A 72089-nucleotide genomic window follows, 5' to 3' on the forward strand; every position below is an offset into this window, starting at 1 on the left:
AAATATAAATTCAAACGCGATAATTATTTTTACAACCCTTTTTTTTTTATTACATGTTTTATAGTTTTTATTTAGCAACAGTTGGTTTCATTTTTTCAATAGTATGTTCTTGCTGATAAATTTAACTATGAAATCAAACATTGAATGTATACATATATAATATATATGTCATAATTAAAAATTTATAACATGTGTATTTCAATTAAAACATAAGTTTTGGCCATCAGCTTTATCTAAATCTGAATAACATCTTTTCTTCAGTATCATTTTTTTCAATATTTAGCAATCAGAAGCCGATACATCTTAATGCATTATTTTTCCAAAAAAAATCTTTACAAATACAATATTATCTTGTAACAAATCCTGCTTTCCTCTTTATGTTGGATAGAAATCATTTTCATTCTATTATACAAATAAAACAGAAGGCATAATACAACTTACAGGTTTTAATATATTCTTTTCAAAGAAGAAACCAAATAAATTCTTGGCTTCTTGTTCATCCCAGACAGGTTGTGTATATCAACCAGTAGGAAAATAAACTACAAATATATAACTCTTTATTATGTACTCTTTTAAGTTCTTATTAATCACAGTAAATTAAAGTTGTAAATAAAGTTCACTTTTTTCTAATAAAAAAAATCTTAGAGAAGTTTATTTAAAATATATAAATAGATTTTCTGTATTAGTTTTATAAATGACAAATGTGTTCTTTCATAAAATAAAATTGCTCTTAATAGGCAGTGTCATAGCTTTAATGGCCTGATACTAAGCAGTGCCTTAGTACATTGGCCTATATATATATATATACTACTTTGTAAGCAGAAAATACAAGATTAAAAAAAAATACACAGAACTTGAAAACCAACAAAACCTTTGTAACCAAATCTACCAAAGAAAAGAATATCTACATTTCTGTACATCAAAAAACTTACTACACATCTGCCTAAATTAAGGTCTGAAAACATGGTATGGAAACATACAATATTGGAGAAAAGAAATGAATTATGTAGATACTCAATTTATTATTGAGTAAAAATTAATGTCTGTATACTTATACTTCAAGAAAAGAATATAATTCAGTCTTTCCCAAAAGTACACAAATATTCTAATGTGTTTCCACAGTCATTGCACATAACAAAAAGCTTTCAAATTGACTGAAAAATGTCTCATTTATAAGTAATATTTTAAACAATGCAGAACTCAATATGCCTTAAAAATGTTCCTTAGAAAATTGAAATGATTTTATAAAATAGTTATGAATCCATTCCCCTAATGAGTATTACCATTATGAATTGTTTCTTCTTAAAAATATGATCTATAAAAAAATGATTCAGATCTATAAAAAAAAGTACAACTTCAAGTTGTTATGACACATTCTAATTCTCTCGTAACAAAAAATGCAAAGTGAAAAACTAAACACAATTGTTTGAAATTAAATAATATTTTACAAAAGCAAACATACAAGTGAAAGCACGTTAGTTTGTACTTATCGCATTTTTACAAAATATATACATTGAATCTAAAAAAAATAATACTACTTTAAACTACTAACCACTTTGAGCGTCATTTAAATGAAAAGGAACATAACATTTTAGTGCTTTATTAACTATTATTAATGTGTGCATCATTCTACTACCAAATAAAAGAGTAGTATAATTTAAATAAATATTGCAATGCACATTCTGAATATATTTTGCAAATTTAATCCATTTATTGTGTAGCATTATTGCTATAAATGAAGCAAAAGTAAAATAATAGATAAAAAAAAGAGTAAAGAAAAAAGTTACATCTACAAATGAGTTAAATCAGTTATCAAAATTTTGATTCACAAAGCTCAGTAGTTCAACAGCTCACGACTAGACAAACGTCCAAGGCAAATTCACAAACCATCATTAAAGCTCCAATATCAAAATGATGAGAATGAAAAATAAATAAAACTTGATTTTAGATCAATATTCCGATTTAAGGAAGCTTTCATTTTTCAAAAGAAAAAAAATCATTCTGCAAGACTTAAGAAAATATATACATCAGGATTGTTTCATTTCCTGATAATGTAAATGCAAAGTCTACGCATTTTTGATAAACTTTGCATAGATTGAAATATGTAACTCGTCTAAAATACTTAATTTTTGATCATTTGCAAAGAAGTTTTGGCTGCATTACTCCTGAATGCAAGAAATTAACTTAAAATGTGGGATATATTTCCTTTCAAGGAAAACCGGACACACCCACACAAAAAATCACAAGTTTTTTCCATACAAAATGCATTTAGTACTGTACAAAGTAAGAGTGCACAAAAGAATTTAGAAAATATTCCAAAGGCACCATTCATAATGGAAAAAAGGCGTTGTTGAATTTGGAAGTAACACCTCGATAAATCAGTCAATATAAATAACGAAGAAAACAGCAACAAGAATCACTACAGAAAAATATCATTGACTGACATCTGACACAATAAAAATATATATATATTTATAACAGATGAAAAAATAAAATTAATATGCTTGATAAATCGAGGAGATACTGCATCATGACAACCTAAGCCCAATGTTTATTCACATGGAAAGTCCATTTTATTTAAGATGGAACGCGGAGCAATCCTAAAGGAAAGGATCCATCTGAAAATTTAAAATGGCGTTTATCATAAAATTTGAGTAGAGCTGGACTGTAAGGATGGTTTTGCTTTAAATGTACATAATGCACTTCTGGCTCTGTAGTTGTATGTCCACATTCTTCACACACATATACTTTTGCTCTTCTTTCTTTATAGGCATATTGATGTTGAATCCCATGTACTTTCAAAGTGTGCGATTCTAATGAGCATCTTTGGGTGAAGGACTTCTCACACATGTTGCATTTGTATGGCCTTACACCTGAAAGAAATATTTATTAATTTGCTGATCCCTATAACTAATTACAAATTTTTTGAAACAAATTCTCTTAGATAAGAAAAAAACTTTAAAATAGTAAACCTCTTAAAATTATATTTATTCCCAGATATTCATCGGATAAATATTTTATGGTTAGCTTATACGAAATAATGTGATGATTTTTATACAAATGCGAAAAAATATGAATGAAATAAACTCATTCACAAGAAATTGTGTATTATTTTATCGTTTTGAACGACATTCACGTTCATTTCTAAACTAACAATATGGACGCCCGATGGTGTCCTCATATGTGGACACCATTCACTTAGCAATACCTTCTCTCTGCGTGAAAAGAGCAACTTTTTGCAGAAAATATGCTCAATGTGTAAAATATGTCATATCCCTTAAGGCGTGAGGCAAATAGATACTTCGAGTGATTTCATTCAAAGTAATGGGACATTTTAAACTTTTATATTTCATAAGTATTTTAAATTATAATGATTTAAAAAATATATACATTTTGCATAACAGTTTGTTAATTTACGCTTTCAATTAATATTTGTATTAAACTGGAATTATTTTAATTTTTGTATATTACATTTAGTTTAGAATAATTTTTTTATATTTATGAACCTAAAATATTCATAATTATTGTTACTGTCATAAGAAATTTACGCAATCATTTCTGAAGGGTTTTTTTAACAAATTAATTGCTCTACAAGAGTGATGTTCCCGAATGAGGACACCCACCAAGGGAAAAAGTTTATTTAGAATAAATTTTTACATTGCAAAATTTATATCTAGGCCTACTAGTCCATTCATTGTTAATACCGGCGTAGGAAAGGATTTTTTAAAAATTCTAAATACGAGAATGTTTATGACTTCGATACACTAAAATATAGAACAGCATTTTAAAATTTGAACTATTTAAAATCAATCATAAATATAAACCTCTCAGTCAAAAGTTTCTCTAATATATATACATGTAATGAACCTTTTGTTCATTTGTTAGAAATTTTACAAGTAAAACAGCATTTACAGTTTGCTTATATTCCATTAAGATTTCATGCAGCTATACGTTACAACTTACCGAATATAATTAGCACCTTATCCATTATGAAACAGACTAAATATAGTGAAAGTAGGTTAAGGAAATTTTAATGCTTAATACTTATCAAAATTATCATGTAAAAGGCTTTGCTTCATACTTCAAGCCCATGACTTCAAAATTATAATGGCAAAACAAAATTTTCTTTGAATATTGATACCACAGAATATAATAATTCTTCAAAGTGTTACAATTTCGAATTCAGTTCGTGCACATTAAAGCTTTCTTGAATATGAATTCTAGAGTTATTAATTATAACTCACCTGTATGAGTTCTAGTATGTCTCTTTAAATCAAAAGTATCATTGAATCCTTTTCCACAAAATGTGCACAAATATCTTTTCATATCACTATGACATTTCATATGCCTGTTTAGCAATCGCTGTAACCCAAATGTTTTTCCACAAACACGACAGCTTAATCTAAAAAAGAAAACAGTATTGTTATGTACGGACATAAATATTTCTAAATAAATATAAACACATCAGATGCTGAATTCATTCGAGTACACATAATTTTTTTACATTCTAATTAATTTTGTTGTATACACAAGTAGCCAAATTAATACAAATATTAGTTTCGCTGTATAACATTTATACGACAAATTATTATTTAAAAAGTATTGATTACCTTCCGGCTTCACCTTCCCCAACACCAGGAAGGATTTCATTACCAGGAGATGGCAAAGGTGACATGTCTTGAGCAGGGGAAGAATTTCTGTAACTTCTCTGTAAAAGAGGATTCTTAATTCCATGTCCACCATTGACAAACTCCAGCGGCACATCAGTGGGTAAACCAAGCTAAGGATTAAAATACATTCTTAAGTATCTTTTGACTATACTATATGATTGTAATATTATATATCAACGATTTTTTAAAAAATTCATCATGCCAAAATTGCTTTTGGAAGAAACAATTTGATCCCACAAAATTATTAAAATTTCTATTTATTCCCAACATTCAATAATAAAAGGTACTTACTCTCTGTTGAAGTAATGTCAATCGAACAGGCAAGGAAGGAATCATTGCCATCTTTTCACCTCTATCATCAACCAAGCTATCTGGTGATCTTGAAGAGTTACTATCACTGTCGCCAGGAGAAACTGGGCGCATATCGTAGGAATAAATATCTGAATGAGAATCATCTTGAGAATCGGGAATTTGAACATTGGAATGTAGTGTATGTTGTTGAACTGGCTGATATTCCTTTTCATGTTTTACAAGTCGCGCACGACTTAAGTTGATTAAAGTTTCCTCTTGCTCATTGTCTGTGTATTCTTGACGACGTGGCACATGATAGTCCAGAGGGCGATCCTGCACAGATGGACTTTGAATGACTGGAACAGCCATGTATGCTGGCTGTGAATGCAATGGCGGTGTTGAACATGATGAAGTGGGTTCTTCGACAGCAACTTCATCTCTGGTGTGAACTATGTTCTCATGATTTGGACGAAATCTTTCTAAGTTTAAAACTGGGGAAGGTGGATTGCAAGGGGAAACTGGAAGAGTGCATGGTGAAATGGGAGGAGTCGTTTCGGCCTCTCCACGTCCACCTTCAACTCGCGTTCGTTGTTTTTGCCAAGTTTCGGTCCATCTGGCTCTTGGGTGAAGTTCTGAAATAAAAATATAAATTCATAATTTTTTTTGAAATGCAGTGAGGCTTTCATTTCATTTAAAAAATTTTTAACACTAGTAGCATTTATATATAACATCAAACCGATTCAGTGTTACATCCAGTACGTAAACAAACAAAAAAAGGTCACCAAGAAATAATTTCGTATTCAAATTAAAAATAATTTGACTTTTTCAGTGTAAAGGAATTTTTTAAAAGATGCAAAATGTTTTTGAAACGTTTCTATTTCCAGCCTAAAAGGAAACCGCTCAAAAAAGAGTCATTCATAAGCGTTGATATTTTGTATTATATATATATATATATATATATATATAGGTCATTTTCTGCTCATCGTAGCCGGAATAGGAACTTATTTAACATAAACAACAAAGATTTTGGATAAAGAAAGAAAGAAAAATAGTTAAACAAATCACCATATGCTTAAAATTTGAAAAAAAAAAAAAAAAAAAAACCCTCATTTTCCACAAATACTATCCTAAATTAAAAAATTAAATTTGCTTATATTCCTTTTAAGATTTCTTTAAAATGTTTCAAGAGCCTGCAATCCCCAACTTTTTTTAGGCAACATAAAAATACAGATAACAAGGAAACGACTAGAATTATTTCCCATTGATAGACAAAACTAGAACAACTTTCCATCCATACAAACACGTATTTCCGACAAAAACAGAACGATTTCATTCATAGTTACGAAATCGTAAAAATGAGAGCATTTGGGGGGAGCCTAATAGCTGCATTCGGTTCAAGAAATATAAAAGGAAGACACCTCAGCACCTGGTTCTGTAATTGTCATTAGCTATTCACCTGCTCATTCCTTACACGAGCCCCACAAGAGGGTCAAACAGGGGGAAATCATTTTGTATCAATTTTCTTCCTGGAAGTTGTTATATGCTTCTAAATAAATCAGTAAACTGATGTCAAATAATGCATTTTTCCTAAACCTTGAGCCTTCGCCGAAAGGAAGATTGCGGGTACGATATTCAAGAATAGAAAACATAGAAATACGGTCTAAAAACAAACAGATTTCTTGTATTTCAAAAGTATATTGAATCCGTCGACATAATGCCCATTAATTATATTAATTTGCACCAATTAATTACGGGCATATTTTGGAAGATATGTTATTATTTTGTATCACTTAAAAACAACTCTGAACATAATTTGGATGAAAATTTCTTCAGCTAGATAATGTTTTGCTCTCCTCTCAATTTACATCTTCCTAAATTAAAATTGCTTTCAATTCTATTAGTTTGAAAATAAGTTTCATTATGAAAAAATACAATCTACCTGCCAAAGAAATTCAATCGCCAATTTTAAACTAAAATTCTAGAATGTAATATTTATATAATATGAACGAGCAAAATACAATCTGCCTGCCAAAGAAATTAAATCGCCAATTTTAAACTAAAATTCTAGAATGTAATATTTGTATAATATGAACGAGCAATTAATTCGTTTTAGATAGTTAAAACAAAGATTAACTGTAAGGATTAATTACAATTACTGAAAATTCCCAATAGTTAAATTTCGAAAGACAACTTCCCTTCTTTTCTTTCTGAATTTCTTTTACTAATAACCGAAACGCATAAAAGTTAAGGAAAAAAAAATAAGAAGAACCACATAACTCGTTTAAATAAGCCCTAATCATCAGCAATATGCAATTTGATTTCACCTGCTACGACTCCGGCTGCATAAATGAAAAGGGGAGGGGAACAAATTACCTACATCAAGGAGTCAAAAGCAGCTACATAAAAGCTAAAATATACAAAACAAAACCATCTCCACCCTTTGACAATTTTAACAAGGGAAGAACTCGCATGTATTTTCGCCAAAGGAATTAACGTAAGAAGCGTGATGCAAACTACACGATCAACGACTAAAGAGTAGACATTTGCACCTGCGTAGCCAAGACTGCGACGAAGCATTCATCCTAGAAAGAAAAAATTCGCCCACACCTGGCCTGCACTTTGTCCTTGGCCATGACTGGTTAGCAGTCACGGCCGTTTGACACACTAGGTGATGCTTATACTCACTATTTTTACTGCTTTTGTCATCATTTTGCACGTTTTTTATAAATAAATAAATATATATATAAGGTGACCTCCAAGATTAAGTAAAATTTTAACAAATTGGATTTTAATTTATATAACAACATTAAATGATAGATTAACTCTGAAAACTTTTAACGAAATTTAAATATCTTTAGATGCATCAAAGAACATTGTTGCTCTAGAGTAATGCCTTTCTACTTTATACACGCTGTTTTCTTTGCAGAGCAAAAATTTTAAAGATGCAATATTTATAATAGATTTATAAAACAAACGCATAATGAAATGCATTTGTTGAGTACAAAATGATACACATCTTTTATAAGGACATTAATATATCCTCACTGAATAAGATGTTACTTGAAATGGACGATATAATGAATTTACAAACTGCTATAAAAACAATACAATAGAAAACTATATCGTTAATGTGTTATATTATATGGTAGCTTTATGTTCTAATTAATTGCGTTCGTTGAAACATTTCAAATTCCGTGGTCTTTTGACAGTTTTCAAAAACTGATCGGATCATAGCCGACATTTTAATACACTTAAGAGTAATAATATTTTAATGAAAATTACAACAGCGTAAAATGCTATTCAAATTGCAATATACCTGCATAAGTCATCGTATAAAAGAAACGGTTTCATGTTTGTTTGTTTTTTTTTGGGGGGGGGGAGTGGTTGTCCGCCTTCAAGCAAAAATCAATGATAAAATTGACCTTGCACTTGAGAGTCGGTTATTAGAACCGCCTAATATGCAGGTTGCGTATCCTTGTAATTAAAACGGGTACTTTCACTAAGAATTGTATTTTTGTCTTCGGGAAGAAACGTCAATACTTTCACTAATCCTTCCTTGTTATGATGCAAGACCCTGAATTACTGGTTGGGTATTTCAACAGGTAAGCTAACGTTTCTCCATTTTTACTTTACTGCGCATATAGATTATCTTCGCGAATTTCAACGCTAGTAATATAAGTAACATTATTTCCAGAGTATGAAGTAACGGGTTTTTTTTCTCCTAAATGGAAATTCGTCTTTCAACCAAACTTATTTATTCGAAATAAATTTTGTTTTATCTTTAAGATTCTTACATTTTTGCTACTGGAAGTTTCTGTGCCTGGGGCTAATAAACAGATGCTCCCTATTTTTCCGAATGTCTCAGTACAAATACGACGCAATAACAATTTACCGTTTACGTAAAACAGCAGTTTTACATCCATTCGAAACATTGGCTGTTTTTCCTTTTTTTATTTATGTATTTGTTTTCTCCTTTCAATGCCATCCTACCCTCCCCTCTTTTCAAGGTGTGGGGAAAGAGAAAAAAACTTAAAAAACGAGAATATAAAAACACGCATCGCATAAATATTAGCTAACTTCTTTTTTTCCTTCTTTTTCTATTTCTGGATTAATATACCGTTCAACTATTTCATTTCTCCATTTACTAAAATCATTTTAAAATTCAATTCATTTCATGAATTTAATAAAACTACGAAATTGTTCGATCATGAGGTAAATGAATGAAGAAATCAACTGCTTATAAATTCTAATACTTTTTTTTTCTTGGAAAAATAACTCATTAAGCCTTTGTTAACATTGTTCAAAGCTACGTAAGAAAAGCCAAATTGAAAAACAATCATAGAAAAAAAAACGCCCTTTAAATTCATGTGCAAAATACTCAGTCATTAAGAGATTGAATTTCAAACAAAATATTATTAAAACGCGATAACAAGCTGAAAATCGGTTCTCGAAAAGGATTCAGTATCTCATTTTCGGTCGCGCAAAATTATGATAACGATACTTCGTAAAATATTAGAATAGAAATTGGAATTGGCTTATTTATTAAAAATGTGTAATAATTATAATTACACACCCTATTAATTGTAATATTATCATTAGGTTACTCAGTTTTATAATATTTACTTTTAAAAACATTTGTAGAAAATTTAACTCGCTAAAAGTCATCAAGATAGTGAAGGGGGGGGGGATGAGCTCAGAATATACAAAGTTTAAAGAAACCCTTTTTTAGATTTTAATTTAGGAGCGCAATATAGCATATATAACTATGACATTCACAGCCTTTGCAAGATAAGTTAAAAGTTATAGAAATTTTTAAGAGAATATTGATATTGCCCTTTTTTTAAATTAAATTACATAAAGAGAATGATTTGCAGAAAAAAATTGAACGTTCCTGCGTTGCAAAAAAACACCTTGAAGCTTCCCATTAACTCTTCTGCACTGTTATCTTAAAAAATATTTGAACTAAGCGTTAGTGGCAACATTTTAAGGTTTTTTACGTTCTACGTGAAGCAATTAAGAGATAAAAGTCTAGCGGTTCGACAAGTTCCTGCCTTTTTCCTTATTACTTGAAAACTGTTCACAGTTTAAAAGCCTATGAGTGTAAAAACCAATAAATTAATATTATCACTCGATTAAAAATAACGAACGATTCATCTTTTTAATCAGAAAACGGTCATATGAATTTGAATTTGGGAAAGTGGTACGTAGAATAAGAACTAAGACGTCGTTTTAGTATTTATGATATTTTCGTCTTTGTCACAAGTGGAAATTAAAGAACAAAAGCCATCACTAAAAAATAATCGGTAATGTTTTATTTTCTTCTAAAAGAAAGAAAAAAAATCACATTACTTCAAATTTTAAAAAGCGTAATATAAAAAAAAGATAACGGAGGTTTATCCTTGACAAACGCCCTTTAACAAATGAAATGAGAGGCAAGGATCTTCCTTAAATCGCCTTTAGCGATCGTAAGACTTATTTTTATATTAATAAAGAATAAGACCAGGATATGAAGAAAGAATGAAAAGGAAAAAGCCGCAGCTAAGCTTTATGCTTTAAGGAAGATGCAACTGACAGCACATTCCGTTAGAAAAACCTGAGAGAGTATATATTTATTTAAAAAACCGTTGATTAGCCACCAAGGTCAAATAGGTGTCTAACCAAGGCCACGTTGACTTTCACTAGTCTTGCAGATGCTTCTCAGGCCTCCCATTCACTTATGAATTTCAAGGACCACGCAGAATGTGGTACAACACTACGCGAACACGTTAACTTAATTAATAAGGAGGAACTAATTTCAAGTGCGTAGTAGGAAAAGAAGGCAAATAAAAAGATGCGCATTACGGCGTGTGGAAAGATTTGGTAACAACGGTTGATCAGGTTGGAAAACATTCAAATAGGATTGTGTAATTTTTTTCAAATCCGATTACGAAATGGCATTAAAGAAATTCAAATTATGTTTTGAATTCGGAAAAGAGAAAATATTAACCACTGGAGGAAATATCCGATGAGTGAGCTTAGACCGAACTAAACGATTCATGCATTGATGTGAAAACGATTTGTTGAAGAGGAAGCATACTTTTATTTGATTGTTTTACTATGCTGTTCCCAAAATTTCGAAATAATGAAAGTATGGATGTTTGTAGCACCGTAATATTCAATTCATAAACTAATAATTAATCAAGTTTGTACATATAGTTAATAAGCTGAAATTAAGTGAAAATCCTTTTATTTTTAATTCCATGGATTGAATTAGAAGTTATTGAACTTAATTTGGTACATACAGAAGAATTTAATTTGTTTTTCTTTAATTATGCGATATTTTAAAGAAGCAAATAACGGCAGAACTTTTTGAAAAACTAATAGAAATTATCTGTTGTTTTATTAGATAAGTGATTATTTTATTAGATTTTTTTTAGCTTATTTGTACAAAAAGAGGTCAAATTTCTGTAATAAACCATAAAATCATAAATGATAGTGTTTCGCTAAATATTTGATAACGAATAGACGAATTTCGAAAAGTGGTGCTACAATTTAGACCATTTCGGTTTTCATCCAACTGCTTTAAAAAATAGCTACATTAATAAGCAGTGATTTCATGCTTAAAAACAAATTGGCGACTTTATCGAAAAGATTCAATTACTTCGTGAACAAAATATTCACTGATATGATTATATAAATTTTTCGACGTCCATTCAGATTAATTAAGAGTTTAACACATTTTGCTGCATAAAAAGAAAGTAGAGCGTCGTAAAATACTTCGGCTTTAAGTATCTCTAACAGGGCAATTAAAAATCCGTAGCAGCATTCTAATAACAACTAATGAAACAGTAAAAAGGTAAAGAAAAAGTTTTTCACATAGTTCTTTAATCATTAAACAGAACCAGAAACATGATCTGATGATCTTTTACTGGTTATTTAAAGACTCATCTGAAGATCGTTAATGAGTGGACTCTATAAAAACCTTTCAAAATTACGCTATAATTCTCGAACGAAGCATAAATTAATTCCGCATTTGATGCCTCTGCATACAAAATGACATTCCAATGGACTAGAACATTCACAATCATTTAAAAATATTTAATCTAACGGATCTAAATGAAATGAACGTAAGAACAATGCTAGTCGCGTGGCTCAAGGCCATTAATTCGCAACTCTTCATCGATAAAATCCTTTGTCTAGTTTCCCGCCAACTTCCTGATGAGGTTAGTGTCACGATTTTGGCAAACATCCAACGTTTCCTTAAATTTTTTGATAGGAGGAAAACTTTCTCCGAGTTCCATCCGTTATTTTTGTGATGTTTGTTGTCCTTTCGATCGTCTTGGAAGGTGAGGGGAGAGTCTATTTTCCGCAAGGTTGCAAGCCGAACTCGCCTAAGGCCACTTGGGTCACCTTTGAAACTATTCCCTCTTTTGTGGCGAAAGATCTCCTCCCCCTCGTACAACAAAACTCTTTCGGGTAAGCAGGGAGGAATTTACTTATGAACAACGATTATTTGTAGGTTGAACATGAATCTTCAAAAAAAAGTAATAAAAAGAATGACGCTTCTAAAACATTTACACCATTTTTATTCCTTCATCACTCATCTTTTGCAATGTAATTCATTGCAGAAAAATTCTTTTTGGTAAATCAACGCAAAAAGCAAGACATTCAATTGAAAAACAAGGCTAAATAATAAGCCAAAAATGTTTTAAAACTCATTTAATAAGCAAGGGTTAGCCGGGAACAAAATCTGTAAAAAGCTACTGTAAGAAAGCGCAATTTTCTTCAATTGCATATTGAAACTTGTTTATCGATGTAAGAATGCAAATTTCAGCTATATTCGTACTACAGAAGCAAAAAAAAAAAAAGAAGAAAAAAAAATATTTGCAGTTTTTACAATTTGTAAAAACCACATTTATACTTACCCTTTAAACTTAACATTATTTCTTGATTCAAAGAATGAAAATCCATTACTTACCAAGCTCGCATCCTCCTTCCATGGTTTAAATTACTTCAAGAATAAAAGGTAAACTTACCTAATTCCCTTATATTTTGTAAATTTTCTTGATTACAACCCCTAACCATAAATTCTCATAATAATTTCTTACCTTCTTTATTTTCTATTATTATTATTAATTCTTCCCTCGCTTCTTGTAGTAAACGACATTTTAACCTGCGTCAGCACCTACGAAATCCATATCGATTTGAACCTTAAAAAAAGTACGGTTACAAAATTCTAATCATAAGTATGTGAACTTCCCGCCATCTCTGAAACGAGCTATTTATCGGATCTTCTAGAACCACACATCTTATTACTTTTTAAATGTAACAATGTAGAAGATTCGGCCGTTACAACAAAAACCGGTCTCCGCTCTTTTTACAGGCATCGTTTAGCAGGTATTTTGTGGAAGGTCCCTCGAATTAAGCAATGAACAAGGTAGTGAAAGTGAATTGGAGAGTTAAAGGTCATGGTTCGGCAGCAGGAATAACGGGTTGGGGGCCGAACTGCAACAGCCGTTGGATAAGGTAAGTAAAGTGAGGGGTTTCAAGCCGCCTACGAAGTAGAAGGGGAAGAAGGGGGACCGCCTAACGTTTTTCCTTACGAAACTGACAGCCCAGTTTCTTTCAAGCAGAAAGTTTCAATGCCACCATCTGTTAGGTGCTGAAAGAGAAACATTCCAATACCCAAGTATAGTTGAAGAGGGATGAGAACTGGCCAATAGAGTTAACGATAACCATTTTCAAATACGAGAACTACAACGTTCTCAACGTGTCTTTTCAGTCTCCCTCCCCCCTGGAATTCTTTACCTTCTCAAATTCCGAACTGGTTCTTAGACAGAGGTAAATTTCACTGGACAAAATTCTTAGTGCAGTACTAAAGTACTGATTTTCCGTTGCATATTACCTTTTGGGATATACTGAGATTTGTTATTTGATTGTGCTTAATACTATAAATACAAATTATTTAATACATTTTTACTCCTCTTATTTAAGTGAGATCGATTAGCAAATCACATCCGAATATTAAAGTGCGAGTAGGAAAATATTTATCTAGCTGTAGTTGTAACTAACATTTAGCAAGATTTAGATAATATATGCATAGTTTCCAAACATTTTTCTATATCTTTTTGAAAATTAAAACTGAATAAACTAATTATTTAGTAGCACTCACATAATTCTAAATCTAGCAAGGATCTTATTCAGCCGTTACATTAACTAAGAGTTTTATCCTTCGTATGTACAAAACACTAAAAAGAAGAAGAAAAAAAATCAAAGTTTGATAGAGTTAATGTTTTTGTGAAGTTCAATGTACACAGTTTCACATGTGAAGTAATTAACTCGCTAAAAGTTAGAAAGCGAGTTCCCTTTTATACTAATTGCTTGTATTATTTTTCTCCAAAAATCTCAAAAAAGGAAAGAATATATCTGTAATGAATTCATGAATCTGTTTGATGATACAAAAAAAAATTAGAAAAAGATTAGATATTTTTTCTAAAACAAAATTTTTTATAATATAAATTTGAAGTAGATCAAACCATTCAAGACAAATTTTAAGAAAAGTGTTAAATATGTAAGTTGATGCTATCTTTAAGCAGATTTTATCACAAGGAATCTATTAAATAAAAAAAAACTTTGTAAATATTTGTTCCACAAAAAACAAATGAAAAAAAACATATAACAAAGTATTAATTTAGATAAATATGTTGCAGTTGACATTCTTCAGCAATGCGCTAGTGATAATCTAATCATAAATCATAACCCTGAAGAACCTGCTAATACGCTTTCATTTGTGACCCAGCTGATAGCACATATGCTAAAATGAAAAAAATTCGCAAAATATCATGCTTCTGGGTATTCCAAGTTGTTTTCTTCTATCCGATAAATAAACATGCATATAAAAAAAATGACTTGAAGAATATATTTCAAGTTCAGTTATACGCATCCGTGCATATCAGAACCGGTTTCTACCTATGTTTGTGCACAAAAACGGTAGCAAACGATTTTTTTTTATGCGTTAATCCATCTCTATTCACAAATTTTCCATAAATTCTTCCACAGTCCCTAGAGACTGCAGGACCCCAATGACCCTAAGAACCCGTACTCTCAACAATTCTGTTTTTCCTCCACCATTTCTTAAGATCGATCCCCCCTTTCGCAAAATATTCCCAAGGTTAGGTTCCCTTCCCAACTGAGACCAGGTTATATGGAGCCCAAGATGGGAGTCGCTGCCCACCCCCTGTTTATCCCCATCCCCTTTGAGGGAGAATTTGTTTAGAAGAAAAACGTCGGTCAGTGCGTCAGGGTCGAGACAGTCCCTTGATCTTGAACCACAGCCTTTCCCCCTTACTTCGACCTTGAACAACAAAGCTCTTTCTCCCTCTACTTTGCCATCCAGCACCTTTCTCACCCACCGACTACGGAAATGCAGATTCATTTCGATTACGTATTCTCACGCTGTTGGTCAATATATTTCCTTTTTTAGCACACCAGATTGAAGTTTCATTGAAAATTCGTTACGTTTCCTGTAGTTTGCGTAACTTTCTATAGGCAATGTCCGGTTGGGGAGATGACCATTTGGTGACATCTACTCAAGCATGAAGATTCTTGAAAGAAAGTAAAAGGTCCAATGTTGGGCAAGAGGATGCTGAAACAATGATAAACTCAGACAAAAAGCCAGCCTTCCCGTAACTGGCCACTGTATTCTCAAAGGAGTCTTCATACAAAGAACAGTCAACCCCTTTCCCCCCAAAAAAGAAAATTCTTTTAGTGATAACGCATCGCCCCACCGCGACTCCAAGTTAGCCATTTGTTCAATCATTCATGTTTCCTGTTCTTTTTATCGCGTATGTCTTGTCTACTAGGTCAGTGATAACAGAGTGTTGTTAAAACCAATTGCTTACTGTTTGGATATCTCAATCCACTAACCTAACAACGGTTCAAAGATAATCTGATTCCAGGACTTCATAATTCAACTTTTGCAACTGAAAAAAGGAGGAGATTCGAGACAAAACATAATGTTCAAAATTTAACGAAATCTTAGATTTAAACTCGATTACTTTGTTCTTTATATGTAAGAAAAAGGGGATTTCGTTCTTTATGTTGAGTCTGCATTTTTAATGCGCATTTTCCGCTATCTTTTTTTTTTTTTTTTCGTTCTTTTAAATGGAGATTATGACTAAATTGTCTCAAATTTAAAACTGATATTGGTATAACATTTTTATTAAGATCTTATACTAGCACTAAATTCAGCGTATTTCTTAACAGGGACCAGAAAGTAGTAAAACTGAAATTTTAAGTACCTGAAAATTCTTCTAATTCATATAAAAAAAAGTATTTTTCTGTCCAAATATAATGAGACTGGTCATGCGAAAAAAATTAATTATTAATAATCTTCAAAACAAGTATTCTGAAATCGTCAATGTACTTCCATCCGTGCCTAATTTGTTATAAGACTATATAGAACCTATAATTAAATTTAAAAAGCATTCGAAATTTATCATTGAAATCCAGTTCAGATCCAGGTCTATAATCAATTTGAATTACATAATTCTTTTTTTTATAACTATCAGATATTGCATTGTGGAAAAAATATTCAATAAAGCTTCAGATTTTGCTTAAATTTCTCTGAAGCAACTGCATTCAGAAATTCAGTCTATCATTCGTTTAACAGTATTAACTTTCATTTTGAAAATACCCATGGTTTGATTATAATTTTGATTTATCTAATGAACAGTTTCAGTCTGAATAACAACTGTAAGGAAATGAGTCATTCTGAAAGTACGTTAAACACAGAAAATTTATCTACGCGTAAACTATTTTTCTAAGGTACTAAAACGCACTATCGTATTATGCGGTTAAACCGGGAATTGATGCAACCGCATTTAACTGAAAAAATAAAATGCATACATTAACATTCAGAATGAGTATTGAAATGACATCAACAGTTACACATCAAGCGCCTTAAACCGAATCTTTGCACGTGTCAAATTTTTAAAGAAAGGAGTAAAATCTGATATCACGCCGACGCTACTAGAAAATAATTCACAAGAACAAAAAATAAAGTAATAATAAACAAAACAAAAAATTCTTTTTCCGGGAAGTCCTTGAGGCTGAACTTGACCGCTTTCGCAAACGTTTTTGGCCAGTGGCCACAAAAAAGCAAAACACAATCCCCCGAAAATGTTTTTTTCCGTGCAACGAATTGACAATTAGAAAAATCCTCATTCTGTATCTCGGGGCGGTTAGGCCGGTATATCCCATTACAACATCGCGCAATAGGCACCGAGCGTCACAAGACATTCAACGTCATAATTATATTCTGTTGAGAGTCCAACTGCTTTTTAACCAAAACAAATTGCGTAACCAGTAGGCTATGAGGAAGAAAAACTTTTTAGCCATAAGGAAAAAAGTTGGTGGGGAAGAACGTTCTAAAAAATATCAATCAAGTGAAATTGAAAGTATTTTCTCTACTACAAATATTCGAGAAAGCTGGTGGGTAACAAACCGGTAACATTAGGAAAACAATCGCATCAAAATATCTATTGACTTTATTCGATGCAAGATGCGATTATTTTCAAGTATACGTAATTCGTCTTTCTTGACCTTAGAAGAGCAGGATGACAAAGCTGAAAAACGGTCACTTGAAACAGAAAATAATTATGTAAACACCAATTTTCTTTACTGTATTGGATCTAATGCGCAAACTATGCATGATAAGCAGATTTCGATTATTAAATAAATGAATCAATTATTGTGAGTTTTGCATAAAGTCTTTTCAAAAATTCTTTATGGAATTTAAACCTTGTAATTCAGTTCGAACTATTATTCTATAAAATATTCCGAACTTATGCTTGTTTTCATCAAACTCAGTCTATATTACATTGGATCGTATCGTTTAGAACTTTAAAACTGCGACTTTCGATAACTGGGATAGAGGGTATGGATTTTAGAGTAGCAAAAAATTAGAGGGGGCGATATTTTTTTAATATTATTAAACAAACCAGTTCTAACTGAACATTTCATTGATATTTTCCAAATCAATACATTTGAATTTTTCTCAGTTTACAGTTTATTGATCTAGTTACGCGTACACTGAGAGGCGCGATTGGAAAAATTAATAATAGTTTCGAAGTAAATAAATACTCAATTATTGAAACCAAAAGAATTGCAATAGAATATTATTCTTAAGTGTTCTCTTCATTCTACAGCTCATTTCATAATCGAAAATTTTAATATCCTTATTATATACATCATTCGTCGGATTTATTTTTATTTGCATATAAAAAAAAATTTAGAAATTGTTATATTCCAATTGACTGATTACACCACAAAATAAGGTTTTTCACACAAATGAGGTTTTATTCTCTGCAAGCAATTACAATCCATTAATTTTTCAAGTTTGAATAAATTACAAATATTTTAACCGTTAATTTTTCAAGTTTGAATAAATTACAAATATTTTAACCGTTAATTTTTCAAGTTTGAATAAATTACAAATATTTTAACCGTTATCGAGAAAGCAAAATAAAAGATAATCATGGATGAGCAATTTTTTAAATTCTAGTCGTTCCTTTTTTTCTCTCTCTTTCTACCTCTATCTCATCTTAAGAGAAACATGAGAAAAATTTTAAGAGGATAGAATTTTTTTTTTTCACTTATATAAAACTGATCAAATTATTATGATTGAGATAACAACATACAGTATGAAAAAAATTTCTATAAACACACACAAGCAAAAATCCACATAATTCAATGAATATGCAAATTAATACAATCGTTAATACAAATAATTATCAATAATCGTAAAAAAAAATTTTAACATCATTTTTTTACATTTTAAAGCTACTTTAAAAAGAGATCACAGAGAAATATTACAAATCAAAGTTGTCTCCAGATCGCAAAAAGCTACTTCATTTCTATTATTTCTACTAATCCTTCCAAAATAAGCTTAATTAAACTTTATGTCATATTTTTAACTAAAATAATTACTTGCAGACTACATATTTTTAATCACATTTATATTACATATAGTATTTTATTTTATATATTCTGACTAAAATAAAAAACTGCATCTTAGGCAAACTTAAAACTTTTTCAATAAAATCTTCTAGAATATTATTCAGTATTTTACAACATATTTTAAATTGATCTAATAGGACATAACATAGATTCCAAAATATAGTCTAATAGAAACGTAATCTGAAAATACAGTCTAAGGGAATTAGACTGCATCATATTACACAATAGGTCTTTTAATATACTGATAATGAAAATCCACTTTCACTTTTTAACATTGAAACTCGAGGAAGCGACTTCCTCATATCCTTGATCTACTTTCACGCATTTTATTTTCCTCGATCTACTTACTTTCAACAAAGCGAGTAACAAAAACAATCTCACCTGCTAATGACTGATGATGTGTTTGTTCTGGTTTAGGTGGTGCTTTATTTGTTGTGGTAGTGGTGGCAGTAGTCGTTGATGTCGGTGGTACTATCATAGCCTGTTCGGGACTTGGTGGTGGAGTAACAATCCCGCAGGATGCTGCTTTCCAGTGTTGACGTTTCCGCACCAGGAAAACTTTCGGCATCTTGCTAAAGTCCAAAATATAAATATATACAAGTCCTCCAAAAAATTTGAAAAATCGTATCAGGACTACACCGAAATTTTATCGGTTTAGCCGAAAATTGTTTTTAAGCAACTGCGGAATAAAAAAATCACCAAGTCCGAAAAAAAAATTCACAAAGTCCGTAAAAACGCGCGTGTATATACGAAACACAAAGTATTTTGGAAGGTCCCGGACGGGAGCTCGGTACAGTCCGTACTCGATTGGGTACTGTTACTATTTGTGATGAGCCCTCCAGATTTCTCCCTTCTCTCCTCGAAGGATGAAGCATAAATGTGGGCTAGTAAGCCACTGAAAACTTAGGAAGCCGCGCGCTCAGAGAACTAAAGAAAGTGAGTGGACGAGAAGAGCATGTGACGTCACTAGAGAGGTGGCCGGACCTTCCATTAGACGAGGGGAAAGTAAGGGAATCATACAGGTGGCCGTGAAAAGCTGACGGGACGGGTTACCAGGTTGAAGGGCATGGTGAATCGCCAAAGCCGCCTATCCGATTCGGGAACTTCGCCAATACCAACCGGGCCTGGCGTCTAAATTGTTCTCGGTGGGATGGGTTTCGATATCAGTCAAAGAAATGCGACGGAAACGGGACCCAGCTGAGAATTTAACCATGCATTAAATGTCGCTGTCGGGGGGTTTTGTGTAGAGAATCTGATCAATTAACACTTTTGTTAATACTTAATAGGTCGTTTTCTTAATTCTCAGCGGAGAATTATTTATAATCTATATTTATATGCAATACTATAATATATTTCTTTTAAATCAATATAAAATGTAACTTCGAAAGTGAATGAAGTACTTGAGAGGCTGTAACTGTATTAAATTTTAATACAGTTAGGCATTAATTCAGGTTAATTGCCATTAGAGATCCGAATTATAGAAAAGGTTTGGAGAATTTTAAAATAGCGTTGTTAGCTTATACATTCAGAGCCTTATATCTCTGCACTTACACTTTTCTGTACTATAAATATCGATAAAGTATAAAATAGCTTTTTATGGAAAGAAAATTTAAGAATTTAAAAAAAGAAAATACTGATATTTAGAAATTAATAAATGAAATAATTCTATTTGTTAAGCTCTTAGCAAATGTATTTTCATGTAATTCATTTATAAAAAGATGATTCCGATTTTCCATTAGGTAAAATCATCATTGCATATATTCCATAATCTAATACAAATCGCCTCAATTTTTCTTTTATTATCATAATGATTTATATTAATTTTAAATTTTAAAGATAAAGAAAATGTGTAAAGTAAGAATGAGTGTCTCACTCGAAATATAGTTACAATAATTTTGGATAATTAGAATTTGGATTCGTTAGGACTGCAGTTTATTAAAACTTTTGAATCCTATACAATGAGTTTTGTATCTATTTTTAAATAAACTTGATATGAAAGTATTAGAATAATTTAAAATGATCGTTTTACAAAAAACGTAAAGATATTTTCAAAAGATGTATGTTGTTTTATGATTAAATAATTTTAAATTTTCGAAAAAGAGATCTGAACTTTCTATTTGATTACGCCAACTCAAAACATAAAGACATAAGCCTAGAGCTTGGCCTTTTTTTTTTAGATATTATAACTCGTGATGTTGACATTTATAAAAGAAATAATGCATAAAAAATTCTACACTTTTTAAGGTTAGAGGGGGAAAATAGAATTGTTTTTAACATTTTCGTATAATCTGAAATTATTTTGCTTAATTTCATTTAAAATTCATAAAAATCTCATCCAATTCTTAATTCTATCCAGCTCCAAAGTTTTAATTGTTGCCTCTCTTGTTCAATTTGTGTAAGATAATTAGGCAGGAAACCTTTCCAGAATTTGGACCCGGTTCGGGTTTTGTCGTGGCAACCTTGCTCGATGAAATTTTATGGACAGACTCAAGCAGAATAAATATCTAGATTTTGTCTTCTCCTCAAATCCCCATCCTGATTATAAAAATGTTTCTCGACTCCATGTATGAATGAATATATGAGAAAAAGGAAACAACAACAAAATATTTCTTTGCAATGAACAAAAAGAAATTAAATAATATGTAATAAATAATACTTAATCTGAACATTTTTGGTAATATGTTTTAAATGAAAATGAATTTCTGAATTGTTTTTGCTTAGTTTTAATTGAATAAACTGAGCTCGGCTCTTGTTGTTTTCGTAATTAGACACACTGTTTAAATTGTTCTGATCTATACAGATAATACTCGGGATCAAGCTTTCTATCTATGATAACATCTTTTAGAAATTAATGATGTAAACAACAAAATAAAGTTGCGCCGTATCGAGATTACATTTTAACGATTTAGGCAGAATTTGAACTTGTGTATATAAGTAAAAAATATGAACTCGGTTATGAAATGAAGATGAAATAATTTCGATTCGAATAATTTTTAGTCAATATAATTTTTCGCATTATTGCATAATAAATAATGTAAAATAAAACATTAGTAGATATTCACATAAAATTGTAGCATTTGCTCATCGATTTGTGTTAGATTTTATGAATATAGAAGGTATAGTTTGTCTCAAGATAATTTTTTTTTGTATTGTTATATAATAAATAATTTGTAACCATATAAAACTGCTGCATTTTCTTTAACAATTTCCGTTAGATTTCTTAAAAATACACAATGAATCAAAATTTGTATCTATATATGAAATAAATTTGGCACCAATTTATTACGACCATAAAATCCGTACATTTTTGGAAAAAAAGACACATATGTAGGAAACAATAAGAAGATAAAGCCATCATGAAATTATAAGTAAATGCAGTTATAAATCATTCGAAATCGGTAAATTTAAATAAAAGTTTTAAATCAAATAATTTCCTTACTTATTTTTTATTTTAAATATTGAAGAATCCGGAAGGAGATATCCGCGCATAAAATATAAGATTACTCCAGTAATCCCAAGGTTGTTTTCCTAATGTTACTTTTTTTACCTTTCTACCCACACTTTCAGAATCTTTAGAGACTGTTGTGATTTGATGATATTTTGGCTTCAGGATTTAATGATCGCCGCCAATTCCACCAATGATATATCGTACATGTGAGGCTGATACTCGTGAAAACAATGCCATAAGACAAACGTCTTCCATCTGACCATGGCTAAAAATTACTATTCACTTCAAATTATTATTACTTCAAACTCTAAACTAAATAAACGGAATATTTACCCGGAAATGTTGGTTAAAAGTTTTGTTCATGTTTGAATTCTGTCCTAAAATCCTTATTGGGTCCTTTCCTAATATTTCGTAAAAGGTTTGTTAGTATTTTGTCCCACTCTTCATAACATGCTTGCAGCTATAAAGTTGCTATAAAGACAGCTTTTCATTCCAAATTTTTCAAGCATTTCTATCTAAATTATTAGATTAAAATAAAATCTGAATTACATGAAAAAGACAATGAGTTTCTCAGACTCTCCGCGAAACAAGAAAGGCATTCTGTATCCGGAAAAAACAACTATGGAATGAAAAATTTCGATCCAACGGTATTCTGAGATTGAGAAATACCGAAGTTGTTTTCTTGAGTAAGGAAAAATATATCATGCTTCCGGTATCAACTATTAAAACCACCACCGTAACCTTGGCATTAACCGCAAGTTTCCTAACTACCAAAAGTGAAACATAGTAATTTGCTCGTTCGTTGTAGCTGAAATCTTTCCGCGAAATATTTTTTAATTGACATGCGATTGGTAAATTTAGGGAACAAGTACCTAGTAATTAAGGAATAAAATATGGTTGGTTGGAATTTACATGCCAGTTTTTAAGTAAGTATCAGTATTTTGAATGTTTTTTATTATAACCATATATTTTTAATTCCGGTTTCCATAAAGGTTTTCACTAGCTTAGAACAGCTGCGTAAATGGATGCTCTTGTTGAAAATAATAAGCATAAAACTAAGTATGCTTTTCAACGATGTTTAAAACAGACAAATCTTTTTTTTTTAAATACGTATGATGACGATCGCGAAAAAGTCTTTGTTTTTAAATGCTTTGTTAATCAGAAATTTTTGTATGCAATTAGGCGAAATGAAAGAAAACTTCGTAGTAAATAAAACAATTATTATTGTGCTTTAAGATATGTTTTTTTAGCACATAGCGCATATTGCTTTTGATAAAATGAACTGAATAAATTCATGCTCATATGTGCTTGGACGATGCATATTAAGATTCTTTCAGAAAAAATAAAAAAAAATAATAATAAAAAAGACGGTGGAGACTTAGTAGTAAGGTCTCTGCATTGAGTTCAGAGGACTATAGATTCTAAACCAGATTCTACTGAAGATTTAATTTTCGTCATGCCATGTACGTGGGTATGATGCCCTCTAAATCTGATGGCACAAGTCCTATGACATCCCAAGTGCCGCCCTTATCATCTGAACTGTGGTTTAAAATTGAGCTCCACTTTAAAATAGTTCTTGTATTGCTGTAAATAATAAGCTGATAAATAATAATGGTAATAACTAATCAGCTTATAAATGAAATCAAAATACTAAAACAGAACCGTTGAACTAATTCAGAAAGAAAAAGATCGATTCCGTGAGAAAGGGAAATTAGATGCTTTTAGGCATACTAAATTATGTTATGTTGTAGGGATTTTTGTGAACATGTTGAACATATTCTTTTCATGTTTTTGTGAACATGCTCTTAATTTCTCCCATGTAAATTTTCCAGTACATAGCAATTATCAGATAATTTGAGAAGTCAGTTGTAACTTTTGTTATAGTCATTTTTTTTATAAGTACTTCAAACTTTGTTTACAAATGTTGAAGAATTAGAATGATTTCATGACAATCGATTATGTAATGGACATTTCAAAATAATAAAATAATGGCAAGTAAAAATAAGACATGAAAATATTTTCATCTTGTGCAAGGCTGTACATCTTATACACATACACAATATATTCCATGCTTATTGTTCATATATATGAGATATAAAAATATATATGGTGTGTGTGTTTGAATTCTAAATATAACTGGTAGTTTAAATATTACAATCTAATTGTTATAAATTATTACATCAGTTTTGCAATACCATTTCTGTGCTTAATTTAAATATGACACCGAAATTTAAGGAGTATCTGTAGTTCGGATGTGTACTAGCTTTACGTTTAACTTTTGCACTCATAAAAAGTAATTCGATGCATAATTATTCACCTAGTACAAGGACTTGTTTATTGATCCGGAAAATATATGATTTTTTCAAGTTGAATTTCCCAGAAAAATTAATTTACAACTTCTTACCACTCTGAAAGTATTTTCAACAATCAAAATAAATAAAACGTCAAAATGATGCCTCATCTTGAATGGTATCCGAGAGGAGACATCTGAGTGCAATGAGTTCAATTAACTCCTTCAGTGCTGTACTGTGTTAATTAAATATGCTTTATTTCAGTTTATAAATCCAATGTAAAAATTTGCACTTTAACATATAGTAACTATTTAAATGAAAAATTGGTAAAAAACACATTTACAGTTGCCTACAGAACTGCATTTTAAATCAAAGAATTGAATGATGAGAATTTAAGGTCTCTTTTTATTCCCATGCTTAGGTATGGATTAATTTTTTTTTCGTATAATGGATCAAAGTTTTCACTATCGTGGTAAATTGTATTATGAATAATGATAGTTACTATCGTGGTAAGTGAAAAATATGATATGTTGTCATGGTTTTAAAAAATGCAGTTTTTTATGCGTACCTTTTTATAAAGTGTGAAAACCTTTAAGACTTCAGATTTTTTTTTCTTTCCTTCTAAAACACAGATAAATAAAATTGTTTCGCGTCCTTTCTTATTAACATTCAAGTAACTAATTGCAAAAGGAAACTTCAAAGTGGAAAATATTTATATTAATATAATATCCCTTCTTTAACGTTTTGCCATCATTTCTTTTTATTGGTTCTCTTAGATTAAGTTAGCGATTTCTGGAAATTTACGTTTTCCCTGTTTGCGTTACCATTCCTTTGGTCTCTTGAAAAGAGTTAAAGTGGAATAATAGTGTCTTAAAAATATTATAACCATTTTTAAAGAGTTTTTCTGCATAACATTGAAGTTTATCAAAACAAAAACCGAAAAGCTTTATTATGATCAATATAATTATACACAATTCTTAAATTCAACTTAGTGAAACGATGAATTCATAGTTCTCTAAAATGCACTACATATTATTGCTAGCTTATAAAACTCTTACCATTCCATACAGGCTGAATTCGTCTGAACTCTTCATACTGATAATAAACAAACCAAAATATAATCCCCGATAATATCTTCGGAGAATCGAAGTTTTGAGGATCATTATTTCAGATTTCTAGTTCACACAACTGGATTTCCGTTCTAGAAATTCGCAAGGTGTTTCACGATTTTCAGGAAAATGCATTCGAATATATAGGTCCCTTTCCCATCTTGTAATTTCCTAGATTGCGAATCGAACGTTAGTCTGTTTTAATAAGGTCAAGAGGATAACAGAAGAACATGATTATGTGTGTACGGAACATCATAAATTTCATAGAACAATGTAGTGGGGAGCAATTATCCACTTCTACGGGATCCCAACCTTGCTTTAAGGATTTTTTTTCTTCCTCCTCCTCCTTATTCTGGCTTGTAGAGCAATAAAGATTTGTAGATTAGATAGAAATACATGCCAGTGTTAAAAAAGATCAAGAAAAGCATAATTATATTTCCAAAATGTTGGAAGGTAATATTAGACAAAAGTATTTTTATGTATAAAATATAGAACAGAACAATGTTTTGTATTTCTTGTAGTAAGAATACTATATATAATCTATTTTCAATTCGGCTTATAGTATAAGACTATTGTAATTTTCATATCTTGATGAGTCGCCTTTTTCTTATGAGCTTCTTCAGAATACGGAATCGGCGGTTTCTAAGCAACCGCATTCAAAAATAGAAGTATTTTTAATTTGAAGTTATAAAAATGCATTGAGAGTTTTACATTGTCTATCTATGATTTGGCGCTAACAGGAGATATTCACAACCTCGTACGAAGCATTTGAGAATAGTCCTGGACTAGAATAATTTAAATTATTACCTAAAAAGCGAAACAAAATATATTTTATATACTTTCCTACATCTACAGTGAAAGAATTTTTATTGAAAAAATTATTTCTCTTAAAAAATGTCAGTACCATCAACATCTTGATACTTGCAATGTTTGGAATTAATTGAAATATAAAGTTTTAATCACGCATGTAATTGATAAATGCGTTGCAAACATAAATGATTCCAAGGATATTTTTTCCACCCTTTTGTTTCCTTTGAAAAGTTTAATAAATGTACTAATATTTTAGTTCCGTAAAAATGTGAGAGGAGATGTTAAGGACTAGAGGATTATCTTTTCACCGCGAATAATTCTTAAAGCATTTTCTTATATCCATCGCTTATACCACTGTAACGTGTGCTGTGAGTAGCATTTAGTATGGTAAAATAGACCCAGATTGCAATGGAATAGTAAAGTATCACATAATGCAGTAAATTGCCATGTAATACAATAAATATTTTGCATGTTGTACACATTTACATTGCAAGAAAGACACATACGAGAATTTTGCTTGTATAACATGGTAAATGAAAGATGTTTCTTTTTTTAGTTAATCATTTAAAGATGAATGATTGCTTGAATTCATGTAAAAGAAAAAAAAACATAACTGTCGGTAAAATTAAAAAAAAAAATCTTTCTACATCTGTTACTATGCTTTCCATTATTGTGCTTGGATTATCATCATTACTACAAAGTAAATTTAATATTTTAATCGCTGAATGATTTTTAATACGAGTTTAATGATTTCTTCCCAAGATTTATGAAAAAGTATTTTATATGAAAACAGCAATTATTATATTTGAGTTGTACTAAGAATTTCGATTTTCAAAAGAATGAACATTATACGGTAGTAATAACTATTACATATTTCCTTGGGTATCAATATTCTTAAAATCTTTGTTCAGTTACTATGTAAACTAATATTTATATCGAAGAAATCAATACCAGTAATCATATGACATCAACTGGAAAAAATGTAGCTTATCTTAATACAAAGTCTTAACTCAGTAAATTAATAATACATGTTTACAATGAAGGGCAAATGCATTGATTCTTTATGATTTGGAACGAATACGACAATCTGCTGTGTGTAATTCAAACTATTAAATAAAATCTATCAAATGCACATATAATCTAAATTTACCGCCTTTTTAAATACGTGGATCTCGATACTTTCATCAAATATTATTTAAAAACATTGAGATTTTCCGTGTCTTTTTTTCAAATACCATCATTATATGTAGCTGAAATCTTTGTTAAGCTCTCTGAGAACAGAAAATATAAGCTCTATCAAATGTTAAAAATATGGTTTAAAAATGTATTATATGTCCTTAAAAATAAAAACAATATATTAATAATATTTCATGTCAAAGATTTGAAATGAAATATCTGCGCTATTTTAAGTGCTTGAATGAAGATGAAAATATAATAATTTTTTCTTTACAAGAGAAATAAATTGCATTTTAAATTACTAATTAACCCTAAATCTTTCCTTGACTTCAATTAAAGTCACATAGTAAAAATGCTATTAAATTGCTTTTAAGAATTTTGAAATGAACGTAGAATTCTTCAGAATATCTTATTATTATCATAGCTTTATACTATAGGTTTAATGCTATAAATTATTCAGAGAGATGCTATTATATAACGAACACTTGAACATATTTTTTACTTATAGAAACTTGAAAATGAATAAAGATTAAAAGTTAAATAAAACGCAGGTTTATCTGTTATAGTATTTAATTTCCGAGACTTAGACGTCGAGTCTCGTTTTAATTTTTAAAAATTATTTGCATTTTTTTAACATTAAAAAAAGTCTCAACGTCGCATGGGAATAGCAAGAACTTAATGAGATTAATTCATCTACTAATTGATAAGAAAAAAAATGAAGTATCTTCGTCGCCAACACGACGAGATCCTAATCGCTTCAATTTATGGAAGAGATATTGTGTATAATCATTAAAAAAAATTGTTTTTCTCATACATTTTTATCCCAAGCTTGAATCTTCCTTCAAAGTTTATTTCAGTCTTTTTTTTCTATATTATTATTGTATAATTTTATTAACGTTTTTGAAAATTGTTATCCACCCTTGAACTCATTTGCTTGTATCTACTTTCTTTATTTACGTGATTATGAGAATCCAAAAGAATATTTTGAAATACACTTTCAATCAAACCATCAATCTTAAAAGTGCTTAATATACTGATAAAAATATAATATATGATTAATTATGTAATTTATCATTCAGATCATTTTAAACAATATTATACTACCACAAATAAGATCTTGTAGATAAATCTTGAGTTGCAGAATGTGCTTCGTTTGATTTTCGAGCACTAGCCAGTAAAAATAATTGAAGAAAATTATCAATTATTTCTTATCAAAAAATAATTGATAAAGAAAATTGATTTAAAAAAATTCATTAAAACTTTACGAATATTGCAAATCTGAATTTCATTTATGATCATTACATTTTCTGTTTTCTTTCAAAGATTGTCAAGTGTTCTTCTGGCGAAAATTGGACTTAAAAAAAATTTATCAGTTCACGAGATGAAACATTTAAAAATCCATATTTAATAAAACAAGACCCATATTTGACTATATTATAAATTTAAAAAATAATTCCCACAAAAAAGTAAGTTAAATTTAATCCAAAATATATTTACAGTAAATAATTATATTTCTGAAATAATCATGGAAACCTTAAAAACGCAGACGACTAATAAGCAACATGCGTCACAGAAAACGATTTTATATTTAAAGTACTGCATTTGCAATGAATATTGTACTCAAGCAGATGTTAGTGATCGTTGGACTCATCTATGACCGGGTTTTAAAGGTCAAAGTGAGGGATTATTTTTGATGCTTAACCAAGTTGAAAACCTGTCGTACCGTGCTAAGACGTTCGAATGTATTAACTAGTAAGTCTGTTTTTTCACTGAGTTCTTTGCATATTCATCGAAAATTTTAGCCAATGTAAATTTTTTCTTTATTTGTGGGATTATAGGATATTGAGGAAAGTAAAAACTTCATAAAAATAAAGAAATGTAGAAATAAAAAAACTATTCAGGAGAATAGACAAATAGATAGTACGAAAGCTTCACGAAACAAAACAAGTGAAGTGTAATAAATAAGCATAAATATTAATAAACGATTATCAGCTCTTTTAAATATTACATTACAGTTATTGAACTAAAACAGAAGATGATTATATAAAAAAAATAATTCAACAGAAAATTTTGTGGTGAGAACTGCTTATATACTACCTAAACAAAATCTTAGATTGAAATTAAAAACTTAACCAGAATAAATCAATAAAATAATCGTAATAATTTTTAAAAAATATACTGAAGTTTTTTAATTTTCAGTTTTGCATGATAAAAACCAGTTGATACAATTTTGTCTTCTAAAGATAATATTGCAATTCTCTTCAATAAATTTATAATTTTACATCTTTGATATAAAAAATATCTTGATTTTTTTTTCACTAGGTTAGATTCATTCGGGAGCTCATAAAAATAAAAAATCATGAAAAAAATATTTTCCTTCAAAATAAATACTATGTATTTCAAGAATTACTGAAGTTATTTATGAAATTATTGAAATGATGAAAAATTATTTATGAAATATCATGAAATTGATTCAGGCTTTACATGTTGATAAAGCGTTAATTTCTTTCTACTATTGCAGAGTTTCGAACTGATATTTTCCTCCTCCATATTCGAAAAAGAAAAACATAACAATCAATGAAATAAACATGAGAAGGAAGACTTTTGAGGGTATTGACTTTTAAAATGTAAGTATCGATTTATTCATAAATATTTGTAATAAGGCTAAATACATCGTATATTTAAGCATAAAAATATATTTTGTGATATATATGCCAGGAAATTGTTTTATACATAAATTCTAAACAAATTGAAAGGCTATTTTTAGTTAAAAATTAAAGGCTGATAGCTTCTAAATTCTTTTTATGGATACTTTGATTTGAATTTTCTTTTTCAATTTAGAACTGTCAACTGACAAATCAAATGTGAAGTTATAACTTATGTAAATACCATGATATTAAAATATCTAAATTTCATGGTATAAATTTTCAATAACCCAACTAGAACATTACCTAAAGACGGTAATTCTTAAAAATGCGTTATTGAAAATGCTTTGTTTGATCAACTTCTTAACTTCATTTCATCAACTTCTTAACTTTTTTTCCATTACTAAACGCATTTTCCACTGTGTTGCAATTAAGCAGATATTTTTTTATTGCACGATTACTTGAGATCATGATTGCTTAACTTTGAATCGAAAGTGGTATTGTAACCTTGTATGATATTTATCTCAACTATTAATTTATTTTTAAAAAGTTTTCAAGCACATATGAAGAATTTGGGGGGGGGGGAGGAGTGTTATTTTCAGAGTTATTCATTCATCAAGGAAAGTACTAGAAAAAAAATTTTGCCAGTACTTTTAATCAACAGTCGACCATGAGCTCTAAGAGATTATCAACTATAATGTAATGCACCAGTATTTAATAATGCTTAAATATAAACAAATTGGTGTAAATAAATGATAAAGGTTAACATTTGCAATTTTTTTTATTTATAGCATTATTAAAAAATGTAGAAAAACAATCGCCAAACTGGTATAAGCAAGAAGGGGCAAATATTCGCGTAGGAAAATGTGGAAACACAGAATAAACAATTTTTCATGGATGTCAAAATTCTTTTTTTGTTTCCAATTTGATTTTTACTACTATTACTTTTTATGATAAAGAAGGGAAATATAAATAATTATAGATTTTATAAATGAAAGTGTAAGCTGTAAATAAAGGCCTTACAATTTCATAGCAACTATTTTTTTTTTTTTCCTTTTTTAATTCTTTAATGCAACTGGAGGATAGAATTTGATGAATTCTCAATGCTATTAATGTTCTTGACTGTGAAGTGTGTAATATTTCAGGTTCTAAAGTAATAAGATTCCTGCAATATATAATCATATTTAAATGGCTGGCATAGCAGGAGGTTGCTATTTCCTGCTATTGGTTTAATAAATTTTCGTACCTGAAAGAATAATATGCCATTCTTGTTTTATCTCTGGATTGAAAATTGTTGATTTTAATTTTACGTTTTCTAACTCACTAGTATGCAACTATGTAAATGAGTGGCTCCGTATAAAATTGTTACTATTATATAAAAAAAAGTAATAATAATGAAACTACTGTATGCCTTGTCATTTATCTCTGTTCCAAATATGTCTCGTTTTTTTATATATTAGTGCTTTAATTTTTTTATCTGACTAAATTGTCGTTTGTTTTGACTTTGGTGAAAACTCTATACTAAGTGACCTAAAATCTGCCAATATTATAAACTACAATTTTTAATACTCGATTTATTAGTCAAATTACCTTAGGTTGTGTCAGTAACCAAGTCACTGACATTCGTTTTCTGCTTTAAATCTAATTCACATTCTGGAATCGTGTCTTTATATAATAGTAATCTTAAATAAGGTACTCATTGTGTCTAGAATGAATTAGACATTCATGGCTAATACCTTTTGTAGTCTACTGAGATTATAAAATTGTCAACAGAATCATAATATACTTTTTGAAACCATCTTTAACATTCAAAAACTCAGCTGTTCTAAAAATCTATTCCATTCAAAAGCCAGTAAAGAAATAAGGGATCAAAAAGAATGAAATATAGCAAATGAAGATAATCATTCATCTTTAGTGGCTGCATTTTAAATGTGTTAATGAAAAAAATTTATAAATTTTTTGAAGAAAAAAAAAGGTTTTTATAACTAATACCGGCAATGATGCGAATTTGACTGTTACATTTCTATATAATATTTTTTTTTAACCAAAATAACTAAATTTACGATTCCATTTCATTTCATTTTCACTTTTAAAGAGCGATGGATCTGACAGAAAATTAGCATAACAAAGATCAAGCTATCTTGTTAAAATGCCACGCTTTTACTGAATGAAAACAATCCCACACGACTTATTTTTTGATTTTCTTAATTTGTATTGTAGTTGTCTTATGGCATTCTCCCACATAAATCTTTTAAAATTCTACGTTTAAAGAAACAACTAAAAGAAAAGGCAATAAAGAATTATGAATCGTGCGGAAAGATCGAAAAAGTTAGCAAAAACGAGAATTTTGAAAGTAAAATAACGTACTATTCCTTGTGACTGTATTGTTTTAATTGATTCTCCTCAACTGCGACGCGAGAAATTCGCTTCATAAAAAAAATAATTCTAGAATAAAAACAACATAAAAAATATAACTGAAATCGAAAACATCCCAAACAAACAAACCATTACCAAATTCGACCTTCCAGCGGCTTTCTCCCAAAAAAAGAAGTACCATACAAACTTTGGCGAAGGTGATGGCGATTTACTTCCATCTCTGGTAACCGAGTTCCCGGACATGCGCAAAGATGCGAAAAAAGAAGTTTGTAAAGACCGCTGAAAGGCGAAGGTTGTGTATGAATGGCTGGACGGAGCGCCGCGCCGGGTTTGTCGGCCAGTGACACAACGTCAAAGTTACGGAACCTGCCGGTGAAACAGGTCCCGTGCTACCTAGAGCGAAACCGTAGAAGCTAGTGATGATCTACTAGCCTTCAACTTGAATTGAGAGTGAAAGTAAGCGTGTACGCATAGAAGCGTTAAAGCTGGGCTGTGTTTATTTATAAGCGTACAGGGAACTTCCTCGAGTTTATGTAATAAGAAGGGTTATGTAAATGATGCTTATACTTCGCGTGTTATCTGTCGGCTGCTCAAATAAATTCCTAGAAATCACAGTTTTATCAAATCGACTTTTTTTAATCGTCTGTCTGATCAAACGAAAGTGACATAATTAAAACAATAAAAACAAATACAGAAATTGTTATGGAAGTCAGCGTGGGAGGCACAATTTTTCTTAAACTTGCCCGAGACATTTTTTAAACAAATGCTCCGTTTCTTTATTAATTATTAAAAGAATTAATTTCTAAAAGAAACCAAAGAATAAAGAAAGACACTTGCAGGAAATTAAAAGTAAGCATAATGTTTGTATGCCAGAACGTTTGTACGTTCAGAATAAGTAATGGGAGATACAATATTTAGCTAGTTTAAGACATACGAAATACTGATGCAATTCATAAATCACGTGAGGGAATTATAGAACGATTAATGTGCTTAATTATTAATGACATGAATATACAATATTAAACTATGAAAAGTCAAGCCAAGACGATTAAAATATTTTATGTAAAATTATTTTAAATTACAATGAAATAAACTATTTCTTAATTAAAATTCGTGTATAAATGCAAGCTTTTCTTGTCGAATATCTAAAGCTTTAGATATTATTATCGCCATTCAAATGCAAATCATAAACGTGATAAATACAATGCGTTTGCTCATTTCTGCTGAAAGGGAATAAAGTTTAAAATTTATTGCGCGTTCTCATTTGAAAATTTTTTTATCGCTATTTCGCCTAAACGTAAAAAAAAAAAAAAAAAAAAAAAAAAAAAAAAAAATCTGAAGTTCTAAATATTTATCGATTTCTTTTTTAACTACACTATGTTGTACTTATGATATGGGTGCATATCTTTATGAATTTATTTTTCTAAAGAAGACATAGACTTTATAAATGTCGATACTGCTTCGTTCAGTGTTGCTGGGGTGGTCGGCTCGGCTGCGCATAAGAAAAAAACTTAATAAGGATAAACAACGTCTCGGATTAAATACTTGTCTGTCCTCCTCTTGAACGAATTTAGACAGTAAAATAAATGCATTATTTTGCCATTGACAGTTAAAAAAATTTTTTTTTTATAGTCTCGTTGAAAATGTTTATTTTTGCTAGAAAATTCCTTAAGATATTGCTTAAGATATTTGCTATTTCTAGAAAGTTGCTAAAAAGATAATGTAAGTTTAATAGAAACAAACATAAACATATGCTTTTTGGTGGATCTTAGAAAGATGTTAAATGAAAGAGTTCTCTTCAAACAAAATTATTGTTTTGCACCTAAAACCGTTCTAAGAAATGTTAGCTGAAACAAGAGTCAATCAATTGTTTCTCTAAGACTGAAATTTCAATATGCCAAAATAAAACTGAGTGATATTTGAATTTCCTTTTCCTTTCAATTAAATAAAAACTAGCAAAACATTTTTTCCAACGAAATTTTTCAGTTTATTTTAATGAAAAGAAGTAAATTAATTTCAAGTAGAACACTTTCTGGGGCAAATTAAAGGAATTTCCTAAATACAATAGTGTAGTCATTCTTTTATGATGGTTGAAAATACTGGGAACGTACGATCTGCATGAATAAATAATGGTATTAATTTCAAGATTTTAGTTTGGAAAAGGCGTTATTTAGAATATGTTCTTAGAAATTTTTTATTACTTTCTCCTTAGTAAAGAACCGAGTGTCCTCTTTTTGTATCCATAATTAATAAGCCTATATGTCTAAACAATAAGCCCAGTTGAAATGACTAAAATATTGTAATCAATAACTGATGATATCAGATAATTAGAAAATGTCGCTATCCAAAGAATTGGGGGGAGGGGGGGAGGGAGGGAGAGAGAGCTAATGCTCATAAGAAAGCCAAATCCTGACGTGTAAATTTTCGAGCTTGAGGATACAGAATGAAGCAAGAAATTTCCAAATAAACCAATAAGGGTACATTAGGCAATTGTAATAAAGAATTGAATTGAATTGAATAATGCTCATAATAAACATTCAGTCGCCATCTTATAATAATATAGTCATATAAATAATTTATATGAATTTCCTATTATGATTTTGGAATATAATTAATCCAAACAATTACCAAAAGCACACAAATTTAATTATTTGCAATTTATATATATATATAAATAATTTACTTCAGAGGTAAACTATCGCAAAATCTAATTTTTTTCAAATTTCGATGTTTTGTGTTATTCCAAGGTCATTTTTTGATGAATAAAGTATCTTAGCGGTGGGTAAAAAAAAATTACTTTTCTCAAAAAATAAAATACGGCTTGTGATGCATAGCGTTTTGGAACTTTTCCAGTTCTTTAGTAAAATGTTAAAATTGAAATTATGATAGATTATCTCAGATATACATAATGAAAGTGTTAATTTTTTTTCAATAAAAAAATTTTCATTTTTAATATATGTTTCTTTTTAACTTACATTTTTTAAATGTTTTGTGTCATTTGTTTCTTTATGTTCAGATCTTCATGTAGTCGAGAGTGTTTTTCTCGTGACCATCAATTTCGTCCCCTTTATTTCTCTCTAAATTGCTCTGAACAAATATATTTTTATCTTAACAATCCTGTATTTCAGAATATCTGTTTAACAAATTTCATAAATAGAAACAAATGACAATACTAAATATCAGCGTTTTAAACATTTCCTTTCATGCCCTACTGCGACCCTGTATAGGTAAGTCTTAACAGAATTCGATACCAGCTCTCTATTGTGGACTCTTTTCTTTGATCTCTTTATTCATTCCGATTTTTCAATTCGGAGTGAATCCTTTTCATCTAAAAAAAAGGGGGGGATGGAGTAGATCTACTATCCTCTTTTCTGAAGTACTTCCATAGATATTGAAACTACGGATTATCTGGTGAATGGTAATCCTTTGACTGTGAACGGGTGCCAGTAGTTCTTTGTGCGAACTAAGGCCTTTCTAAAAGAATTTCAGTGACACTATTTTTGAAATAAGATACTTTGTACTCTTAAACTTTTAGAAAAGAGTTTAAAAGAAAAAGATCTTCAGAAAAGTTTCTTTTCTGTCTAATCTCCGAACGGAAGACCAATTACTTACTGTTGCGAACATTTTAAGAAACTCCGACTGATATAGCTATACTATTATCATTGAAATGAAAATGGCCACGCGCTGTCTGTTGGTGCTGTGAAATTGTCGGAACAACATCTGTACGAATAAAGAAACATACATTTAAGTTGTTTTTAAAATTATTTCCAGCTCACAAGCATTGATTGGCAAAATTCTGTGAAAACCGCATTTTCACGCCGGAAAGATCTGTCGTACTTAGCTTTAAGATTAATAAATGTCTTTTTCTACTTTTGAGTGATTTTTTTTTCTTCTGGTGAAAGTTGAATGAACCATGGACAAGCATTCTTTTCATATACTTCGTTATTTGCACGGCACAGAACATTCTTTGTACATCTCTCTTTCGAAAATCTAGAGATGAACCTGTTGTAGCTTTTTCACTGTATCATTTCCCAGGGAATGAGTCATAAATCTTTGGCTTTTGCAAAGGGTTTCATAAGCTCCTGCTTGCTATTTTTAGTGTATAGACTTTTTCATTCGATCTCTCAACGTAAATTTTGCTTTTGATTCTCAAAGTTTTTTGTTTAGAATTTTTATGCACCTTCTTTGCGAAACAGCTGTTCATTTGCTATGTTCGTGGGTGGAGGATTGTGGTTTCTCATTTTGTTTCTGCTGAAGATCATCAAGTATATGAACTTGGTGCAGGTTCTTCAGGTGTAATAAACTCTTTTTGGTGTGATATAGAAGTCTGGAGAGTGGGATGGTGGCTAAAATGTCATCTTCGTAATTTTGATCCACGATTAGATCATGAAATCTATTTCCAGTAGCTCTTGTGTTGGGAAATTGATATCTTAAATAAATTCATATTGATATTTTATCTGTTTTGCCAGCCATGGAATAACTTTTCAAAAAAATCAAATTTAACAACTTGTTCTTTTAAACTACTGCAATTAAATATGAATTTACTCATTCTAAAATATTACAAGATTGGTAATATTATAATAGCATTAAATGTAAAAAATTTACCCCAAAGCAGCATATTCATTTCTTTAAATACTCTAACACATATATTAATAGATCAATAAAGATATTTTATTGTAAATGCATAAAAAACTCAAATTGCTTTTATTTCTATCAAATATTCTAATGTATAATTTTTCGTTTATTTTGCAATATAGAAAAAAATTTAATGATAATTACAGCTTCGAAACTTAAGGGAAATTTCAAGATTCCCCTTAAGTTCTTACAATTCATTTATGGGAAATTTCAAGATTTTTTTTCTATCCTAAAATCTCATCACAAAGCTTTGTCTTAAGAGACAAATATAAATGGTTTACAATCAAATGTGATTTTTGACTTCTAAGCCTTTTCTTTTCCTGTTTATCTTTATTGATTTATTTTTATCGGTCTGAATGTTGAGGTTGTTATGTCTTGCCATGCCCCTTTCATGTTCCTACTGCTTATTTTTTGAAAATTTATTCATCAAGAATAGCATATTGATGGTAAAAACACATAAAAACGTATAATTTTAACAGTGAGCATTTGACAAAAGAAAGTAATAAATACAGCAAATTTAAGTTCTTAGATTGTTTGACATAATTTTATTTGCTTAATCTTATTAATTGAGCAATTAGCCTTCATCTGTTTTTAATGTTATTTAAGGCAGCAAAAAATTCTTATTATCAAATGTATGTTAAACATTTTTTTTTTTTTTTTTTTTTTTTTTTTTTTTTTTTTTTACATAAGTAAATAAATTCCGAGTTTATTAATAAACCGGTTTTGTTAAAAGAAAATCCTCGTTAACGAAATATTAAATTCGATGTTTCTTACTTTCATCTTTAATTTTTCATTTTGTTTGCTAATCTGTCTTTGTTCATTAATCTTTTTTTTTCTAAGGGAGGAATAAAGTGATTTATAAAATAGATTGAGTCTGAATTTCCCACTTCTAAAATCGTAATAGCATGAACAAAGGCTTTAAATATTTTTAGACCAATTATTAGAACAGTTTTTTCTTTTTTCTTCTTTTTTTTTTAATAAGTACGCGACCTAGGGTCGTTGACCGCGGGCAGATCCACCAATAAATGCTATTAGTCTAATTGTCAAATAAATACATTTGTAACCAGCGGGAGTGATATCCCTGAAACTTTCTCGCATAATTTCCAATAAAATTCTTTTCTCCCTTCCTTTGTATAAAATTGTGAACTTTGGGTAAAACCATGAATACCTGTTACCCATTGATAAGCGATAAAAAAGAAATATAGATATTTGCATGAATCTATTTTTACTAATTGTGAACTTTGGGTAAAACCACGAATACCTGTTACCCATTGATGAGCGATAATAAAGAAATATTGATATTTGCATGAATCTATTTTTACTGAATCTACTGAAAGAATACATATTTTGCACTTCTTTTTGGCAGCAAATTGACATCAAAATTTGACACAAAACTGCAGTTGTAGTCACAGGGTAACATACCGAATTTTATTGATTCAATTCATTGCGTTTATAAATTAGAGCATATACATGCATGAGAATGTACGGACCGACATAAGATCAACAGCTAGATGGGTTTAGTTCAAAATTTGATAACTATATTTTTTATTCTAAACCTGCGTATCAAATGTTATGCACGTAGCTCTTTTGTGTTTTGAATTTATAGAGTTCACTTGTACTCGAAGAGCCAGACAGACTTCCTCTGATTGGATTTCACTCAAATTCGATTCGAATCTACGAATGTGGTGTAAAGACCATGTACCAAATTTCAGATGTCTAGCTGAAAGCGTTTTTGACCTATCATATTTACTGACAGACAGATATAGTGCCAAAAATGTGTTTCTACAACTCAGGGAAGTCTCAAACAAGGAGATTCATCAATATCTTGAATTAATTATTATTATTATTATACTTTCTCTATACTTCGTATATGAGAAAGTAAAAATTCTAATTCCATACGGTATATATTGCTAGAATAATATTAACGCTTTGCCAAGTATTATTGGTCAGATTCAGATCCATTTCATAACATCCACTTTATTATTACAATATTTATTAACCCAGAACATCGGTTAAATAAAATTGTGCACTAACGTGAATGCCACTCGGTCATGATTCATAGTAAATAAATAGAAATTTATATATTTTCACTCAGTCATGATTCATAGTAAATAAATAGAAATTTATATATTTTCACTCAGTCATGATTCCTAGTAAATAAATAGAAATTTATATATTTTCACTCAGTCATGATTCATAGTCAATAAATAGAAATTTATATATTTTCACTCAGTCATGATTCATAGTAAATAAATAGAAATTTATATATTTTCAGAGTCATTAAACTAAATCAATAACGTGATGATTAAGAAAGAATGTGCAATTAAATTGATTAGCTTATTAAAAGAAGGCCCTTATGATGGTCGAAATGGCTTATCCCAGATAACAGTTATTTAACGTGCTTAAAGGCCATACCTAGGTGGAATCGCTGGATGCCTTGGTGAAAATGAGTTTCGAGCCCACAAACCTTCTGCCACTAAATTTTTCAGCCCTTGTTTAAAATAAGAGTATTTAGTTCTTTTAAACTTCGAAGACTGATAAACTAAAATATGTTTTGAAATTTTCCAAACAATTTTTTTAAAATGTAAACATACGTTTTAATATTATTTTTTAAAGACATGCGAATTAATAAAATTCATACTTGAAGATGAATTTCCAGTAAGCTGTTTAGTATTGGAAATAATTAGAGCACATTTGATCTTCAGTTAAAAATGTGTTTTGATTTTAGTTCCAAAGAGTTAGTGTTGCTCGCTGTAGTGTTATACATTAAATTACTTTTACTAAAGTAGCTGAATATATAGTCTGTTATGTTATGTGCGTTAAATAAAACAAGATTCGAAGCACAATGGATACTGAATGATTCGAACTAAATCTTAAATATTCATGATAAAGTTATTTGAATTTACTATATTAAGAAATTTATATTAGAAATTTTTTTTGAATTTAGAAATTAAATTTATATTCTTGATATTCTGTTCAAAATGATTCCCCATTTGCAACCAAAACTTTTTGTCTGACAGTCTCTCTACAGAAACAAATTTTCATACTTTATATAAAACAAAGTTGGAGACAAGAATTTCTTCTGATATTTTTTTATACTGCAGTTTAAAGGACAAGATGCAGAAATTTTTAATGACTGTAATTTCTACGAGGAACATCTGAATATGGACTTAGCATTATCTAACATCTCCTTTTTTTCATAAAACAAGAATCTGTATGAAAAGAATTAAATTTACATAATATATTAAGGAAAATGTTTTAGAAAAATTTCCAATTTAAATATAGAATAAAGCTACTGTAAATTTAAGCCGTTTAAGTATTGCAAATAATGGATATGCAAAGTGCGTTTTATGCTCAATGGGATCACTTTTCCTCATATTTTAGAAGCATTTCCTCTAAGGAAAATATATTTCAGTTTAAAAGTTTTAAAATTTTAACTCAAAATGAATATTTTTTAAAACATTTTTTTCCCTTCTGTTTAAAAAGTTTCAAAATGATATAATTTGCAGAATCTGTTTTCTGTGAAATAGAACATAGTAATTTCCGTTATTTTATAGCATAATTTGTAGACAACCATAAACTAATCATTGTTGAAATATTTAGTAAGCATTTGAGAATAATTATACCATCAAAGTACACTGTGTTTACAACTGAAAGAAGTTAGTTGCGCATCTTAAACGGTTTTTAATAAAGATGAAAGAAAAATAGCTTTTTCATTATGCTCCGCTTATTACTTGTGATTGATTCAGCCTTCGATACGAAACATCTGTCGCATAAATCCTAATAACTTTGTTTCATCTCTCATAAAAATAGCTTCCTTAATTTTTTGTTGAGTAAATTTAAAAATATGCCCTCTTATTTCTTTTGATTTTACTCAGCGAATGCGAAACTCAATGACCTGTTGCTTGTCAGATAAATTAAATAAAACGAGCTTAAATCTGCAATAATAATCTAAGAAATAAATGATAGGAACTCGGTTTAGAGTCGGGAGAAAAACATTATCAGGTACACAAATCAAAATATGCAAATGTTATTACCCTGGATTTTATGTTTCAACTCTGCTTCTAATTCTGCATCGCGTTTAACTGGACAAGCTTGTTTTTCTAAAAAATCCACCTGAAATGGTTCAGTAGTTTATTCTGGTTTTTTGAATAAACCACTGAGACATTTCAGGGTGACTTTCATCGCAGTTGAACTTAGTCTTGTTCTAGAAACAAAGTATGAAATATTTAAATTTTTGCAGATATGAAAAAAGAAATATATAGAATCCATTTCATAGCATAGTTGAAACCCAATTTGAGAAGTTTTTTGCTCTTTTCAATGGCGGGAAACAAAATATTAAATGTACTAGCAATTTTTTGAAAATTTTATTAAAATGAAAATTTTTGTTCATAAAAAAATTAAATATTTTCGGATTATTTAAAATTTGAAAGTATAGCTACATTTAACTAGAAAAACTTTAGAAAAGTTTTATAAGTAAAGGTTTGATTTTTTAATTGACTAACCTCAAGTAATCAAATTCAAGACAGTTTTTAAATACTTGATGCTAATTTATGCGAGTTTAAGCTTTAAAACAAAAATGACGGGAAATTTTTAGTCTCTTCAAATTTGAAAAAATTCAAACCAATGTTAATAGAATTTCTTAGTTAGAAATTTAAAAATTTCATGATATATAATGCAAATAAATTTAACAGCAGAAAATAATTTATTTCACTAATTATTGTTGTCTACATTGCTTATTTAATTATTTAAAATAGAATGGTCATATTTTAAGGTTTATTATTCGATACGAGTACTTATTTTTTGTAGTTTATTTTTTCGTCTATTAATTGTAATGTATTTTAGCTCAGAAGATATGGAAGCAAATTAACATTTATCTGCAAGTAAATGTTAATATGAAAGATGGGATGTTGGAAATTTTAAACTCCAACAAATTATCTCATCAGTTCCAAAGAATTTGAATCAAAGCTGTTGAAAGTAAATTCAACTGTTTCATTATATTTTAACATAATATGAATTCGACTACTTGAACAAATTCTCAACATAATTAACCACTTCTAGAAAACATGCCATTTGGAAATCATTTAAAAGAAATTCTTGGGGATACTTTGATTGACCGAAATTATAAAGTATATTTAATTATATAAGTATATTTAAAATAAAATAAAAATATAAAATTTGAATTATGTCTTAAAAAATTTAATAATCATAAAGTTTTAAAAATAACTGAAAAGTACTTCATAAGAGAATATTGGATTGAAAAGCAAGACGAAATTTTTGATAGGAAGTATTTCGTCATACTCTAATCAAAATCTATATATTCAAACCTATATCATATATCCATTCAAAACTATTGTAAGTATTCGTATAATCTTAACTTTTTCAAAATATAATGAATTAAATTTAAATTTGAGAAAAGGAAAAAAAACTATAAGGAAATTGTCTATCGATATAATACGAAAAAATAACATTAAACTATTTCAAATATTTCATTGATAAATAGGTTTTTAATTAATCTATTTACAATTAAACAAAATACTTTAGGATTAATTTTTTTGTGTATATTTGGCAAAATATTAAACTTTTGCTGATTTTGTGCTACTGCTAAAAGCGAAAAAAAAAAAAAAAGGATTTTTTTTATCTTACAAGAATGGTTGTCTCGGATATTTTTTGATTGATTTAAATTTTTTTCTTCATTTAATTGAATATTTCTTAGAAGAAAACTGACGTATATTAAGCATATTAACTAGAAATATGGGAAGAATTAAACTTCTCTTGTGTAGTTACCAGTACTCACAGATTATATGTATTTATTTACTGACTCAAATCTAGCTTCACGGAAACACTCTCTGTATCACGCATCCAGCAAAAACATCTGTTATCCGCCGCAAGCACGGATGAAAACAAAGATGAAAATGTTGATAGTAAGGAGGTAGCCCACTTGTTACCCCCCTCCTAAGAAAGTAAAAAACAAGGGATAGGTTGCCCAATATTCAACAAACTTGGCTGCTTAACCTTAAAACCGCGAGGAAGGGGAAGTCGAAATGAGTTCAGGGTGGGGAAAAGAAGGGTATCAGTATCGATTACTTTCGGGTCATATTGTTGGATAAATCGCTTAGCATTGAAATGAATTCAACCCCTCAAATTTGAACATTTAACTTGCAACAACATTGTAGGTGATAAACAGGTTTAACTTTCTAGTTGGGGTAAACAGTGCATCCCTTTCCACTTTCACCAAAGTGCAATGTGGGTCATATTTTCGATCAAATCATCCTCTCTCTCTCTCTAGTGCCCTTTTATTTTCACTTTACCTTCTGTTCATCGAAGGGTGAAAGACAGGGAAAGGAGGTCACTGGGATGCATAACAGGGACCAACTTTCAGATGTCCTGCACCAAGCGCCAGGTACCACAATGGATGATCTGTAGCATTCATAAGAAATCGAAATGCTTCAATACGTTGCGCCAAGGGTGGGGTGTAGGCTCAGATGGTGCATCCTCCCCCCTCGCATTTTGAATCTCAAGCCTCCTTCAAGGGTTTCCGCCCCTCTTCACCGACTGGGGAACTGGGATGTCTGTTTGTCTGTGACTGACCTGACCTAAGAAGCAGTTCTTTTGAATCAGACTAGAGAAGGGAGTAAAGTAAAAGCAGAAAGGGGAACATCGGGACATATCGAGTACGATAAATTTGCTTCGTATTGTATTGAGAAAAGGATAGGCTCCGTATGCTTTGTTGGTAACATATAGGCATATGCGCGACTTGTTGCGTTTTCATTCGCTTATATTAGCTAATGTGGCCATATATTTCCAGTAAACCTTTCAGTTATGTTTGTGTAGCTTTCGTTATCCGTTTGGAAACGGGGTCAGCGAGAAAACGGCAAAGATTTTGAACGTTTGTTGCTGTTTATTTTTTAAATTGATAAATGAAATTAGATAAATTTTAAATCGATATATTTTAGTTCAATTTAAATCATATCACTATCATAAAATTTTTAAATCAGTTTTAAGAACATAATAAAATAAGCATGAAATTTATAATATCCTTTATAAAATATATTAGGGAATCCGCCGTTTCACAAACAATACGACTTCATTATGGAACAGATAACTCCAAAATAAATATTTAGATCAATAAAGAAAATGGAACAACTATTTTAAACAGACTGCCACAGAACTTTCAATTAAAATAATATAATCTATCTAGATTTTTAAATTTTTGAATAAAATAAAAATTTTATTATAAGGAAAATCGTCTGTGGTAACATAATTAGTTCATTGAACATTCAGCAAAATGAAATATAACAAACTATTTGATTAGGAAATCTGTCGGAAAATAAATTTAAAATAAACCATTTTTACTTGTTTTCTAATAATGTAAAAAATCTGTAGTAAAAAAATATTCGTCGTCAAAAGAAATGCAAAGCATTATAACTTTTAAGGGCATCATTATAGTTATAATTTCATTCATTTCACCCCCCCCCCTTTTTTAGAAAAAGGTAAAAAGTTTTAGCATTCTTTGTATAATAGTAATTTTATATCAAGTCTTTCAATTCTTATAGCTTTTTTCAAAAGTACATTATAATTTTGCTTATTGAATTCATTCAGCTTTGATTAGTAAGGATAAAGAAATTTTTCGATAAATAAACAAATGAAAATAAAAGGGAAGAAATTTTATAAAATAGGTATATGAAAAATTCACCTGTTTCTTAGAGAATTATATAAGGAAGTAAATAATACAAAAATTTTAGCTTCATGCGCATTATTATTATTTTGTAAAATTGCATTTTGAAACTATGTAGCGTAAATAAAACTATTTAGATTTTATCATCAAAATGATGCAAATAAATGAACTTCCAGGAAATATACACAGATTTTATCAAACTAATACCTATTAATGAAGCTGAAGGAAATATAAACAGATTTTATCCGCAAAAATTTGTAAAAGGTTGAATTGTTGAAGTTTTACATTTCGAAATTTATCTACATTTATGTCCAAAAATAAACCAAATGTTATCAAAGATTCATCAATTGCATTAAACTGAATTTTTATCATTTATATATTAGATAAATTCGAAAGCTAATTAAATTACAGATTGATAATGATGATCTGCGATAACTTTTGCTAACAAAAATGTTTATATTTTTGGTTAAAATAAGCTAAAAATGGAAAAACTATTTAAAAATAGCAGTATTTTTATTTTCTTTTTGTCTAGTTTTGCTATTTGTCAGTTTCAAATGCGGAAATACTCTAAACAGTTTTCTATAAATTTTGTTTTGTCGTTGTCTTTTATTGGCAAGCAAAAAAAAAAAAAAAAAAAAAGCACAAACATTGTATCCTTAGAAATCTCCAATGTTTCAGAAGATTGCTCTAAAATTCATTTGATAAGTTGTAACTTTTATATAATTCTACTATACATTCTTCTGATAAAGCAAAATACTTTTGTGATTTATGACAGTGAAACACTATTTCGATAAAAGAAACCCAAAACTTCTTTTGTTTACAAAATAAAATGCTCCTCCGATAACGAAAGAATGCCAGAAACGAATTTGTAAACATTCTACAACATACATCCCAAAACGCCTCTCGCGAACAGTGATCTTGTATTGTTAGTTTTATTTATTTATTCTTTTCACCATTTGATTCAAAACATTAAAAAAAGCTTATTCCTTTCACATGACTACACCTACAGGAATAATCTGGATACTGTTTGGAAATAATCATAATTACGATTCAATTGTTAAATGCATGCAAAAACGGTACTTAGTGCTTTTACCTGGAAAGATCCTGCTAGCAATTTTTTTTCTTTCTGAACAGTTTCAATTATGAGATAACGCATCAAAATATTGGAGATGATGAAATTCGCAGTTTTCCTTCTGGGAAAGAAGTGATCAAAACAAAACTGTTGCTATTCCCCTGCATTTTTCATGGTCAAGGTTATTCTTTCGATTTTCACGGTCAAGGTTATTTGCAAATTCAATGCCGAAAAGGAAGTGAGCGAGATACAGTTAACCTTGAAACGTCACAAGGCTATTTTTAAAAATATTGCCCTGTTTAATTCTTGCGGTGTGTTAAAAAATCAAATAATTCCAGTTTGAACTTTTAGTTGCAACACTTGATGACTGCCGAAGAAATATTATCCGGCTCCTTTCTGAAGAGACGGAATTTTAACCTGAATTAGTTGCAATTTTGAAAATGTGTCCATAAACAAGGCCATAGAAGCTTTTCCGCATTTTTATTATGGCAGAGAAAAATCAATAACTATTACACGCCACTGAATTTCCATATTGTTAAATAGCAGGTAGGGATGGTTATTTAATTCTAGAACTATAATTTTTCCCTTTTTTCCATAAACCTCTTGAACACCTTCAAATAATAGCTACACATCACTCTTTCCTACTTCTCAGTGTTAATGCGCGTTCAGTAAACAGTTACATGATTATTTTTTTTTAAATATCATTTTCATCAGCAGTGTTAAACATAATGTTACTTTTTAAATTATATTTTCAGATTCACTATTTTGCCCATTATAAGTGTTCTCTGTTTCTAATTACACTTGTATATCATACCTAACTATGAGTAAAATGAATAAGTTGGAAAGTAACGAAATACCTCGCTGTATTCTTTCATAAATTAAGTGACTTTAACTCTAGAATGATTATTTTTTCTACCTGTTGTAGTAAAAGTCGCATTTTCAGAGAAGTTTCCAACATGGATCAGCGTTTTATTTATTCTCGTTTTGAAGTACTTCACTTTCTAAGTTTCGATATTGATATATTAAAAATATTAAATCATCTGATATGAAACGAACTTAAATTGAAGCAAATTAAGTACTTATATTTGAAATTGAGTTTCTTAAAAAAGGTGACTAAGACTGACTTTTAAAAAAAGTAACTGTTTTGAAACGTGGATTTTTTGAATAATTTAAATGATTTGTATTTTGTACTGTATATTGCGAAATATTTACTTAAAACAATGCTAACTTTAAATTTTTAATTCATGTATCTATGATTCTGTTACATATTCAAAATTCTTTTTGTAAGAACGATGATGAAACAAAAATGAAAATCAATTAGAAAGCCGTATTTTCATTAGTTAAAGCCTGCTCTTATGCAACATGTTTACTTCTACAGGAAATATTAATCTCTGCGTCGAATTTGCTATTTCAAGATTCATTTTCAATAAATGATGAAGAAATCTAAGAAATGCCGGGTTTTGGGGTGGAGTAAAAAGAACGGAACAAATTGGTTGGTTTAGTAGAACTATTACTGATTGAGAAATTTTTAGCTCATATTTTTATATTTTATACCAAGCACAACATCTGAGCCTGTTTAAGAGTCTTTAAAATTTCTTACTATTCCGGCGGAAGAAATTTGATTCTCAAAGAATATAATGAGCACTAAAATTTGAGAATTTTTTTATAATTTTTTTTTTTTTACTGAATGGTGTACTATACGCAGAAAAAAAATTGTAATTTCAATAGTGTTTGTGCAAATTATGCATTTATGCAATAAACTTCTCCTTTTTCTAATGCAATGAAGAAATAATAAAATTTGTGAAAAAAATAACTCTAAAAAAGGGGAACTACTTTTACCAGAAATTTTCATGGGAGCCTTGCTGATCTGCAAAAAATATTATTTTTGTTAAATTTTATAAAATGTTTTTTTTAAATACAGCCTAAATAATGCAAAAAATGATTAGCATGAAATATGTATATAGTAATTAGTGTTTAATGGAAATCTTTTACAAATGCTCACCGTGTTTGATTATTCAAAAATGGGGAAAAAAACCTTCTTACTTAAATCACTTTTGTCAGTTTGAAAGAAAAATGTTCATATAATTAAGAGTTGTAACGTGTGCAGTATCATTTTTTTTTTTAAATTTCTTGTACACAAAAGAAATACGATTAAATTCAAATTTAAAATGTGCCTTTGAAAAAAATATCCGCTTATTAAAATAAAATTTTGTTTAAGTACAAAAATTTGTATATTCTATTAAGATTAATATATAGAAGAAAATGTTTCATCGTGAAAGCTATATGTATTAAAACTATCTCTTATTAAATTTCTCAATCTGTATAATTTTTAATGGAAATCATTAATAATTTCCAAAATATTGAAATTTTACTTCGAAATTCATGCTATATAATGAATAATGACGAAACCGGATTTATATTTTCACCCTATTTCATTACAGTACTTCTTGAAATTTAAGTTCTGCGTATATTCTTAGCTTAAAATGAATTAATCGCAATCATTCCACCAAATTTCAAGAGCGCGAAAAAATATCTTCAAAAAAATTCAAAATTAAAGTTTTTTCTTTTACTTCGCAATTTTTTAGTTTAATGATTGCTATAAAAAAATCTTACGTTTATAAACTGCATTGAGATTTAAAGCTATATATATATGTGTGTGTGTGTGTGTGTGTGTAAAAGGAATTCACATTCTTAAAATGATTTTTTCTAATTTTTTTTTATTATTATTAATTTGTCTTGTAACAAATTTCCAAGAAGAGTATGATCGTAAGCTTATACAAGTGCCGCTTCTATGAAATATTACATTAATATTTTCCTACTTAATCATTGCTGTTTTAGACATTGAAATCTTGTTTCTTCTGTTGATGCAAGACATATTTCTAGGAACAAAATTACGTTCACATTGCTCCAGGGGCGAGCATTCTGTTTGACATAGACTAATCGATAGAACTAGATAAAACAGATGCATTGTTTGGCGCCACCCAAAAATAACGCTATAGATGGTGTTTACACGCCGCCCTATTTTGTTTGTTTATGGATCTTTTATCTAGTTCGCATTTTGTATGAACCGTGGTAGTTCCGTTACATTACGTTCAAATATTTTATTTGATAAATTTCTTTCGTTGAGTTTCTTCTATTCCAAACTACATTCAAGGTTATCATGAACTTACACAACTTTACAAAACAGATCCGGATGACATCGTTTGAAAGAATAAGTAACGAGGGATTTAGAGATTTTTTTCACAGAGTGTGCAGTGAAATGTGAATTTCGATGTTGCACCCAATTTAAATCATGTTTCTCAAGCCTTCTTTACATGTAATGTTACTTATTTTATTAATTTCTTTTGATAATTTTTTTCAGAAAATATAAAAATTTTTCAAAATTATTAGTTTTCTATACAAAATGCTCATAACCATAAAATTCAAAAGTCAAAATCAACTTGAATATTGACCAATAATATCTTTGGCATGCAAAAAGCAGATAATTGTAAAACCAATAGATCTTACTTTATAAAATTGAAATGTCCGAAACTAGAAGAAGCAGGTATGAGAAAAAGTTTGGATATAGAAACGAAGCTCAATTAAGAAAAAAAAGTTCGCTGTAACACATGGAAAAAGTTTTTAAAAAACTAACTTCAGTAAAATCATGAGATCTCACATAGAATGAATGTCATGTCACATAGATGTCGCATGAATAGAATCAATACCTTAAATGAACGCCAATGGCCTGATCGACTTTCAAAATAACAATTGGAAATCGATTATGTTCTTTTATCTCTTTATATCTTTTTTTGAGGGGGGGGGGAGATTCTTTAAAAAAAATTAAAGTTAATTATTTTTAATAGTGAAAGTTGATTTTAATGGCTATAAATTATTAGCCTTGAAGCTATACATTCTTTAGAATCTTGAAACTAAAAATTATTCTGAAGAGTTAGCAATGTTTAATGTATTTTATTTGTAAATATTACGAAATTTCATAATGAAAAATCCTTTCGTTCTTGACCTTTTGACTCGAATCATCAGAAATGCTCACTCGAATCTTCTCGTACCACCCGAAAATGCTACGCAAGTCTCGGCTATGATTACTACGTTGGGAAGTAATTTACGGAATTCCCTAGAGGAATAACTAACGGTGAAAAGAATAAAGTAATCAGCCACCTTAAAGATCTTTCGTCATTTCTTGTACTTGCTTCTTTTTTTTTAGTTCTTTTGAAATCCTCCTACCTATTTCGTTCATAAAACAGCAGGGCTTTGTGGGAAATGACGTCAATAGCTATATGGATCACTAACCTTCATATGCATATAAAAAACCGTATTCTACTTTAGGAAATTTTAAATGGCTTGAAATAATTTTATAGTTAAATGTGTGGTTAAATTTGTAAAATATTTTATTGGAGAGTTACATAGACGATTCTACTTTTCATAAGGATTTTTTTTATTTATTACTTGAAATATATATTATTAATGAAAAAAAAAAGCAAGTGTCTATGGATTTTTTTTGTGTGCGACAGGTGATAAAAAATATTTCAGAAGTTTATGAAAGAAATAAAAAGAATGATAGTTACAGTTTACAAAATAGTAGCAATTTGAGAGATATCTACATTCTTTTACTTCACATTAGTGACAATTATCTAAAATTAAAATGATTATAAAGCGAATGAAGAGAAGATATTAAACTGAAAACAGTTTTAAAAACAGTAATTTTCTCAGTGTCCGAATGATGCTAAATAAAATTTCATAAAAAAATATTTTTAAATTATGTATAAGTGCTGCTTGCCTATAAAAACTGGAAATTTTTAAAACTTCATTGCATAACCAGTAAAATAGTGAAGAATATATTTAACCTTAGTGAAGATATCAACATTATTCAAATATATTGGTCAAAATGTACTGCATAGCAACTGAAGTTCCATTAGATTTTTCTCCAACTTCAAAAGAGCACTTAGACAGAAGCAAGTGCCACTAACACAGGATTAAACGTATACATGGATTCCTACTTAAAATGCACCGAACCAAACTAAATCTTGTTTTTTTTTTTTTTTTTTTTTTTTTTTCCCCCTCTCTCTTTTAAACTTCTGCAGGAGGATGTAACTTAACCGCACTGAGTAAGACATCAAACAGTTAGATATCATACGCAGTTATTTTGTCATGTAACTGATTTCACGTGAATTGACATCATTTAAAAACTCTGATTAGAAGTTGCTGGAAATAGATTTGACATGATAAATTAATGAATGAAAATTTATCATTTGGTAGCACTGGGATATTTGTTTATTTAGAAAGATAATAGAGGCAATAGAATCCAATGAGTTTTTTTATTAGGTAATATTTTCTAAATAAATGAAGAGCGAAGTAAATTCATGTCTAGCAAATATTTTTAATAAATACTAACTTGTTTTTTCATCACATTGCGCAAAGTCACGATTCAAATAGTCTCTTTAAAAATAATTCATCTGACATTGGCTTCGTTCTAAACGTCTAAACCAAATTTAATTATATTTCCAGAATTATGGGATTTTTTTAAACAGTAGTGAATTTTACAGACAATTTATGAAAAAGTAACTTCGTACACGCTTTAATTCGTCCTGTGTCTCAAAACTCCTAACGAGTGATCACGGATCAGAAAGAATAATTTAAAAGCTTTCTTGGAAACCTATTTAGTATTGACAAAATGTGAAAAAAATCGTGTTTAAATGTTATTAAAATCAACTTTACTTGTTCCCAAAACTTAAATTACCTGATTTTTAAGCTTCAAATGTCTCCAAAAGAATTATCGGCAAATTTATCATCGTTAATAAATAGATTATTGGCAAGATGTGTTCTTATTAATTGCACTTTTTTTTTTTTTTTGAAAATTTAACTGATAGAAATGAATCAAACTATCTAAAATGAATTCATTTAGCTGAACTTTCTGATATTTGTCTTTCCTAATGAACTTCAGATCATACTACGTATTTTGAAAATTATACTGGCAAATAAAAAATTAGCATATTATAATTAATTTTATATCATTTAGATGTAAATTATATGTATATCAATGATGATCTAAAATTCAGCATTGATTTTGGATTTCTAGCAGAGAAAGCTCTAAATTAAATTCGATCAGCTTACAAGACTTCAGTAAGGCAGGCAAAGCAGGAGTCTACACGTGACTCATAGGAGGTTACGGACATATTAGCCTTACCACTTTGAAATTTTAACCCTCGGAAAAGTAATTAGATGCAAAATTATTCATCTAACACAGGTTATTGCTATGAAAAAAAATATTTATTATAGTTTTAAGTTGAATTTTACCGAACAATTAATCTACATCTTCTTACCATTCTTTAGGTATTTTTAAAAAATCAAAATTAAAAAAATAAATAAAACGTCAAAATGATGCACCGCCGTGAATGGTGAGTGAAAGGCACCATCCGAGTGCGAAAGGTTAAATGTCTAAAAATAAAAATTACCTTCTCTATACATAGAGCTTTGCATTGATTTGATTTTGAACAAACATGGCCCTGGTTTTAAGCCGCACCTTTTGTTTTGACAGGCTACTCATTGATTTTATTTTTTCAACAAATTATTGAAAATGTGAAATAAATGAATTTACAGTATTAGAATTACAATTTATTTTCTTAATTAATATTGTATAATCTTACTTAAAACTGTATCACTCTAAGTTTCTGTTATTAATATAATTATTAAAAATTCGCATATTCAACCAAAGAGCAGTCGAATCTCATTCTGTCTCAATGTTTATTTTTTTTATCACTGAAGTCCATTTTGGAGCTGGAGAATATATTAGACTATTTTCTTTTTACCACGAACCTCCTAAAACTAGAAAACAGAACGATGAAACACTAAAAGAAAATTCCTTTAAAATTGCAAATCAGTAAATTTGGATTAAATTATTTTCACCAAAATCGTTATCTTAACTATTTTTCTATAAAATACTGAAAGTCTGAAAATGGAACTCGTCGAGAAATTTTACGTGACCACCTGCTTTAGTCCAAAATAAGTTATGGTTCAATGTAAACATTTTAAAGCTCTATGAAAAGAGGCATGAACTGTAGTTCTCGTACATTTTCCGAGATTACCAAATAGGTTTATAATACTGATAACAGGTGGATGATGATTTTGAATGTATTGGAAGGCACGATTGAAACGTTTACACGAAACAATTGAATGAGGCGGTCGTTTCTCTAACTGCTCGGAATGATTTAGTTCCCTACACACACATTTCTTTTTCAGGGAAAGCGAGCACTGCGTGCATTACCGATTTACTCAGTTCGCTTTTACAGCCGATATTAGCACTTTTACCTACTATTCCACTACCGCTGGCTTTCTCTTTTCTAAAACAAAGTTCCATCCAGTAGGCATGCATGAGCAGTTCCAGTGTCACGGCTAAACGCTACGGCTTCATTCGTGTTCGGGTGCAACGAGTGTTCGCTGACCCCGATTCTCCGTGGCTTGAAGCGCTTCGCATTTTTGTCGCACATCGATGCAGGTGCGTCGATAACATCAAAACTTTCTTTGTTAGTGTATGCTTTTACTTTTTTTCTTCCTGCCGTTCTTTCTTTGTTGTTGCTCCGGGAGAAACCTTTTTTGCATAAGTGTTTTTCAGATGCTGTCTGCCGTCGTAACGGCAGATAAACTGCTTTGGAAGCAGTGGTAAGGGCGTCGGTTAATACTTATATTCTAAGAAAATTATTTGTATAATTTTGCAAATTAAGGTATCTCACTAGGTTGTAAAATTGCTTGTACCAGATTTTTTTTTATTATGATCTGAAATTAAAGTCCAAACTTCGTAGATTCTAAAACAGACTTTGTTTTTGATATATGCAAAATAGAACTATAGATACAGTAGTTCCAATGATATGCAACAAATAAAAATGAAATCTGAAAAGGTGGTATTTTTAACCGAAAGTGAGCGATTTATTTTATTTTTACCGTAAAATTCTCCAAAATATTTAATATGTTTATATTAACTCTCTACCTACTCAGTCACAGTTTGTTTATTTTTGGCATTTCTGTTAAAAAAAGCATGAAAATTACATTTCTTTCCAGTGCATATGAACTAATTTTCAAGTAGAATATCTAAACGCATTTTCTGAAGAATGATTACTTCAGTCAGATTGATTCACGGAAAACATATATCAAAATCAATTCAAAAAAAATTATGAAATTTGGTATGCATGTATCCAAAACCTTTGAGGGTGTTATAGACCGCGGATTTTAAGATAATTTCATTCAGACATGTTTTACAGACACTTTTAAGTTCAAAACATACACATTTTGACAAAAAATGGCAACTTCAAATACTCATTTTTTTTTTGTTTATTAAAATTTTATCTTGTGGTTTGTTACATTTTATGTAGTTTGAGCTACATATATAGGTGAAATAAAAAAAATTAAATATTTCCATTGCCTTTTAATTTCTATGTTTTTCCTAACATTGAAAATTTTAAAATTTTACTAAATTTTCATTAAATAAGCCGTTTTTTACAAAAATTAAAGGCAATGGGTATATTTTTTTCTTCTAATACTGACTTTTCAAGTCTGTTTTATTTTTTTTCGTACAATAAAACATGTATTTTTTAAAAATTCGCTTCCGTTCTTCGGTACAATCTGGGTTAATGAAAAACATGAAATGAAATTTCTCAATGGCGTTGCAATCCTATATACCGTTTATTTTAATTTAAAATAAGATAATTTTGACAGAATTAATGTTTTATTATATACATAAAGACATTATTCACTTTTCAGAACATTCACAAAATTTGGTTACCTAACCGACAAAAATATTTATTCATCCGCCATCGTTATGTAATTAGCTATTTAAAGTTTCATAATTAAAGTATTTTTCTTTATTTTACTGTTGTTCATAAAATATTACAATTTTCAATGAAACAAATCTTAATTCAGACTGATGGGTCTGCAAGTGGTTAGCCCATCTCGGAAGTTTCTATCGAATTTATAGATGATAATATTTGGAAACACAGTTTAATTTCAGTCAACACAGTCGAATGTATGTAATTTCCATTGATAGAGGGGATATAATTTTTTTCTCTTGAAGTATTGCATATTTTGTGCAGAAGATCTTTTGTTAAAATCATTTCTCGTCGTTTCTTTGGGGATATAAGAAAATCCCCCCCCCGCCTCTTAAAATGTTAAAATTGATAGTTCTTGAACTTCATTTCACGATGTGTGAAACGATTTTTTTTTCGAAGTGAAAGAAATGTCAGGCAGAGGTAAATTTTTCAAGATATATCATTTATTTATTTTGCTAAAAAATCAATATTCGATATAATTGTTAATTAATATTCTTGTTATTCGGAATATTATAAATAAAGTTCAGCTTTTGTGTCTAGTAGTATTCCATTGATTTTCAACTGCCCCAAATATTACTAATTACGAAAATAATTTTTTGGGGTAGAATACAAATACATTCATACAGCCCGCTGTAAAAAGCAGAGCAAAATATACCTAAGAATAAAACCTATTAAGTGATTCGATCACATCACTGAAATTCATGAGCAAAGTTAAAATCTTTTACTATATATATATATATATATATATATATATATATATATATATATATATATATTTTAAAATCTTAATTTAATCCAAATTAATTTCCAAAGCTTTTTAATTTAGCCCATAGTAATTTCATTATCTTATTTCATGATCCAATTCCACTTTCTCTACTTAATTAATTCCAGAGAAGCTTTATAAAATTGCTGAATCGGCTAAACGCTGATAATTTCACACGCTCTGCGTGAAGGGACAAAATACCGCTGACTTTACAAATTCTTCTAAAAGATAACTGTGTTTCCCTTGCTTTTTGATTGACATGCCATGGAAATCCCTATTAAAACATCACAGTATATAAGACAGGGATAATTTATTTCTCCCTCTTTTTACGCCATTTCTTGACTAATCTGTTGCCGTGAGCGGACGTGCTTGTCCGCGTCGCGTGTACATAAACATGCCTGCCTGCCTCCCGGGAGAGAAAATAAAGCGAACTTTAAAACTTCAATGAGTCTTTCTGTCTTCGAAACTGCATTCTGCTTCAAACAAAATAATGCTTATAAAATATAAATATGTATGAAATGATATTTTAAAATCTAATTTAAGCTTAATTCCTTAATTTTTAGCTCAATTTAAACTCATATTAACTGCATTCTAAAATATCCTCTTATTCCTGATCCCATTCCACTTTTCCTATCAAATTAATTCACCAGAAGCTTTGTAAAATTGCTTCCCACACTCCGAGTTAAGGGATAAAATATTGCTGATATAAACAAATTCCACTAAAAGATCCCTGTATTTCCCTTACTTGTGATTGACATGTGATGGAAATCCCTATTAAAATCTCACAGTATATATTTACAGGGGTAAAATTTTCATCGGCTTTTCCTCATTTTCGCTCAATGTCGTTCTGTGTTGTGTGTGTGCTCGTCGCTTCTACTTGTACATAATGCGTGCCTCCCCGGGACGAAATAAAACGTCAAAAAATCAAAAGTATCTTTACTATCTTCGAAACTGCCATTCAAAAAGTGTATATATAATAAAATTTATAGTATAATTGTGTTTAAAAATTGGCAGTTCGCTAAAAAATATGTTTTTTTTTCATTCATAATTCATTCATTCAACATTCATAATTCACCAGATCTCAAGACCAAATGCCTCCAACTCTAATCTAAAATGCACTAAGCCTGAGATTTACAATGCCATTTCATCTAGTACAGGTATCAAATTGGCTCCTTTAACTGTATACTGCAAGATTTTTCAGTCGCAGTTCTGTAAATATGTATAAATGCGATTAAAAAATATGAAAAATTAATAGAAATGTGGAGAGCTAGCTGTAATTGTTAAGTTAAAATTTCTACTTTCAGCTAAAAATGCTATAAATAAAATATTTCATAACTGTATATCATTGGAAAGTTAAATCTTTTGTTAAAAATTTTACAAACACATAATGTTTAAAAATTCGGTCTATTATTTGATATTGGAAGTTGAACAATGCCTTTACAATGAAATTATGAAAAAAAAGTTCATTATTTGTAAAATATGAGTTATATGTAGAAAGACTGACAGGTGTTGAAAAGCAAGTATTTTTATAAGATTTATTAGATAGTGAAGAAAAAAACTCGACACCTCTAATTTTTTTTCGATCGACAAGAAGAGGAAAGTTAAATTTTATATTTTCCTAAAATAAAATAAATTGGCAGTGGCAGAAAAATATCCAGGGAAGTTGAAAAATTAAAAGATTATAAGCCTTCTGGACTGTAGAATCTTGACTTTTGGAAATCAGATATCCTATATACATTATAGGAGACTCATTTCACATTTTAAAAAGAATGCAGAAAGTAAACGTTTTTCGCGACGTTTGCAGTTACTAATTATTCAAAACAGGACTTCCTGAATTACTGGTTTCGTTCCAGATTCGATCACATACGTTGATTTTAGTGTTACGAACAGACTGACGGCAAGTTTCTCTAACAGCTTCAATATAAATAAGTAAAAGCAATTCAGGAAGCATCTAAAATATTTCATTATAATTCCACAAATAAACTATTTCTTTGTTTTTCTTATCTTTGCTTGTTTATAAATAAGATTTGAAATTGCGGAATATACAACCGAATTTGATTCGCGAATAAAAATGTTTAAGATGCATAATATTTATGTAAAGGGAATTGAAGTGCCTAAATATTTCATACTCTGCAGAAATCGTAACTATTTAATAGATTTTTTCAAATTTTGATCACAAATACTATGAAGTATAAAGATTTTATAACAATTAATAAATAGCTAATTTGATATTAACTAAAAACTGTTTCCCTAGAGAGGAAAGAAATATCTTTAGTATTGTGATTCCTACTATACGGCTATTTTAAACCATTTTATTTGTCTCTGAGTTTCCAGTCAATATGTTAATTACATTTTATATAATTGATTGCTAATTATTTATAACCTATGGAAAAATTAATTTTCTGTGATTTTTAAAAAACCATTTAATTAAACTTTTATTCTCATTTTAATTAAAAAGATGTTAAAGGTGATGAAAAAATTTTGCGCATTATAATATTTCATTTTGTATTTCATATGAGACGTTTACTTTGAAATAAGGGCAAGTCCATTTTTTGTTATTGCGAGATAATTAAAGGTTTGTATTTCAATAAATTTAAAAATATTGTTAAGTATTAATAGATATCTTATCCCGTACCTCAAAATACAAAAAATATAAGTTTATAATCCAATAGTGCTTACAGAGCTGACTAAAAAAAAAAATATGAGTTTTATTATAACTAAATGGACTTGCCTCACTTTTAAAATTAATGAATTATTGTAAACGTTCATTTAATTGGGAAATATTTCAATTGCATCAGCCTTTCTTTTAATAATAAAAACAAAATACTATTCAAAAATTTAATTATTTATTCATTTCATAAAAAGTGAAACAAAACAAAGAATATTCTTGTAGAAAATATAACATAACAAAAAACAGTTCAGTTTTATTATGAATTTCAATGAAATTATACATTTTTAGTTTATGCGTAGGTATAATTAAATTGAATTTTATTCAGGATTTAACATTTTAAAATGTTCATGGGCAGGAGGTATATATGGTAATAAATCCATCATGTCCTTGCATTTTTCAGATGAAATATCTTTTTTTTTTCATGCAGAAAAGATAATTTTATATTTCTGAAATTACCTAGTCTTCCTCGTTGTGGTGGCAGATCGATAATTTTAAATTCAGCATCTCGTTCTATCGAAGTTTTGTAGAACATTTTTTATGGTGCATCCCTTGTAAATCTGATCCAGCATAAAGTTAAACAATTCGCGGCTTCTCCATCGGTATTTTTATTTATTTTCAAAACCGCTTTCTCCAAAGGTTGGGTTGAAAATAAATATCCACGTTTCATTTCCTGTATAAACATTTATTAAGTTTTTGACAGTTTCGTTTTACTTTATAGCAATCCTGTGGAATATACAGGGAACTGGTTTTGCGGATTGCCAGTTCTACCACTCCAAAACACGATCGTTCGGTAAAATTGAATGTCCTGACAACAAAAATTTGTGATCAAAGATATTTATTTTGTCACTGGAACAATCGGTGTTGGAAGTAAACGTATTATTATCGAAACACGAAATTATGATATACTTTTTATTATTTATGAAATACTGTACAACCACCGATTTTCATTATCAAAGATAGATATCTAGAAACACCCTAGATTTCAGACATGATTTCAAACGGTCACATTTGCTTCACCATACAGCAACCGGAGCTAAATTTTACCGTAATATATTCGGTCAAAAATAATTTCAATCTAAGATGGACTTTTTTCTTACTTTAAATTGTTTACGCATAAAAAGATCATAACAAGTTTTATCTGTAACTACCATTATCTCCAATTTTTTTCAAAAATGGACTTGTCCCCCTTTCAAAATAAACTGCTCATATAAACGCTGTTATCTACATATTTACAAGGATATCCCGTGTTTTTGAGGAGAAAACGAATCAGAGTATTATTTTACTAAGACTTAACAGTGTTTATGGTTTTATTTTATTAAATTTTTATATAAGCGAGTCTCGCCACCCAAGCTTGGATACAGCTATAAGCAAGATGGTTATTATTCTTTATAAATTTCTTTGCCCGAACGGCGATGCAGGTTGCTGTACTTTAATTGGTCTATCAATTCATGTTTTATCTATCCTCCACGGTGACTAGCTGAGTGGCTGTAGATTGAAAAACAAATATATTTCAGTTACCACCCGTACTATGGGAGAGCTCGAACAAATGAACTTTGCGACTATGTAAGGTGACCATTCGTACTGATTTTACCAGTACAGTACTGGTTTTCAGGGCATAAGTCCTGGTTAGTCATTAAACAAAACCAGTACACGAAAAGTACTGGTTTTAGATTAGAAAACATTAAAACAAAAAAAGTAATAAAATAAAAATAATAAAATTAAAACTGGCAACCCTGATAATTCCATGTGATATCGTCAGGGGTCGCATGAGCAGGACCGCCACGAGATAGGTGGATTGAAATTTTTAAAGCCTTTAAAGAAAATGATGTGTCCAGTAATATTGGCAAATTGGTAGAGTATTGCCTCTGTATGCCAGGAACTAATGCACCGACCGAACGGGATTTTTCTTTATTAAACAACATCTGGACTAGCGAGAAAACCCAATTGAAAGTGGAAACTTTGAAATCCTTGTTGATTGTCAAAAATAATTTAAATGCAACCTGTATGGAATTCTATAAAAATATACAGGAAAACAAAAATTTGTTAAAAGCAATTCATTCCTCAGAAAAATATTAAAAAAAACAAACTAAATTAAATAACTCCTTATGTTTTATTATTTTATTATATTAGATATGGCTTATCATGTTATGTTTATTATGTTTTATTTTTATATTGTAAAATCATATTTTAGTTTTCACATTTCTTGTGTTTAAATAAACGCAACATTTTTTGATATCTAAAAGTTTTTTATTTACTTTGGTATACAGGTTGGCCGTTGGGTGAATTTTTGATAAAAATTTATAAAATCTGGGCGTGGCTGGTCAAAATTCATGTTGTCCTGGTTTCAGATTTTAAAAAAAGGGTCACCTTACGACTATGAAACTTTGAAAATACTTGAGAATTTCTATTCCTCGTCGCCTGCCCTTTACCCCTTGGATCAGCGGGGTCGTTGTGGGATAAGAAAAAAAGAGCTTATATAAAAATACCTTTTAGATTAAAAATATTAGGCATTAAAGTATTTTCATCCCGAGCAATATTAGGTACATCATGTAGTAGAAAATAAATGTATAAAAGTTCTCACTGCTGGTAATCAGCAAATTTCACTTTCTTCTAATTAAACATCCAATATTCAATGGAATAATGGAGTTCTTAAGTTGAATGGCTTTTAACCACTTTCGCTGGCAAAAGATTCTCAGATGCGCGTGCCAAAAAAGTTCGCTGTAATACGCAGCGAGGCCACACAAAGTATCCAATACTTTATAGAAATCAGATTTATATGTTCTAAATGAATTAATGTTCTACTTATGACTGTTCTCCTGTAAACTGAGCTCCGGCAAACTATTTCAGTCAACGGTTTACGAAAATCATTGTGATAATTGCCTGTCGACTTGTACAATATGTCGTTGCAAACTATGAGACAAAAATATTTAGAAGTGCGTGGGCTGTCTGTCCGGAGCACTTGTTTAACCTCTGGGTATAACTATTGATGGAAAAAAGTGACATAAAAATAGTTACTTATTAAATATGAAAGTGCCCTTTTATGAAATCATTGCTTCTTAATCTCTGGGCATCATTATTGCTGAGTAAGAAAAGCCATAAAGAATGCAACTACTTTTTAAATATGGAAGTAATGTTTTAAAAATAGAAATCAGAATGAAAAAAAAATGATATGCCATCCAACCATTATTAGTAATGCTCGTTATGAAAAAATCTAAGTGCTTCCTGTTTTAGCTGATAAAATATTCAATAAATGAAAAAAAATGTACCTCGACTTTTAACTTGGCTTTCTGATAGCGTTCAGTATTTATTTCATCAACCCAATTTTTTTCTCACAATTCAAACATCTCAACTGGAAATATCATGGTAAATAACGATTATAAGAATGAAGTTACATTATTTAGGCTAGAATTTTTATTGCAGCGAAATTTTATGAATTGTATAAGTTGCGTTCCAATTTGTAGTCAAAATGAAAGGCTGATGGGAGAGGAACGAAAACGTAATGAAATAACTTCGAGATGGAATATTTAAAATTTTGATTTTTTCCCCCTAAAATGAATATGGAAATATCTTCAATTAAGTATTCATATTAAATGAAAATAGAGATAGGAAATAAATGTGCGATTGACATTATGCTAATATTTTGGCCCTGCATGGAAGCAAATGTACTACATCTTCCTGCAACACGTTTAATCCTTTTCTTGTTAGAACGAAATAGAGTTGTAGGAGGTGTGCCAGAAATACCTATATATAACTTTATATAGCAATATCTAATAGCTATACTATATAACTTTTACTATATATAATAATATATAGTAAATAATATTTATTTTATATAGTAATATATAATATATCGCTTTTATAACTATACTATAGCAATAATATGGCTTATGGATTTTTTTCTTAAATATGCTACCGTGGTGTTGTTGGGATTCCCTATTATAGAAGAATGACAAAGGTTTTTTGGAAACTGTTATTAAAATACTGTAATGTAAAAAAATTGAAATGTATCAAAAATTGAATGTTTCATTACCATGAAGTGTAATAAATTTTATGCGTACATAATGAGATTTATACATAGTGATTGTAGCAGAATTGAATAAGTGGAATATTTTCGGTGAATATCATCCAAATATCTACCGAAAATCAAAAGTTTTATTTTGGATGATATTTTCAAGAACAAAGATAGTTCATCAAAATACGCAAAATAATAAGTAAAAAGATTTTAGCAATTTATCAGCAAACTTTTAACTCCTCATTTTAAACACTTTTCTTTAACTTGTTTCATAGTAGAGGTGAAAATTTGTAATCGATTATTCACTCAATTCCCAAATCTGGTAGAATTTCGAAATTTTGTACATTTGTGTATTATATCTAGAAGTTTTTTTTTTTATTTTAATACTTTCAAAACTTAATTATCAATTAATCTATTAAATGAATTTTGTTTCCCAAGATAGTGTATTTGAAAAATTATTTCAATACTCCGTAATATATATGATAATGAATTATAAATGAATAAAAACTATAGAATGTAATTTAAATAAAAAATTATTTTTTTTAGTATACTAATAAGTTTCCAAAAGCATTTTTTTTTAAAAAATAAAATGCATAATATTTACCCTCTTGGTACAAGATTTCATGTGTACGTGCGTGCGCGCGCGCATGCACACACACACAAATCAGCTTATAAGTGTATAAGTAAACAACAGCAGCAAAATAATGGCAGCATTTTCATCATAACATGGAATAAATGGTCTATGAAATTTTTGTATATTCTTTAATATGTATAAATATTTTTTCTTCAAAAAAGTTTTATGTTTGTTATTTTGATTGGATTCATTATATATTTCCAGCAGATAATTAAAAGCAGCGAAAAATAATGAAATACAACCCATGTGGGAAAAAATAAAAACCTTGCGAAAACACGAAAAAGAAATGAAATAGAAGAAATCTGGATCATTTTCATTATTGAAATAACAGAAGCAAATTATCATTGCAGATAACGTAATTTAGTACTATTTTTCAGGATCACAGAAACTTTCTGCGTAGAAGCTTCGATACTCTTTTTGTCAAAATGAATAATTATCTTACGTTAGGTAAAAAAAAAGTTACGCAAGAGCGAATCAGTTTCAAAGTACAAATTTCCATATTTAGCTGTATTCACAAAATAATAAAAGAAATTCTGCAGCAGAAAAAGAAAGTAGTTGCATCATAGATAATCTGTTGTTCAAAGCATTGTAGTTGTCCAGTTTTTGCATGGTCAACTACACAACATCCATTTTGATATATATTCAATAATGAACACAAAATTTAAAAAAATGGTAGTTTGTTCCTGACTACATAATTGCCTTAAATACTTAGATCAAAAAGCTTTGAAAGAAGTTTAGAAAGCTAAAGATTCACCTAAAGTTCATTATCTTGATACCTTTAGTTTATACACATTTCCCAAGACGACATTTGTTGTATAGTTACGATTTATTTTCAAGATAAAAAAGTAAAATTAATTCAAAATGCGGAATTTTTCACTTGGCCTGTGATATATACCGGATACATTTATCTTAATTAAGGCAGCAATTGAAATCAAAATCAATATAATAAGAAAATAATGATACTGAAGTATTGAATAAAAACCAGAGATGAAAAATGTGGTTCTAAAGACTTTTTAAGCGCTTTCTAGTAAAACTGTATTATTTGACAGCAGTGTTAACTACATACTGTCTCGAGTTATCTGCTTGAATTTTGCGAATTTTGTCTTGATAAATAACCCTTTCCTGTCAATTTACGGATTGTTTAAGGACATTAAAATCCTGGTTTTTAGAAAATACTAAACAGAAACACCTTTCAACACTTAACATTTAAAACATATTGTATGTGCTTTCTTTCTGGGTTTTTCTTTTTTTTTTCCCCTATAATCTCATCAGATAACGGCGAATGCAATAACGAAGTTTTCGTAGTGCATTAATTTTATTTTTCTATAATTGCTTTGAAACTAAATTTAATATGGAGCTATTTTACAAAATGGAGAAGGGAATAAGAAAAGATAGTTTTTTTTTTGTTTTTTAAATACGCTGAAACTTTTAAAAATTTGCTAATTTTTTATCGTATTTTTTTTCTGATGTTGACATTAAAACATAAAATAACATACTGATAAAGAAACATCTTTTATCAAATAGTTGCATACCACTTTGATAAGTGTTTCATCAGCTAACAGAGAAAGATCAGAAAAAATGTAAAAAAATTATATCAGATTTTAAAGCTATACAAAATTATGACTATTAGGAGCTGAAACTGAAATTTCAAATTAACGTAGTTGAGGGATAACTAGGTCTGTAATCATTCTTAGTGAAGGTAGAAGAGAAAGCAACGCCCCATTGTCCAGTATTCATATCATAGGGTCTGAGAAGCATTTGAATCTGTGACCAGAATATCGATCACTATGACCTTTAAAATTTGTGAGAAGCAAATTTTTCACTGATCCTACAGCACATAATTCGCTGAAATGTGAGCCTGTTCAGCCCGAATTTGTCATTAGGGAATAGTAACATACGTAAAAATTAAATCGAGTATTTACATTTTTTTATTAGTATGAGACATTTTTATTTTTAGTGCTTTTTAATGTTATTATTGGAATATCATTTTAATCAACAAATAACCTCCGACCATTCTTAAAGTTTCAGTTAATAAATTTTTTCATGTTGGTTTCACTGGAATGTTTTTCAGCTTCTGCCCATGAATGCCAGGGCAAAGAAAAAAAAAAGCTTTTGAAGAAGTAGATTGAGATCCAAATGATTTCGCAATGAACATTCAGAGATCATGCAAATCTTCGCTCAACTTGCTTTATTTAACTCGGCTTATTTACATTATTGTTCTGTTTTAAAGCTAATATAGGGCTGTTTTATGAATAGACTTTGTGATTCTGAACTATAGTTAGATGACAGGAACGATATTTGAAACAATATCTCCTTTTCCAGATTACTTCTCTATATTTTACTTCAACAAATTTTGATAGGCAGGATTCCGATATTTTGTACTAAGCCACGGCATTCAAATTATATTCATAAAAAATTTTCAATATTGGTAAAAAGTGGTAAATTAAGTCACCCTGACTAACATATTTTATTAAAATTCTCTTATTAAAAGCTTTAAATTTAATTTAATTTTATTCATTAATTCTATTTTATTTGTTAAAATAAACAAATGATAAATTTGTTTAGTTTTAAAAATTTAGCACTCCTTATGTAGATTCAAATTTTGAAGTCGCAACATACTTTTCCATTTAAAAATGAGGTTGCTTAAGCTTTCTCAACCCAAAAAGTATTCATGAAAAAAGTTTAAGGATGATTGATATAAACAACGCATGAATTTCAAAAAAGATTTTTCATCGAGTTTATTTCTAAGCAATTTATTTTTAAATCTAAAAGGGTACCAGAAACGGTACTCGTATATCAAAAACGAGTTTCTTAAAACGACGAATGGCTATTCAATACAAACACATACTAACAATGCATCATTTTCTTTCGAAATGCATATTATCCCGGTTGTTTGGGCACACTTTCACTACAATGCATCTCGGGAACAAAAACATGCCGAAAAGTAGTGCATTCACTTCTTCTGTCACAAATTAACCGAAGTTGGTTGACATTTCGGTTCATCCTGGTATAATAGAAAGGGTATCTCGATCACCGTAAACGGGTTATTGTATCGCAGGTTGCGAACGAGATTGTTGAACCACTTCACATCCGGGGGCTCACGGGACGAAGAAAATAAAAATCCCAACAAAATAAAATGGATTTTCACGTTCACTGACCGAATAATACTAGGAAAGAAAAAACCATGCATGCCTTTGCATCCATTTTGAGACGGCAGAGTCTTTTATGGTACACTCGTCTCCTAATAGAATTGGATGCCAGCGTGGAGATCTGTTCGAGCTATTAAGGATAATTATACATAAAATGTGAGCGAGGGAGATGTGAAAGGAGTGGTGTGGAGGGGCGCGGAGGTTGGCAGAAAAACAAATCGTTCTTTCGGCTTTTATGTGTTGAAAAATACTTCTTCTGGAAAAACATAGATTTTTGATTAAAGTTCTTGTTTTTAAAGGATAATTTCTTTCCACCGGTTTGGGTTGAAAATAAATTGCAAATATTTCAAGTTTTCTTTTTAGTCCTTTGCGGAATGGTTTCTTTTTCTTTAACTGATTTTTAAATCTGTTTTAATCAAAATAATTTATCTAGATCTGAGTTCCAGGGAAAAATTCAAATTTTCTTTTTTTTAAATCTGTTTTAATCAAAATAATTTATCTAGATCTGAGTTCCAGGGAAAAATTCAAATTTTCTTTTTTTTTTAAATGAAGTTTTTATCGAGTGGATGAGTATTCTTTCCTATATCTGTTGTTCTAATACATTATAATGTATTTGAAATAATACGGCATAAAATGGTGAATTCTGTATACAAATAGATATGTTGTTTGGAAATATTAAGAATGAAAATTCAATTCTTTCATCACAAAGATCAATTTTAAAAATAGAAATCATAGAGACAAAAGGTGAAAATCAATCGGCAAATTTTGAACTTTTGCAATTCACACACACATTAAACCTTTTCACTAAACATTTATTTGAAAATACTTGTATTTGAAACGCATTTAATTTTTTGAGCAAGTGAAGGCAGTAGCTTTTACGTAATAATTCATTTATTTCTTATTATTCAGAATATATACTACTGCATGATATCGAGATAACTTAAGCTAATGAAAATTACAAAAAAAAAAACAACAAAAAAAACATAAATTTAAATAAATACGAAACGTTTTGATACGTCAAATGTACCAAAAGGGTTTAACATTCATTATTTTATCCTTTCAGAAATAAGTACAGGTTTTGTAAAAAATGTCCTAAAATAACCATCCAAGAATCTTTTTATTACGATTACGATTACGATTTTTAAAAAATATAAAATCAGAGGTATTTAAAAAATTTTTAATGTATTCAATACATTTCCTTAGTATGTTCAAAGAATTTCAAAATTTAACATTATCTTTTTCAGAGATCTTGAGCATGTTATTTTTATGCTGTCAGCTTAAATTTTGGAAAACTGCTTTCAGTGCAATGTCCCTTAATCTTATCTGCCCATTCGACACATATGAATCAATGTCTTCAAAACCTTGTTGAAGACAACTTATCTTGTTCCAGTCATTCGGTCGCCACCTGTCGAACGTCATCTGATCATTTCTTTAACATCTTTTTATCTGGTCAATTAACTTGGCCCAACACAACCATAATAAGATTCTAGTGCCTGAATATTTAACAAATCTGTCAGCCTTATCCGCTAATAACTTCTTTTAAAAGCTTTCAGGGATATCCTCATGCTTCAGTAGATAAAATAAATTCTTTTGTTTCATCATAGAAACTTTATTTGGATTCATACAAATTTAGATTTTAACCGTTTACTCTCTCGCATACGAAATATACAAAAAGAAAGCATTGCAATTATCAAAAATTCGAACTTGAGATTTTGACGAATCTCTATGTTTCAGACTTCACCGAATTCGAAAAACGCATTGTGGGAATTATGTGTGTCTGTGAAAATGATAATTCGAAAATACTTTTAATTAAACGAATCAAATTTGATAAATGGTTTTTACACAAAATTTATATCAAATTTTGAACGAAATCCATATAAATATGTATGGCTGTTGGATTATAAGTGAACTATAATTACTAGGCGAAGATACATAGTTGAATAAAATTTGGTACACTAATTTAAAGCCTATCTATCAAATTTAGAACCAAATATGTCTAAGGGTTGATAGTCTGTCGATCTTTTCTTTCACGTTGGACTTTCAACAATTTAGATTCTCTTTCTTAATTTATCAATTGCTATTCGTAATTCAAGATTTCGAATCATACGGTAATTTTGGGTTAAATACTATTTGTATATTTATCTTCTAATTATGTGCATTTATAACTGTGTATAAAAAAATTAATTTATTAATGTCTTACTGAAACTGGAAATTCGAATATAACTTTAGGCTTTGACTGCGAAAACACTATAGTCTCTTACTGTCAAAGCCGTTCTTCTTTGTAGCAGCTATTTCTGATATACATATATATTAATCCACTGTTTTTGCTATTTTATGATAAGAAACAATTTGAGTCCTTCATATTTCCATTGACTATGGTGATCTTCAGGGTGGTCTGCCGTGTGTGGTGGCAGGACGTACGTTATCTCTACGTAAGAAAAGCATTGATACCTACATAAAAGAAAAGGAGATCAGTATATCTTTAAGTTGTTAAAATCAGTATTTATGAAAATTTAAAGAACTTGATGATATAAAAGCTAACTTCCATAAAGTAGACTCCCGTTTTTTTGTCATCATTTAACTATCATATCTCCCAAAACATACAAAATTTAATTCAAATTTAAAACATAATTCCCTCAGTCATCCGTAGCATACACACTATCTAATTCCAACCAAAACTGAACAGGGAAGCGAGGAGCAATGTTTATCAGAGAATTATTTGATAGTAGAGTGACAAAATGTTGGAACAAAAGTTTGGAAATAAGATTTTTTTTTTTTTTTTTTTTGCACAATTTTATCTGACTTGACTTCTTTAATGTTTAGCAGAAACAGAATTTTGTAATAAAATTTTTCATTTGCTTTCTGATGAGCTAGACATTTGATATTACGTATACTTATATATTTTCATTGATAATAAATACACCATATTAATATTTGGGCGTCTAAATCTATGAATAAGATTTTAATTATATTAACCGATTAATTTAATTAAATTTTGCTTCTGTACGAAAGGTTCCACTTAAAAGTAAACTTCAAGAAAAAATCGATTTCAAGATTTTATAATATATGTCATCGTGACTTATAAATTAAAGACTAAAAAGTTGAAAAAATCTTTTAAAAGAAATCAACCCTTTCAAATCAATCAAAAGAAAACGCTAATAAAAGCAAGCTTAAAAAATTAAATTTATTTTAACTTATTACAACTAATCAGAGTGAAGGATGATTTTTCTCTATGGCTGAAAGGGATACAAATGCCAGTTATAATTAAATCGGACATTAAAAATCAAAAAGGATTCAAAAATCTTATATGACTGAAATATAATTTATATGATTTTTAAATGCAATCAATAATTAAATTGCTTCCTGGCATCAGTCTTTATTTTGACTAGGGGAAAAAGCAATTTTAATAGCAAGTTTCAAACTATGCTATTACAAAGATTTTCTCACATACTCTCATAGACATAATAAATGTGTGATCTCTTGCATATAATGGTGGACTTTGCAAATGCCATGCATAACATTCGAGAAATATAGTTAAAAAATATTGATATTTGTTGACGCATTTTTATTGCATCTATCGTGTGATCTTTTGTGATTAATCCCTGGCATGTAATTAAGAATACTTAAAAATCGAATTTGTGTATCAGTTGTGTTTTTTTCCTAAAGAGTAAAACTCAAATTTGACACAGAACTAACTACAATTGTAGTCTCAAAATCACATACCATTTTTGAGTCATCGCGTTTGCATGATTGTGCAAGTACACAACAACAGACGATCAACCCCTTGACGGATTTGGCTTCAATTTTACGATATCTGTCATGAGATGTTAAATCTGTGTGCCAAAATTTGCTCTTTTTTTTTATTTAGTGGTTAAGTTGACTTATATTCAGACAGTCAGACAAACTTCTTCCGAATGGATTTCGCGCAAAATTTGATCAATTCTACGAATTTGATGTAGACCATATACCAAATTTCATTCGTTTAGCTCAAAGCGTCTCTGAGCTATCATGTTTACGGGAAGACTGACAGACACTATGTTAATGTTTTTCCAACTCAGGGAGTTCTGAGATGTAAAGATTTATCAATTTCCCGAGTTCGAATTTTTTTGACTATTATAATACGTTTTTATACTTCGTATGTAAGAAAGCAAAAATAGTCCTTTTTACATTGTTTGCAACAATATTTTACTTTTGTTATCGCCCCTTTTTTGTAATTAAAACTGTGAATGATATATTAATTTATGAAAGAAATGTACTAATTTCATTGTAATGCTTCTTGTCAATATTCGAAATTGAAGCATCCTTACAGAACCTCTAAAATCTCAAGATTCCTCTCTTTTAATCTAAAATATTCTATTTTTGTGAGAAGATATCGTGAATCTTTTTCTAATGAAATTTCAGCTCTGAATCCAGAGCTTTAATCTTTAGATAATCAATTTAGATGCGTCATTTGAAATACGTGTAAAAATTTGAAACGAAGTGAATTATTTGTGTTTGCATACAATGTTCTAATAGTAGAATTTCATTAAGTGCTAAAATAGTAATAATTCAACCAAAAGTCCCCTGAAATAAAGTGATACAGCAGAAAATAACTATTTCCAACTCTCAGAAATCGTGAGATGAAGCGAAGCTAGAGTTTTTCACTACTAGAAAAATAGATGATATATATATGAATAAAAAAAATTGTATATTGGAATAATATAAGCAATTTATTTTGCTATATGCTTTCTATTTCAAAATCAATGGATCAAATTCAGTGCTGAAGTGAAACCAAGGTAAAGTTCGGAGTTGAGAAAATTTATTATATGCAATTGATAATTTATAACGCAGTTCAAGAGTATAACAATCGATTAATTTCAGCAAAATTTGCACATTTATGATCTATTAAGAGAAAATAAAGAATATAAAATAAATTTTCTTTTATTCTGTTATTTCTAGGGAATTGATCAAAATCTTTTTTTTATATTAGACAATCCTTCACTATTTATTAATTCTGATTTTTAAGTAAATTTTTAAAATTGTCATGAATTTAGTCCTTTTAAACAAAAAAAAAATCACTTTTATCACTCGTTATTTCATTTTAACTAAGTAAACACAGATAATTAAGACTTTCTTTATGATGGCAGCTTATAATTTGTGGAATCGTGTACCTGTCCGTTCATCACATGTTTGGCGAACTGTAAACAAAATTGGATCTTTCACCAATTCTGTTCCATCTTATAGAGCATGAGAAGACACTTGAGAAATAGAAATCATTTGGGTATTGTTTTCTACAAATGAAATTACACAAAGAACTGACTCTGTCAGCTCAAAAAATTCAAATTTATATAAAAGTATTAGTTTATAGACAAAGAAACTTCGCGAAAAGAGTAAAGTAGACGGCTAAAAAAAAGTTATTTATATTTTATTAAACTTTTTTAACAGCAATATACACATTTTTATAAATTAATAGTTGATTTTTTTAGCATATTCGCGTATATAAATTCTCTAATATTAATCCACAGTGTTATATATAAAATGACATGAATAATATATCAAATTTATAAACCATATTTTCATGGATACAATTACATAACTTTATTTTCGAAATTATTGTGTGCTTAAAAGTAATAGCTAAATAGATTGTTGAGCATTTTTATCTCATTTTATCTATATATTTAAAAAAAATTCCATTATACGATATTTCAGGCATTTTAAAAGTGAAACATTTCCACAGTATTTGTATCTAATTTATTGAATAAATTTCATATCAATTATTCAATTCATTAAGAATGCGAAAGTATTATTAAATAACCGATATCTAAATTTTTTTTCTTGTTAGTTACAAATGAACTTTAGGAAGTCT

At 29.3% G+C, this 72089-nt stretch overlaps 1 protein-coding gene across 2 annotated transcripts; it reads right to left on the bottom strand.

The window, feature by feature from the left end:
- Nucleotides 1–2455: 2455 nt before the first annotated feature.
- On the bottom strand, nucleotides 2456–22538 carry LOC129960441 (zinc finger protein 200-like). Of its 2 annotated transcripts, XM_056073876.1 has the most exons (6): nucleotides 22399–22538; nucleotides 19341–19531; nucleotides 4962–5593; nucleotides 4611–4780; nucleotides 4245–4402; nucleotides 2456–2873 (listed from the first exon to the last, which is right to left on the bottom strand). In XM_056073876.1, the coding sequence occupies exons 1-6, from the start codon at nucleotides 22446–22448 to the stop codon at nucleotides 2578–2580; spliced, it is 1497 nt and encodes a 498-aa protein (XP_055929851.1). In that variant the 5' UTR covers nucleotides 22449–22538; the 3' UTR covers nucleotides 2456–2577. The 2 variants fall into 2 exon arrangements, with proteins under 2 accessions (XP_055929851.1, XP_055929852.1); XM_056073877.1 differs by lacking the exon at nucleotides 22399–22538 and having other exon boundaries at nucleotides 19341–19950.
- Between the last annotated feature and the right edge of the window lie 49551 nt (nucleotides 22539–72089).

The sequence above is a fragment of the Argiope bruennichi genome, chromosome X2 (assembly GCF_947563725.1).
Source record: "Argiope bruennichi chromosome X2, qqArgBrue1.1, whole genome shotgun sequence".
NCBI lineage: Eukaryota > Metazoa > Arthropoda > Arachnida > Araneae > Araneidae > Argiope > Argiope bruennichi.

Bases quoted from the DNA above. Each gene is read 5' to 3' on its own strand.
- LOC129960441 (XM_056073876.1), bottom strand. From the start codon at position 22,448: ATGCGCGGATATCTCCTTCCGGATTCTTCAATATTTAAAATAAAAAAT. The intron at 19,532-22,398 runs GTAAGGAAATTA...TTTGGACTTTAG, and splicing joins ATATTTAAAATAAAAAATAA to CAAGATGCCGAAAGTTTTCC. The intron at 2,874-4,244 runs GTGAGTTATAAT...TATTTCTTTCAG, and splicing joins ACATACTAGAACTCATACAG to GTGTAAGGCCATACAAATGC.